The sequence below is a fragment of the Elaeis guineensis genome, chromosome 1 (assembly GCF_000442705.2).
Source record: "Elaeis guineensis isolate ETL-2024a chromosome 1, EG11, whole genome shotgun sequence".
In the NCBI taxonomy this organism is placed as follows: domain Eukaryota; kingdom Viridiplantae; phylum Streptophyta; class Magnoliopsida; order Arecales; family Arecaceae; genus Elaeis; species Elaeis guineensis.
In genome coordinates, this window is record NC_025993.2 from 175,082,621 (window position 1) to 175,154,709 (window position 72,089).

The window sequence follows — 72,089 nt, forward strand, 5'->3', positions numbered from 1 at the left end:
GCCGAATATCCGATCGACTGATGCGGTATCGTCCGGCACCCGATCTTCTGGCACCGACGTGATGGCTGACAACGACAAGACGTGGCGTCTGACACCTGACGCCGGCGCGACTTCCGGCATCGACTAGACGTTCGGATCACAGGGATTCGTGAGATGTCTGACAACGGATCAGCCGGCGGTACGGTCGGATCTGCACATGCGACAAATCCACTCCCAGTCGTCCGGCCTTGCTACCCGAATGAGGGCATCGACCAGCTCTCCACCCGACTTGGGAGTGGAGGGGGGCAACTGTTGGGGGATACCCACCGACCGACCGACCGTCTGTCGGAGGGCCCGACCGTCTGGCAACCCGACCGACCGACTATCGGAGGGCCCGACCTGGCAGCCCGGCCGACTAACCGACGACCCGACGGACGACTCTGCCTGGCCGATCATAAGTCGGGCGACAGGCCGACGGACGCCATCAGCGGCTAACTGCGGCCATTCCACGGTCCATTCCCGACCGACTAAACCCAGAGGTCCGTTAGCCGACCCACATGAAGCTCGCCGACCGACGGAGGAGTCCGACCCCACTCTGCTGGCCACCGACCCTGGGTCGGCCGACTCCACCAACCGCCGTACGGCCGCCAGACGTTGTCAGCTCTGACACGGACATGCGGCACAGTTACCTAGGGGCATTGTCCCGCCGAGAACCGGGTCAACCCTGGTGATTAGACGGCTACACGGCGACGTGACATTTTCACGGCGGCTCTGACAGCCTACAGTGAGTTGACAGTTCCTCACTTGTCCGCGCCATTAATGATGGCGCCATACCATGCTCCACTATATATACCGGGGAAGGCAACAGTGCAAGGGATCGATCCGCCCGTCTCTCCCACATACGCAGGCTCGCCCCTCTCTCTCTCTCCCTCTCAGAGCTCTCTGTCTGCATTTCACTGTTGCCCAGTCACCTCTCTGACTTGACCGTCGGAGGGTCCCCACCGGAGCCGCCTCCGGTCAGTGCGGACTTCCTTTTGCAGGTGCACGCTTCCCGGCGATCGGGCGACGAGGCGATTGGCCGCAACATATATATATATATATATATATATATATATATATATATATATAATTTCACAATCCATTCTAAAACAGGCAAAATTAGAGAGCGAGGCAGTTAAGACGCATTAAGAAGAGTTGTTCTTTCTCCTACCAACGGTAATATCCCATGCACCGTTTTGCCGAAGCATCCTATTTAAATTTGGCAACGTCAGTTCACTTTGCTAATATTTAGTGAATCACCATCGCAACAAGTATTATGAATTGTTGGAGAACAAATTTCATTGCCCGAACTACAACACGTTAGCTCGAGCCATACATTTGATCAATTACCCAAAACTGCACTAAGCTGTATTATCTCCTGTTTTCTGAAAAATTCTAATTATTACGATGTCTTTTTCAATTGATTAAAAATGCTAAAACAGGCAAGCAACCCAATGATCCAACTTGGAAAGCAAAGCCCAGAATCAAATTTAGGCTCTAGCTTGTGTTAGATCAAAAGAGAAATTCTTTATACACCGCCCCCGTGCAGAAAAAATATACCGTCTCGTCTGATTAAGTCACATAGCCATCAGTTTCCAACAAGTATTTAATAGTTGCAATACACGCATTTAATGCCTGCAGTTCTATTTTTTTTATTTAAAATTTTGAATGACGAAAATGCTTCTCTTCTTTTAAAAAAATTATAACATCTTATGATCATATTATAATATTCTACGTTCAAATTATGACCTCCAGATTGTAATAATTTTTCTTCTAAAAGTCATAAGTGGAAAAGATATTTTTATCTTTGAAAATTACAAGTTCTTGAGTGATAATAATGCCCCTCTCTTATTATGATATTTTATGAAAAAATTATGACATCCTATGCAGGAATTTATAATTTCATCATAGGATATCATAATATCGACATAGGATGCCATAATTTTTCAGATATGGAGGGATATTTTTCGTCATTCAAAATTTCAAACGAAAAAGTAAAATTATAGGCATTAAATGTGTATTGAAAAATGATTGGAAAAAAATGATATCCTGTAGTTATATTACGACATCCTGGGGCTAAATTATGACTTCCTGTGCAGGAAGTTATAATTTGATCTCAGGATATCATAATATGGCTATAGGATGCCATAATTTTTTTCAAAGAGGAGGAGTATTGTCATCATTCAAAATTTTAAATGAAAAAATAAAACTGTAGGTATTAAATACGTATTGAAAAGCGGTGGCTACATGGATCAATCGAATGAGGTGGTGCGTTCCACATCGGATTTTTCACACCGCGGACGGTGCACAAAGAATTTCTCTAGACCAAAATCTAATAAGCCAGAAGCCCAGAATGATCCAAACCATCATACTAAGCTGATAACCTGGGCCTAATTCAGGCCGTGCCAACGCGTGGAAAGACCTTGATTCAGATAGTATCATACTGGGCTTGCTCAAGCCAAATTTGGGCCTGGATGAACATGGGATAACGTTGTAACCTCGGCCTGAATTAAGGCCCAAGTCTATCCTTGACAGTCCACTCTGAAGCACTGTTGCATTCTCTGCTTTGACATCATCATAATGAGCCCATTAGAAATGAAAGGAGGTGCCCCAGATCGCACTCCACAATAACAGTCTTCTGCCCTGCTTCAGGAAAACACACCTCTCTCTCTCTCTCCATCTCTTGGGAACTCATGTCTTCATGGGAATTTTTATGAACTGTTTCTGTTCTGAGTTCTAACAATGTTTTAATAACTTTCGTCAAAAAAAGATTAACATAAAAAAAAAATGTTTCAACAACATTTTGTCCCATTGTGACGGCAATTCGGTTTTCCTATACAATCTTGGATGCTACTACTTTAGAACAAAATAAAAGAAACCCATATATAATAACAATAAATAAAAATATTATTTGCTACAATCATTATTCATCAAATATAATATATTTTATATATTCACCTTTTTTTATAAATTTTAAAAATAAAATTTCAATTATAAATAGTGTTTTATTCCGTAAGCAAAGATACCATCCAATGATTGTTATGTCCATAATTGCATGAGCTTATTATGATGACAATAAACATACATAAGAGTTATTATATTATTTTTTGCTGCATGTATATTGGCATTATTCATCATTGACTCTTCTTAATTTTCTTGTTTTCCTTTTAGTACAAATCAGAATTTAACATCCTTTTTACCAAGGGGGCTGGTGAAAGCTATGTGGAGCAATCGCTGCAACAAATAGAATTGAAAAAATAGTGACCAAGGTTTTATTTGAGATTGCTGTTAGCAATAGAGTTTATAAGGTTTTGAAAGTAAAGCTTTCGAAAAGTAGAGCTCTGGAAGGAGAGTTTTTATAAAATATTATTTATTATTTAGTAATCACATTTATAAAGTATTTTAAAATTTTAATATCTATTTTATAATTAAAATAAAAAAAAAATATTTTAGTATGTTTAAGTGATAGTAAAATATATTGATACTGAAGAATAATATAATATTATATTATATACTAAAATATTATTATATTGTATAACATTATTATCATATAATGTAACATAATAGTGTAATACAATATAATATTATCATAATTATAATGTAACATATAATATAATATAATATAATAGATTATAATCTAATCTAACAATAGATTATAATATAACATATTATATTATATTTTTTATAATATCATAATACTATAATATATTGTATTATATGTTTATAATATACATAATATTATTTTATTATTATGTTATATTATATTTATAATATAATATAATAATATGATATGATATGATATGTAATTATAAGATTTATTGGTGGGTATTTATGTTATTAAAAAAATTATTTAAATCAAAATAACTTTTCGATATTGGTCAGAAAGTATTTTTGCAGAAAAACTCTATTTTAAAATTTTTTTCAAATATATCTTTTTAGTTTTCTGGCAATGCCAAAATAATTTTTTAATTTTTTATCAAATATGACTATACCATCTAAAAATAATTTTGAAGGACTAGAAAGAACTTTTTGGCATTTCAAAAGTTTTATCAAATAGGGCCTTATTCTCCAACTTGATAGGTCCATCTATGATTGGTGGAGGCCATTACTTTTGAAATGGAGCAGAAGGTTCTGAGATTGTGAATGTGCAAAGGTACTGCATCCACACATTGCTGTGCTAAGAAAAGGCAGCAGCTATGTTTTTTTGACCCCGTCAAATGCTCCAAACGTACTCCATTCAATCTAATCTTCAAACTAAACTGGTGTATGTGAACCTTTGAACCTGTGAGATGTCTGTTTCTATGACTTCACATTCAGTTAGAATGGTCCTCGTGAAAGGAACCCCACTGGTTCAGGTTCGCTTGTATCCAATAGGCTTTTGATGCTTTTTTACACCAGTTGGCACAACTAGGCCGGTAACTCTTATGTATGCTTCTTATTATCATAAAAGATTGCATGATTGCATAAGAGATGTTTGTCTCTTAGGTTATGTTTGGTGCATCGTCAGATAATCTTAAAAAATAATCTGGATTGCCTTCAAAATAGATTGCTACCATTAAATTATCAGTAATATTAATTACTGTGTTTAGTACATATAGGTAATATTGCAGTAAAATTATTGAAAATCTTGATTGACATGTTTAGTATGATAATTAGATTATCGATAATATGAAATCAAATTCCTAAAATATCTCCTTAACCTTATAATAATATAATATAATATAATATAATATAATATATTTTAATATAATATATTATAATATCATATTATGATATTATAATAAACTATTATAACATAATATAATATACTAATATAATATATTATACTATATTCTTATATATAATAATATTATATTATATATTATGTTATATTAATAAAAGATATTATTATAATATTAATATACTACAATATATTATAATATAATAGTATAACAATATAATTAATATATTGTTATATAAAATAATATTTATATAATATATATTATAATATATTAATAAAATATATAATATTATATGATAATATAATAATAAATTATTATAATATAATATATTATATTATATTATTATATATTATAATACTATATAATATTAATATAAGATATTAATATAATATAATATACTAATGTAATCTATTATACTATATTATTATATATAATAATATTATATTATATTTTATGTTATATTAATAAAATATATTATTATAATATATTATAATATTCATATATTAATATATTACAATATATTATAATATAATAATATAATTAGTATATTGTTATATAGAATAATATTTATATAATATATATATTATAATATATTAATATAATATATAATATTATATGATAATATAACAATAAATTATTATAATATAATATAACATACTATATTATTATATATAATAATATTACATTAATATAAGATTTTAATATAATATAATATATATTATCATAATATATTATAATAATAGCATAATAATATATAGTAATATAATATTATAATAATATAATATAATAATATATTATTACAATATTATAATAATATATTATATTATAATATAACATAATAATTTATTGTTATACATAATAGGATTTATATAATATATATTATCATATATTATCATATACTATATTATTGTAATATAATATAGTTACTATAAAAATATAATAATGATATAATAATAGTATATTATATTATAATATATTATATTATATTATTATATATAATAAGAGGAGGGTGAGAGCCACCGAGGGAGGGGGGTGAAAGGATGGGTTTTGTGTATTTTTTTTAGGGATAATTTTGTCCAAAAAATTTTTTGTAACATTACCAAACAAGTGGTAATCTAAATAGCCATCTTTTTTCAAGGCAGTTTAGATTATCTCTTAAGAGGTAGTCTGAATTGCCAAGATAATTTAGATTGCTACCCAAAAATATATCAAACATGATAATCTGATGGGTCCACTTTAAATTGCTAGCAATCTGAATAGATTGCCAACTATCAAATACAACTTTATGGATGCTTTTTTATATAATTGCATACTTGCACGAGGTTGTTGATGCTTCCTTTCCTGTTTTCCTTTTAGCACATTGACCCGGATTAAAAATTGGAATTTCCAAATTCATAAGCTTGTTCTTCATGGTGGTGCACAAGCACATTGCTGCATTCATGCCAATGAACCCTTTTACGTACTCCTCTGTTTCCTTTCCAATTTGGACGTGCATGAGTCCCGTGAGCATGTTGATGCATGCATGGAGCTTACAAGCACCGATCGGGGGTGCCTTGGGTAATGGGGCATGGCTTTAGCTTTTGGTTGCGGGGATGCCGGGAGTAAGCTGGCATTTGATGGTGGTGGTGGTAGCAGTGATGTTTATTTCTTAGAATTCGACAGTACTGATCGCCATTGAGAGAACGAAGAATTGGGACCATCGGTCAGTACTGGTTGCCATCAAGAAAAGGAAGGAACGCTGCCAGGTTAATTAGGAGAAAGAAGAGATCAGACACCATAATTCCCATGCTTCCACATAAGTTGAAAGGCATAAAGGAGGGTGTTATCAAAGAGTTGGGTTCGGGTTGGTGATGGGTCGACAGTGGCTCATTCATACTACAATAAGCTAGAAAACAAGTCAAGCCTAATATTGTTTTAGATATCAGCTCATCAAGCCAAATATCATTTGCAAAATCTTAATGCAAAATGAAGAAGGTGAGAAACTTCCTTCAATCTATTATAAAAAAATTTAAAAATTGTGATGCCATTTTACAAGAGAATATGGAAAAGAAGTATATATTGAGTAATTAAAAAGAGTAAATAATTTATAAAAAAAAATTATGATTTTGATATAATTTAGTTAGATATAAATTATGCCACCTGGGATGGAGCAATGGATTTTACGGAGAATAGGGGTTGAATGTACTTGTACTTGTTGTGTGGGAGACCCTGTCCTGGGTCTATATGAAAGTAAAATAATACAAATCGGTATAGAAAGTAAAAGAAAGATACAGGATGAATTTTGTCTGGGTGACTTGATCGGACCCATCTAAAGTCTTTGGGTCCTGCCACTCAATCTCTAAAGACTCGTTTGATTGATGGAAAGTGGAGAGGAGAAGAAGTACTTTCTGAGAAGTGAAGAAGGAACCTCTTGTTTGATTGAAGTTTTAAGAGAAGAGAGAATGAAAAAAGTACTTCCCATGAAAAGTCACTTTTCATATTTTATGGAAAGTAGAAACCCATGGGAGAGGTAGTTTTGGCACTTCCCATGACATGAAAAGTGATAGTACTTTTTTTTTTCTAAAATATTCTTTTAAGATCTATAATTAAAATTTAGTAAAATATCAATGGATGATTAAGATGAAATATTGAATAATAATATTATATTATATTAATATTATTATAATATTTATATAAATATAATATTAATATTCATTATATTTTAATATTATTTTAATATTTACATTAATATAATATTTTTATTAATATTAATATTATATTATATTTATATCTATATTAACAAATTTATTATGTTAAAATATTCATATTATATTAATATAATATTAATATATTAGTATTATATTAACATAATAAATTATTATGATCTAATATTATATTATAATATATTAATATTATATTTATATTAATATTATATTTATATTAATATAAATATAATATTTATATTTATATAAAGTTTATGAGTAACAATGTATGGTTTTATATCTACTAAGTTTACATAATTTTTCTAGAAAAATAGGTGTTCATCCAAATATAAGCTACTTTATAATAAATCATCTTCTGATGGTCAATCAAACATACCAAAATCGTATTCCCAGAAAGTAACTTCTTTTTTTCCTGAAAAAAAAAATTCTTCCCACAAACCAAACGAGTCCTAAAACATTTTTTAAGACCACATCCAACAATGACACAAGGTGTCATATCATACTTCTAGCTTTATTATTTTTTTTTTCAAAAAGAGTGTCATAAAAATGTGAAGTTAGAAGTAAACCCCACAAATCTTATGTTATCTTTGGTGCATAAATATGGTCTGGTTTCAGCATGCAAGTTTCAATATTAATAATCCCTCGATATTATAATTAATTTGGTCTTTTGCTTTCAGCACCACATATTTTTATGAGACTTTTTGACATATTGAATATTCAGGCATATCCAAGAAAAGAAGGGCAAAATTTGTAACCAGGCAAGGCCGTCACTGGTGCTCCCGGTTAAGCCATTGAAAGACTTTTATATCTCTAATTACATGAGAATGTGGGGTGAGTGCTAATTAGTATCTATTTTTATCTAAAAATTCAGTTAATAACCAATGGATGATGAATAATTGAAACCACCATTCGAGGATTAGAAAGGAAGCTTCTCTTTTTGGATGATGGATGGAGAGTATGAGGATGTAATTGGCACATAAGTCTTTAGTTTTTGGATGATTTATAACTAATTCGATCTTGGAACGCAAGGCTTGCCCTAACAATTGTATCTCTTTGCTTAGCAACTAAAGAATCTGGATCTTATTTTCGAATAGCACATCCAAAAATTATGATCCTTTACAAGTAGATCTCTCGCTCTTTCTCCTTCAAAACTTTAAAAAAAAAAAAAAAAAAAAAATTCTTACAAATAAATGCAAGCAGACTTGGAGTACTTTTATTTAACATTTTCGAATATACCGAATAACAAGCTTTGATGGTTAGGATGCAAGCAAACACAAACTAAATTAAACATATCACAATACATTTTTTTGATGATTAATGGGAAGGATATACCAGCCTGCAAAACATATCACAAGACATGATCATATAATTAAGCTACAACCTAGCTAACTAAGAAGGACACTGGTAGTCGGATGGTAGATGCTTGCCACAGTCCTCCAGCAACTCAAGAGCAACGGGCAGAATGATGTTTATATTCAAAACCTTGGCCTTAATGGTGGTGCACATGCACAGAGCTGCATCCAAGTCGGCAAGCCCTTCGAGGACCGGGCAGCACTTCTCCTTCTCATTCTCGCCGATTCCCACGTGCACAAGCCCTCCGAGTAGATCGACGCAGGCGTCGAGCTTTAGCGTGTCGATGGGGCACTTGGATGATGCTGGAGATGGTGGTGGTGCCGGCGCCGGCGCCGGCGGCTTTGGCTTTGGCTTTGGCTTTGGTGGGGATGTTGGTGGAGGGCATGGCACTGGTGGGGTTGCTGGTGGTGGGCTTGGCTTTGGGTCAGGGCAGTAGGAACAAGCAAGAGAAGGAGGAAGGAGTGATGTGAGGTTAATTAGGAGGAGTATGAGGCTAGCCACAGGATACTTCCCCATGCTCAACAGAAGTGAGAGGGCTGGGATTTTGTGCTGCTAAATATAGGGAGGGTCGGGTGGATTTATATATATATAGACAATGCAACTAACACTGCATGTGGCCATCCTTTTGGAGACTTTGACAATGCCATTCTAACGCCTCTGCATCTTATGAAAATTTGATCTTAGAAATAAACCCCTCTAGTTTAGAATTTGAAGTCAGAAACAAATCGCTCAACTTTATTTCTTTGGACAAAATTCCTAGCATTCTAACAGTTCATATTCAAGCTATATATCATTATGACATATCATAATTACTAACTGTTGAAACAAAAAATTCAAGGTTTGTTGGGATATTCCTAAAGGATTGGACTGAAAATCATATAGAAATCGGATTTATTGATCTACCTAGCTTGCATTTTTTTAATAGCCTGTCCAAACCCAACCCAGATATTAGACTTTGGACTGCAGGAAGAAGAAACAACATGCGAAGATCATTTTTTTTCTTCCCATGGTATCTGGATTGGATGGTGTTTGGTTGATATATATGAGATCATACTTAAATGGATAGCTTGAACCACGAATCCTGCAAGATTTTTCAACCCAATCCTATTAGAATATCCAAACAAATCCTCAATTTTATTGCTTGGGACAAAATTCTATTACCCTAACATTTCATATCAAAGTCATCATTATTATATATCACAATTAGTAATGGTTATCAAATTCCCATTTACCTTTTAGTTTTGAGCAATTTATATGGAAACATAGGCCTAACTAACATGTTTTAAATCAAAATTTAGTTATAAAAGTACTGGACAAAGAATCGAATTGTTGTTTTGTAGAAATGAATGAACATTTTCCAACTGATATGATTACATAATGATCATCAAGAGAGGATGAACTATATAGCATGAACTAAAAGATTATCTAATTTTCCAAGCATCGGCAAACATCAACCTAATATCACCATTGTATACAATGCTCGTCTGAAAGCTGCTTCTTCAAAGTCTCAAAAGTTCTCTAAAACTGTTCTCTAAAGACTAAAACTTGGGGATAACATGGCCGATAAAGACCCAGCTACTGAAATCAACATAAAAACAGTAACACGTGGTAGCTAACATTGGTCTAGGAATCCATGGAACTTAAACTACACAATAGTTAAGCTGTTCACAATAATCCACATGGATGAGCTCAATGTCTGTTGTGTATTGCTCTTTCCAGCATAGTCTATCATCTTCTGGGTATCTGTGAGGACTTGCATACAGATGTGTATTTAATTCTACATCGATTATTCGTTAGAAAGATCTTAGGTACTTATACAGGATCAAGAAATCTAAATAATACCTCCTGGTAATACATTTTTTTTGTTATTTCAAATGAATTTTAGATGGTTAAGTCAATATTATAACAACTAAAATAACAACACATATGATTAATAAAATATTGCACATTCTACTCATTATTAGATAAAACTTAGAAAATACAAAATATATCATGAAATAGAGTTATTATTTCCATCCTCATAGTTCTACCTAACAAGGGGCAAGCAAGCAAACCTTGGTTACTGGATGACGGCACTGGAAGGTAGCTCTCGTAAGAAACTTTCTGGTAAATGTTTGGAAAGCGGGCAGACGGGTATTCTTGCCACCAAAAAGCAATATGGATGGCCGATCCCATAGCCCGCATAACACTTTTATGCAGAACTCAACACCAAAAAACCTTGCCACATTTGAATAACTGAAGTTAATCATAGAGTGACCCACAAAAGAACCCACCAACCTACGACTAGAGTAGTCTTTATAGACCAATCAAAATAAAATCCAAGGTCACAGAATACCGAACGAAAAGAAGTTAAGATCCTCTGTCAAGAGAATGCCGGCTTTGGAGGAGATGTAAGAAAGAAGGATACCTCTGAGATGTCGAATGGGAGGGGACGCCGGGGGCATCCTGTGGCCCCATCCGATGGCATTCCTGGTGGAACCTCCATGGGATGAATGATTGCATATTTATATAATCATTTAGACGAGCATTTAGAGCATGGGGCCATATGGTGAAAGGAAAAATCTACTTTAAGCACATGGAGGACCCCATCCCCCCCCCCCCAACCTCTTTTTTTTTTAATTCCTCCCTCACCCCCTCCCTCCATACGTGATCTAATCACCACACACAGTGATTAGGTAGTTATGTGATGTTTATTAAAACTATTCAAATATCCTTAAGATTTATCTATTCTTATTTTTTTAGCATTTTAACGTACGCACATAAGCAAGCGCGACGATGTGGTAGACGATAACTGTTTAAAATACCAAGAAAATAAGAATTATAGTTGGGCCGTCATCGTCTACCACGTCATCGTGCGCGCTTATGCGTGCACGTTAAAATACTAAGAAAATATGAATGGATAAACTCTAGAGGTATTTGAACAGTTTAGATTATGGTCGGACCATCATCGTCTGCCATATCATCACGTGTGCTTACGCGTGCACGTTAAAATACTAAAAAAATAAGAATGGATAAATCCTAGGGATATTTGAATAGTTTAGATAAACATTACATAACTACCCAATCACTGCACGCGGTAATTGGATCACTGCCGGAGGGGTGTGGGGTCCTTTGTGCATGCCAATCACCATCCGTTCGCATATGCGAACAGGTTTACCATAAAATTTCTCGTGGCGAAATTAAAGATGTACATTTATATTATTGATTTATTTTATTTTTTTTAAAATAAATAAACAAAATAAATTGTGGTTAATGGCCGTTCGTTTTCAACGATTATGATTTTTCAAAATCGCATCTTTTTGAAGAGAATTTTTTCTAAAAGTCGCATCTATTGGTAGATATGTCTTCTATACAAGTGCAATTGTGACCTTTCATCAAACATAAGAAAATTCAGAGTTCTCTCTCCTCTCTATTCTTCTTTTGCTTATAATCAAATTTCTTTTGAAGTTCCAGGAGACAAAATCTTTAATTTTGTCGCCTGCAGATTTCTAATGATCTTGTTGTATCCAAGAGATGAATTGCAATATTTAAAGTCCCGCGACAAACTATTTATAATGAGGGCAATAATCACCTGAAGGATGCTGATTATATACGCTTCGAGATCACAAATTCAGTCTAGCAATACACATTTTCGTTTACACTTCCAGGGTGCCACGTCTCCGCCACAGCTGCCGCCGCCAACATCCACCTTCTCGTCTTCTTCTCCGGCGATCGAACTCAAAAAAAAGAAGAAGAGGAGGAGGAGGAGGAGGAAAAGAAGATTCACACTTTCGGAAGGGTCTCCAAGCCCCCTCCTTCTATTAGAGCGCGAAGCAGCAGTCATCCACGACCAAAACTCACTAAAATCGCATTTCGATAACGTAGCAGAACGTGTGCCGGTCCTTCGATTCTCGCTTCACGTGTGTCTGCGGCTTTTTTGTACCGGCAATAAAAGGAGAGAGAGGGTGCAGCTTTTCACTCAAATTTAAATCATTTCTCGATCGGGTCACAGAACTGAACCCTAATCTATTCCAAGTCCTTTTCCGAATGCAAATCTTCTAGCTACCAAAAATCCTAAAAAGATGTTCACCATGCATATTTTCAGCATACCTGATCTTTTCTTTTGACTTCCATAAGCGAAAAAAAAAAAAATGTTATTCAAGGGGCCTATAGTAATTCAGCCTAAAATTTTAAAAAGTTATTAGGATCCGAAAGGAGAAAACTCTTGGGACTCCTAACGTAACATACCATGCAATTAGGGCAGTCAAATGTGCTAGCTATTTTCATGAGTAGCTCATATTCACCACAAACTGTGTTTTGAATTTTGGCATGGTTTATAACTGACCTGAGCTAGAACCAAACATGATTGGGTCAAGCTCAAGTCATTTACTAACAAAGTTTGTATTCAAAAGTGTAATTTTCAGCCACAAAATTGACAAATAATTGTATAAATCAGCTCAACGTGTGTGTATCAAATAGAAAGTATCCTTCAGAACGTCTCCGAAATAGGATAAGCATTCGGCTCTGGTCGGCACAAAATAATGCATTGGATTCAATACAGCCAAGAAAAATATCTAAGAACCCAAACCTACCCCAATCAAAAATTCAAACTCTAGCCTGGCCTTTTTTTTCTTAAATATGTAACTCAGACGGTCCTATAACCCCATTTAGTAAATTGGTAGAATCAATTTAAATAGGTTAAATGTATCGTAAAAAAAATAAACAAATTTTAAATAGGTTAAATGAAAGAAATCTCTTGGATCAACCTCTCCAATGATCATGCTCGTGAGAGAAGGATCGGACTGAACCGGGTCGCTGTATCTTGGGAATGAGATCGTCAAAGATCCACACGTAGGGGGCGAATCGCATTCTTTGGATAGTATTTCACACGTCTCGATTCAGACAAGATCTTTTCAATTTCTTATTTCTTTTAGTATTATATTTTTCATCTAAAAATTATATAAACAATAATAGCAATTTTTAGATATTTTTTATTGATTTTTTCAAACAGTCTAAGAGTGCGAGTTTGATGAAACTAGAAATTATTATTCATTATTTGAAATTAACTTTAAATTAATTATATAATACCAAAGTTTTACTATTTATCATTTAAAGATTGTTCTTCTTAAGATTTCAAATTTATTAACAAACTTATTTACTTTAAAAATAGTGTACATTATTTTTTATAATTGTTTAAAGAAAAAAAAAAAAGGGATACGTAAATTTTTGAAGTTTTAATTTTTTTGCAAAATTTTTCTGTAACTTTAAAATAGTGCAGAAATTTTTTACAAATTTCTACAAATTTAAAAAAATCTATTCTAAAATTTTTAGTTCATTAAAAAAATAGTGCATAAATTTTTCATAGATTTCTGTAGATTTAAAAAATCTATTTTGAAACTTTCTATTCATTAAAAAAATAGTGCAGAAATTTTGATACTACATTAAAGCTATGAAAAATTTTCTGCAACCTTAATTTCTATTTAAATTAATTTTTGTGGGCTTCAAATTCTATGCAAAAAAAAATTCTATAATTTTTTAAAATTTATGCGGAATTTTTTTTATCTTTAAAATCTGCATAGAATTTTTTTTGCATTAAAAAAAATTCTGTTGCCTTGAAAGCTGTGCACGTTAACAGTTATTCTTTCAAAATTAATATTAGTGCTGCCTTGAAAGATGTGCAGAATAATATAGTTATTTTATTTGTCATATTCTTAGCATAATTATTCAATTTTCTTCTAATTACTATTCTTTATTATATTTATTTTAAAATTTAGAATTGTATCATTATAAGTCATTAATTAATTACTCAAACATATAAGGCTAAACCTCTTGAAACTTTGTTTGCAAAACCAATTAAACAACCAAAACATCATAAATGGCTTCATTTGATGATCATAGTGCAATTAAACTTGAAAATTTTAATTGATAATTCTTTAGAATGTGGCAAAGCCAAGTAAAATATAAGCTCACCAGTTTAAGATTGATCTCTATCCTAAAATTATCTAATCCTAAACCTTCCTCTGGATCAATTTCTCTTAGTCCTTAAGATTCTAGATCTTCTGGTCCTCATTCAAAAACTCATGAAGAAATTCATTTTTATTATCGCCATAGGATCTTTAGTGCTCTATTGATACTTTATATGATGTATACCTTTCCACCAAATCGACTAAGGAGCTTTGGGATGCTCTTGAAGCAGAATATAGAATGGATGATGCGGGTCTTGATCGATTCGCCGTATCTATGTTTCGTAAATATACAATGGTGGATTCCAAATCTAACAGTATCCAAATTCATGAATTTCAAGATTTTCTTAGAAAATTTGAATAAACTAGTTATAAATTCTCTGAAAGTTTTAAAGTCCAATTCTTGATTGATTTGCTCCTGATTCTCCACCTTTCTAGAATCAAGTGGTGGAGGTGTAACGCTTGGAAATGATTCTGTAGCACAAGTATTAGGAAGAGGTCATGTGGATCTGAAGATGAACATCTAAAAAAATCTTAATCCTTCATGAAGTGCTGTAGTCCCCAACATTAGGAGGAATCTAATCAGTGGATCACTTCTTGTATCTAGAAGCTATAAAATTATATTAGAATCTAATAAACTTGTAATCACTCGTAATAACGAGGTTATTGGAAAAGGCTTCATATCTGAAGGCCAATTCAAGTTAAGTGTAATTTCTAAGGATTCTAATAAAAATCATTCTTTTATTTTAAATCTTGAATCTTCTAATGTTTGGCATGGCAAGCTTAGTCATATTAATTTTGATCGAATCCAACATATGATCAACTTAAATTTAATCCCTATGATCCATTTAAATAAAAAGATCAAATGTGAAATCTGTGTTCTAGCCAAAAGAATCAAAAAATCTTTCAAGTATGTCCATAGAAGTTCTAATCTTCTTGATTTAATTCATAATGATATGTGTGACGCTACCAAAAATCCTACTCGGAGAAAAAATCATTATTTTGTAACATTCATTAATGATTTCTCCCAATTTTGTTACACATATTTAATCAAACCTAAAAATAAAATTTTTGATAGATTTAAAATCATTAAGGCTGAAGTTAAAATTCAGACTGAGAAAATCTTTAAAAGACTTAGGTTAGATCGAGATGGAGAATATACCTTAAATGAAATGGTCCTATTTTGTCAAGAACATGGAATCATTGATGAGGTGACTTCTCCTTACTCCCCTCAATTAAATAGTGTAGCAGAATGAAAAAATCATACCCTAATAGATATGGTTAATTCAATATTAATCAATTCAGGTACACCAGAGAACTTATGGGTGGAAGCCTTATTAGCAGCCTATTATATTCTAAATAGAATACTTTTTAAGGATGGAAATAAGATTCCTTTTGAACTTTAGAAGAGTAGAACTCCTAGATTAGATTACCTAAAAGTGTGGGGGTACTTAACTAAGGTAGGTATACCTGAATTCAGAAAAACAAAAATTGATCCTAAAACTATAGATGTAATTTTTGTAGGATATTTCTTAGATAGTAGCACTAATAAATTTTTAGTAATAAATTTTGAAATAAGTGACATCTCTAATAACACTCTAATCGAGACTAGAGATGTTATTTATTTTGAAAATATCTTTTCTTTTAGAAATCAAGTCCCAAATTCAATTCAATTTGATCTATCTTCTAATCCTAACCCTGTTGAATCAGAGGTTTCTTATGATTCAAAAAAGAGAAAAAGATCTAACTCTGATCGTGGACATTCTGAATCTAGAAGAAGCATAAGAGCTAGAAAAGAAAAAAATCTTGGTGAAGACTTCTTTACCTTACTAGTTGAAGGTGAACCATCCATTTTTGTAGAGACAATATCTTCACCCGATGCTCTTTTTTGGAAGGAAGCTATTTATTCTGAATTCAGTTCAATAATCCAAAACCAAACTTGGATCCTTATTGATCTTCCTCTGGATAGTAAACCATTAGATTGTACGTAAATATTTCGTAGGAAGCTTAGACCTGATAGATCAATAAAAAAATATAAGGCTAGATTAGTAGCTAAAAGATATAACCAGAAAAAGGGTTTAGATTATTTTGATATATATTCTCTTGTAGTTAGAATCTCTATCCTTAGAACTCTTCTTGCCATTACTTTCATCCATAAGTTAATCATTCATCAAATGGATGTAAAGACTGCATTCCTAAATGGAGATATAGATGAAGAGATTTACATGGAACAGTTGGAGGGATTTATTGTTAAGGGATAAAAAAATAAAGTTTGTAAACTTATTAAGTCTTTATACGATCTTAAACAAGCATCTAAACAATGGCATGAAAAGTTTGATAGAACTATCTTTTCATTTGGTTTTTCAATCAATGATTATGATAAGTGCGTCTATTTCAAAATCATCGATGATGATTGTATGATTCTTTGTTTAAACATCGATGATATTTTGATCTTTAAAACTTCTCTTAAAATCATATCTATAATCAAATAATTTCTTTCAAATCAATTTTTAATATGAAAGATTTAGGTGAAGCTGATGTTATTCTAGGAAGCTGATCAAATCTCCTAAAGATATAGCTCTCTCTCTTTCTCATGCTATCAAGAAAATGATTGAAAATTTTGGATATTCTAATCAAAAAACTATATCTACCTCTTATGATCCAAGTATCCATCTTAAAAAGAATTTAGGTGAACCAATTGATCAATTTAAATACTCTCAGATTATAGGTTCTCTTCTTTACGAGGCAAATAGAATAAGACCTGATAGTACATATACTATAGGAAGATTAAGTAGATACACCCAAAATCCAAATCAATCTCATTGGTATGCTATTGAAAGGGTATTCTGATATCTTAAGGAAACCCTTGATCTATCTCTCTTGTACACTGGATCCCTGAGGTGGTTGAGGGTTACAGTGATGCAAATTGGATTACTAATTCTTTTGATCTTAAATTAACAATCGGATATCATTTTCTTCTCGACGTGCTGCCGTAGCTTGGAGATCTTCTAAGCAAACCATTATATCTCAGAGCACCATAAAGGCCGAGTTGATTGCTTTGGATACCATTTGTGCTGAGACAGAATAGATTAAAAATCTTATCTCAGAGCTACTTTTAATACCTAAGCCAGTTTTGACCATATCAATTCATTGTGATAATGAAGTCGTAATCCAATTGACTAATCAAAAGAGTGCTAATAAAAAGATGAACCGGCATATCCGGATTCATCATAAATTTGTAAGATAACTCAAAAAGAGTAATATCATTTCTTTGGAATTTGTTAAGTTAGAGAAAAACTTGGCAGATCAATTAACCAATAGTTTGTTTAAGAATGGAGTCCTAGAATCATCGAGGGGGATAGGGCTTAAGCCCACTATATGATCACCAGCAGTGGATATTCAACCTCTGTGATTGGAGATCTCATGAATAAAGTTCAATGTGGTAGAAATGAAGCTGATTGAGTAATCGTGTCAGAGCACATTATTGGAGTGTATCTCCTCCCATCCCTATAATAAGTGCTCTTATCAGTGATAAAGCAAATTAGAAAGGATGAGCGAAGATTTTAACAAGTCCAAGATAGAAAATCTGCAGGGTATTAGATCACAAATATCCTTGGAGAACTTACCTATATGAGAATTATCGTATGAACCACAACTAAGGGTTTGGGCTAACCCTAACAAAATTCTCATGAAAAATCAAAGTACTAAGCGCAAGACCTCTAAATGATGCTGACCGCATAAAGACCGACTTGATCCATATTATGTGTGATAAGTTGAATTCTGAGTTAAAGGACCTAGTTCAAGGTCTAATCTACTATGGCTTTTTCAAATGGATATTATCAACACTAAGTAAAGTTCAAGTCTAAAAGGCACCTCACCTATTATACAGTATAAGATGCCCAAATATTCATCGTTATATTTTTCAAAAATATAAATCTTTTGTGGAGGATGGTTAGAGTTTATTTTAAAACATAAATAAATTTAAATTTTGTTATCTCCTAAATTTTAGTTATTTAAAATTATTAAAATTTTTATTTTCAAATTTAATGGTTCTTTTTGAAGAGATACGACTCTTCGGAAGAGAATGTTGGTTTTCAAAAAAATATGATATTTTTGAAACATCGTATCTCTTCCGAACCATGATGCCTCCTCGGTAATCCAAATAGAGGCTATAAATAGGCTCTGGATCCGACTGTTTAAAAGGTAATAAAAAATTCTCGATCTCTTCTTGTGTTACTATTTCTCTTTATTTCTTTCTGAGATAGAGACTATTTTTTTCTTTCTTCTACTTCTTTTCTAGACATTTGAAGGAAATCTCTTGAATCAGCCTCCCCAACGATCGTGCTCGTGAGAGGAGGTTCAGACTGAGCCGAATCATTGTACTTTGAGAACGAGATCAAGATCCACACGTAGGGGACGAATCGCGTTCTTAGAACAGTGTTTCACACGCCTTGATTTAGACAAAATCTTTTCAATTTTTTATTTCTTTTAGTATTATGGTTTTCATCTAAAAATTATATGAACAACAATAGCAATTTCTAGATATTTTTGATTGATTTTTTCCAACATTAAATACATCTTAATGAGTTGGGCTATGATATGATGTAACAATTAAAAAGGTTAAAAAAGTAGATACTCCAAACCTGGGCCTATCCTGTTTAATCAATGACTTAAGTTGGACCGATCTATTCATGATCCAAACCTGTTTATGCCTAATTTTCGGAGTTGGCATTTTGACTCCCATTTAATACCTCTGGATTCTTACCCAAAAAAAAAAAAACTCTGGATAAACATGAGGCTACATACCCTTTCTAGGACTCCATGGTTGATTTGGCATTTTGACCCCCACGCGATGAGAGTGAATGAGACCAGGTTGGAGAAACATGGGAGCACTTGTAGGAAAGCTTTGGGGAACCTATAATCCGACCAGGTCACCTAAGCAAGCTCCTCATGAATATCTACAAGTTCAGCATGAGAGTGAATGAGTTGGTTTAAGCTCAGGACAACTACAAAACAAGGGCGTAGCTTGAGCTATGTCTTTCAACCTAAATTACCGACTGAACCGAACTGTCAGGTGGAAAAAGCGATTCCTCGAGTGGTACATAACCTATATTTTGGTTTTGATAACTAGAAATGCCCATGCTAGTGTCACATAAATCCACTTTGAGGCCTTGGAGAAGCTCATATCTAACTAGACATGAGGTGTGCTTAAACAAATTAATCCAAGTTATTCCTCGCGTCGTCTTTAACATGTAAGGTTTCCTGTTCGAAAAGTAAATGCCCTGAATTGAGCACGACTCAATTACAAAATGAGCCGACCTTGAGCTAAGGCTTGGCTTGTTTACACACACACGCACGGAAAATTCACTAGGCTCATCCCTCTTACCAAAAAAGGTCAAAAAAGCTAGAAGGCAACGATGAATGCCAAATAATATATTAGAGACCCATCTCGTTTTGCTTTTGTTTTTTAGTTTTCTTTTTCCAAAATCTAAGAAAATTGAACTAAACGGAACAGATACGTACCATGAGACTGTTTTTTAAACTCTGCAAACCTCGAGAGCTTTTGGCAGCTACGATCTTCGCACTTCAGGAAGTGAAAAAAAAAAAAAAGGAACCATGCAAATGCTGTTTTTGTTAATTTTATAGACACAAACAAGAAAACCACATCAATACCAAGCAGCACTAATTATTCCATATACTCGCATATGCACCACAATTGACATCAATATGCACCATCCTTCAAATTAAACCAAAGCCATTTCTTCTTGCTATTGAATTAGCTTCCAGTATTACAGTTACAAAAAATATTCCATCGAGTCTCTCAACTTGCACCATGCCCCATAATCCTAGCAAAACTTATACACCAACGGAAAAGAAAGAACAAAAGTACTTGTTATTATTTTCTGTATTCAAGCATATCTGGGCAATAGCGTCCGTGGAGCACTTCCAGTTGCTCGATGAATGGCTTTTCCCGGTGCCCACCAATGTGACGGATCATTTGGTTCCACCGTTTTCGACAAACTTCTCCCGGCCTGAGAATTAAAACGCATTAATTAGAAATTTATAGAAGCTTACATCCCATGGTGGAGGCGGCAATAACAGACTGGATATTAACAGAAGGCCAAACTCAGTGATTCTTATGGTAATATAACAGTGACTCAATGAGTATAATGTCACCATTTATCTTGTATAGAATTTACTTGAAAGAAGTATTCTATGCAATTAACGTGATACTGGTAGCTACACTTCTGCACCAGGCATCAAATGCTGCTCTAGATGGGAAACAACGTGAGGCCTATAGCAGAGGAAGTTTCCGTTGCAGCATAGTTACGTATTTCACCTATTCTCAAGAGGACAGGAAAATATATCTAAAGGATGGTGCACAAACATGATATAAACTTGATTCAAGCTTAACCAAATTCAAGGTATTCTGTTGAACATTTTCTACATTATGCACAACAAAAACAAAGTATAAACAGCTAACATGCAGAAGGGTTGTCAACCAGGGTTCCGTGACTGAAACGGGCATGCAGCTCAAATAGCATATTCAAGTCTTTATGAATAAAGAACATCAAGTTCATATTGAAGCTGGGATGAAAATAACAGAACAGAAAAAACCTATTAACGTTTTGCCATATTGTGATTCTAACATTATCAACAAGAAAATCTATTCTCATAATTTGTACATATACTAGTGGAAACGAAAAAAAAAATCTTCTTTTATACATTTCCATACAGTATTCTTCTAATATAAAAAGCAAGAACAGCTCGCATCATTTTTTTAATCTTCTTTTATACATTTCCATACAGTATTCTTCTAATTTAAAAAGCAAGAACAGCTCGCATCATTTTTTTATTCTAGAAAAAATAATGCAATAGACACAAGCAGGAAATCTCTTTTCCTATTAAAAACCATGTTACTTATTGTTCTTTTCTTAGGTTGTCTCTCTAAACAATATACACTTGTTTCTGGATTCGCTCTTTTGCATTGGTGCACATGGATTCCTCCAATGTGTATCAACATTCGGGTGCGTCTCTGGTAACTGTATCTGCTTAAAATAACAAGTGCCAATGCAGTGAATGAAAAAGCTGTACTTCAACAGAACAGACCATGCTTACCACACGAATATGTGCAATTACCTCGCTAGACCTCAATTCCACTGTAAAAGTGTCTGAGAACAACCCAATGAAATTGTGTATAGCTGTAGAGGATTTATTTTTGATGGCTACTTATATTTAAGGGCTGTGAGAACATATTAAAACATATATACCTATGCTCAAGAAGATTGTCCCAGTCAACATCTTCTACACAACAAGCATCTGTGTTTTGAAGCCTGCATCCACAAGGAGAGTCGTGAAAAAACATTAGAGAATAATCAGATAAAGGATCCTGAGCCATAAAAGATGATGAACTACTGTAAGACAGCTGTCCTAGTGTGACATCTATGGTATGCATATACTGTTACTATTGTTCATGTCAGGATCAATTCAATGAGAGAAATTCTCCAATTCATCAAAATAAGGAAGTCCCTTATAAAATGCAAAATATATTACTATATTGGAAGGATAATATATAAACAATGAATAAGAAAATATTTAGAATAAAATAGAATTACTTACAAGGTTAACCAAAAGATGAAAACATATATGCATGATTTTCATCATGGAAGACAAAATCCAGGACAACTTGATGTGGTTAAAAAAAAAAAAAAAAGTCTGCAATTATTCCAAAACTTCCAAGATATAGGTTGGAATGGGCTATAGTAGTGATGTTTCTTTTGTCCACCTTAAATCCAAAAGCACAATTGATCCAAAGAGCATTGAACAGAGTCATATGATGCTCTGTTCCACTTGTTCAGAAAATAGGCACCCTCATGGGTATGTACTTGGCAACCAAAGGGCAAAATCAGTATGATCAATGCAATGTTTTAAAATCTGGGCTGTGTATCAAACTGGAAAAGTAACTGGGTTGGGTCACTGGATCAACAATTTCAGTCAATCTGCAGTGAACTATAATGTCATCATGACATAACAAATATATTTAACTTCAATTAATGATAGACATAAATATTAATAAAGTTATAAACACATAATAAGAATAATATTTAAAATTTTTAAAATTCCGCACCACTTGCACAACAACATTCAACAACTCTTTAAAATCATATGACATCACAATAGCTCAAGAAATCATTGGAATGATCATATGCAATACAAGTTCTAACAAACAAAATAATTGAGTTTACTTTTTTGTAGAAATGAAAAAAGATATCTGTTCTAAATCCCATCTTAAATTTCTTAATGACTCCACATAAACCAAGTGCATCATACGAAGGGTTTTACATGTCATTAGGGATTAGGGATGATATCATGTCCTATCAATTTTTAGCAAAACTTTATAGGCAGTTCAATAATGGGGATGGTCTGTTCCGGTCCCTGGTTGAAGAGGCAGTTCAAGCAGTTGTCATGAATTCAAAAGATCTTTTTGTTGAATTGCTTTGGGGGCCCACCCGGCTCATTACCTGGCCGATTGGTGCTTTGACCGGTTCAACCATCTGGGGTATGATGCCACTCTTTTAAACAGGAATCAATATTAGATCTTTTGTAATAGTACAAATATAACTAGAAATATTCACCATAAAAGTTTACTAACAATACAAAAAAATTATGATGGCTAATAAGTTTCAATCAACAAAAAGAAAATGAGTTCTTTAACTTCAGAAAAATTATAAAAATAGATCATAAAAATCAAGATATTGCTCTCAAAAGTCTCTTCTCTATGCATATTATAATCAAAAGGACGTCAAGCAGAATAACAACCACATTAGTTGACAAGCCATCCCTAACTACTTAAAACTGAGAGACTTAACGCATCCAGCAAGCGGTAATCATCCACATCAGACCAGATGCCTTTCTTGACCAAAGATGATGATAACTGTTGGTACCTGAAAAATCCAGCAAAATTAAATTCATCAATATTAAGCAGAATCTTTCCTGATAACTACAAAGCAAACACATTTCATAAACTTAAAGATATAAAGAAACTATTATTAGTTTGAGATTGGCAATTCTCTATGCATTGTATCATAGTTTACATACACCATAAGCAATACCATCTATCCTTTTCCCAACTATTTGGGGTCATCAGGATCCTTATTTGCCAAGTAGTCCTACTGAGAGCCACCACTGTCATTATTCCAAGTTTCCCCATATCCTTCCTCACAACCTCCATCCAGGTCATCTTACATCTTTCCCTTCTTTTCTTACCATCTTCAACACAAACCGAAGTAACTCTCCTTACTAGAGCCTCCTCAAATTTTCATGGTAAAATTGCTTGGTTTATAATTTTCTGCAACTCCTATAGCTCCTCTAATATATTTATTTTTATTTTATTGTTTCTACTTTTTAAGTACTTTCTTTATTGCCCAGCACTTTGAGCCATGCAACATGGAGACCTTACAATTGTTCTATAAAATATTCCTTACAGCCTCGAAGGCAAGTGCTTATCATATAATATTTCAAATGCACCTCTCCACTTCATCCAATTAGATCTAAATCTTGCATATGTCTTCATCTATCTCCCCATTATTTGTATAATAGATTCTAAATAATGAAAATGGCCATTTTAAGGTATGTCTTGGTCATCAATCTTAATAGGTATCATGTCTTTATTTCCATTCCTACTAAATTTACATTTCATATACTCTATCCTTGTTCTACTAATCTTTCATCTATCTCCCCAATATTTGTATAATAGATTCTAAATAATGAAAAATGCTGCTTTGAGGTATAACTTGGTCTTCAATCTTAACTGGTATCACATCTTTATTTCCATTTCTACTAAATTTACATTTCACGTACTCTATTTTTGTTGTGCTAATCTCTAGACCTTCTAAAGTTTTCCTCCATAAGTCCAATGTAGTATTCAATATAGTTCTCTTTTCTTCATCAATCCAAGATTTTAAATCCCGTGAGAAAAGACTGTCCCAATTTTTTCATAGAACGAGACACGTCGCCATCCCACCCCATCTCAACTCTTGGGACAAGGGATGTCCCAAGATATTCCGATTGGGATGCTAGGATGTTAGCGGAACACCCTGTCCCGATACATGGGATAGTATCCCGTCCCGGTGTCTTGCGGGACCTAAATCCTTGCATCAATCAACACTATATTATCTGCAAATAACATACACTGTGGTATATCTTCCCAAACATTAGCAATAAGTTTATCCATAATTAGTACAAAAAGATATATAGCGCTGATCCTTGATACAAGCCTATGGTAACTAGAAGTAAACTTGTTATAGCGCATCAACTTCTAGCACTCGCTAATGCCCCAACATACATGTCCTTAATTATTTCAACATATCATTTATCTACACCATTCCTTCTTAAAGCCCACCAAATTACTTTTCTTGGTACCCTATCATAAACTTTTTCTAAATCAATGAGAACCATATATAGACTTTTTCCTTTTTCTCTATATTTTCTACCAATTGCGTAAGTAAAAAGATAGCTCCAATTGTTGATCATTCATGTATAAATCCTAATTAGTTTTCTAAAATAGTTGTTATTTTTCTTAAACTTTGTTCAATTACTCTTTTCCAGAATTTCATATAGTGGCTAATAAACTTAATTTTCTGAAAATTAGAATAACTTTGTACATCACCTTTATCCTTATAGATAGGTACTACAATACTTCTCCACTCATCTAGCTTTTTTTTTTCATTTTTAAGATTTCATTAAATTAGTAAGCCAATTTAGCCCAGCATGTCCCATAACTTTTCAAACCTCAACGGATATTTCATTTGGTTCTAAGTCCTTAGCCTTTTGCAATTTTTTCAAAGCGATCTCCACTTAACTTTTGTGGATTATCCATATAAAATTATGACACCCTATTTTGGTTCTTCATTTCTTTAGTAAAATCCTTAATTACAATTTTTCAAAAAAAAATCTCTTTCTTTAATTTTAGATGCTCCATAAATTTCATTCTCACCCTCTTTTGAACTCAATCTATCATATAAATTATCATATGCTACATATTTAGCCTTACTAGCATTTTTGCATCTTTTTCGCCTCCTATATCTTATAAAATTATTGCCATCATTATTTTAAAACAAGCCCATTTTATTCTAATTTTACCTCTTGTACTTCATTATTCCGGAACTAAATTTCTTTATTTTTATATCTCTTCCCTTTTGATTTTCATCTTTAGCTATCCCTTGATAGAATTGACCATTTGATCCTGCATTTTATTTGGTTTAGTCCTTAAGTATTTATTTTCTCTCCTTTAATAAGTTATTCGAAAAAGACAACATTTCCCCTTTCAAATTCCACCATCTTTGGGTAATCATTAATATATCTTCTTTTCTACTTGCATTTAATATATAAATATAAGACTAATAACCTATATGTTGTAGTTAGCTCTCTCCTGATATCACCTTACAATCCTTACATATTGATCTTTCTCTTCTCTTGATGAAAAAGCAATCTATCCATGAATACTCATCTCTTCTTAAAATGTTTTTGTAAGTGCTAGATTATAAGCTAATGAAAACTCAAAAATTGAATCTCCTATTAAATTTCTATCCCCAAAACCAAACCCTCCATGTACTCTTATATCCCATATTGTTCTTGCCCATGCCTATGTAATTCACCACCTACAAGTATCCCTTTCTCTTTCAAGGATAACTTATATCAATCCATCCATTTCTTCTCAAAATGGTTGCTTAATCCTCCTCTAAGCCTACTATTAGTGCATAAATACTAACTACATTCATAATCTTCTCATCCAAAACTAATTTAATAGTTATTAATATATCACTCATTCATTTTATATCTACATTTTTATCTTTTATTTCCTTATCCACTACTACTCCTATACCATTTCTATTATTTCTTTTACCTACGTATAATTTATAGCCATTCCAGATATCCTTGGATTTACCACCTTTTCGTTTTCTCATAAGCAAGCAATATTGATTTTCCTAAGCATCATTATATCCTAGAAAAGTATTGGTCTATTGGGGGCCGGTTTGGCATACCGAAACTTAGCATGCCCCCAGTATTGCATTACCATTTTGGTAACGATATGGTATGGTACTAGGCATCATCAGATACGTTATCATGATTAGAATACTAATCCTAAATATTAAAATCAAATTCACCATCTCAGTACCAAAACCCATACCAGTACATTCTTAGTAAAGTATCAGTATGCCTAGAGGTTGATTTGGTATACCGATATACCGACACTCAATATACCCCCGGTACCATGTACAGGTTTGGTAATGGTATAGTATGGTAATTTTAGTACAAACTAGTACAAAATGGTATGAAATACCATGATTAGAATCCTAATCATAAATAACTCTTGCTCGCCACAATCGAGTTACGTTGTAGCAGGCAAGGTTTTAAATCACGTAAGACAAGGCTATCTCAATTTGCTTGTCGAATAGGACATATTGTTTGGTCCTATTCCAATGCCTAGGATAGGAGATGTCCCAAGATAAGCCGATCAGGATGCTGGGATAACGATAGGACAATCTTGTCCGGACACTCCAGATGGTACCTCCTCTTGGTGTCTCATGAGAAAACCCATTGGGATTTGAGACCATGATAGCAAGACACTTATAAGCAACGACCTAGCCAACCTTGTTTGTCACTCTAATCAGATCACGTTGTAGAGGGCCATTTATGGACAAGGACCTAACCAACCTTCAAGGTCACACAATAGCAAGTTGTTCATGAAAACGATCTTAAACAATTTCCCCATTTCTCACCACAATCGGTTAAGGTTGTGGCACATTGCAAAAAAGAGAAGACATCCTAACATTCATGCATATCAAATTAGAATCCATTTCATAATTATTGACATATTTTTACTATCGATTGTCAACCTGAGGTCAACCTTGCACCTTTTTATTCAACTTGGAACTAGCTACGATGGTTTGACTCAAGAAACAAAAGATTCAGTATGAGGCTCTAACTCACTCATCAAATCCACTCAAATGCCCATCAAATTTCAACTTGACTCAAGTAACTCAAACGGCATCTCATATTGCATATGAAGAACTATTATCTTATACCTATATTATATTATAATATTTATAATCAAAACCATAAAACATCCTCCAATCTAACGTCTTGAACCGTTGAACTAAATCAAACTGGACTAGAGCACAATCACAGGTCCCCAATTCAACCATGGGTTAGAAAAAGATAAGTACCCCAAACTCCTGTGTCAGACTCACATCCCTATAACCTCCTTATCATCTCTAGTGTGCACTATCCTCCGCATCTCGAATCCACGTGTTGTCCCTCTCTCACCATTGCCATTGAGCAATCAAAGACCCCCATATCCCACACCCTTCATCTGTTGTCTTCAAGGACACCCAGTATCCTAGCCACCTTTATCCATTGTCTTCAAGGATATCCAATGCCCACCCTTCTTTTGTTGCCACCCTCGAGGACTACACCCCCCACTCCCCACACCCCCACCCTTGGGAAAAAAAATAGCACCCCCTAGCACTTGCTGTTGAGCTCACAACCATAACCCACCTTTGCTGCCTCTGAGGTCTCACTTCGAGGACCTTGTCCCTTCACTTCTGCCTGCAAGATCTCATTGTACCCATCTTTGTCGTCTCTAGCGTTAAATCCCCAACTGCCTTCTTTCCATCCATTGGACGAGGTACCTAACATTGAAGATGATGATGGTGACTAAAAGAGATCAAGGGAGAAGTATCTAGGTTTATTCTACAAACAACACCAGATTTCACTCTTCTCTTCCCCTTCCTTTCTTCCAGCAGTTGACCGGCAAGTCATTAAGTAGTGTGACTTAGATGGTTCAATAGTTTAACTGTTCAAGTCACCGGTTTGAGCAGGATTCAGTCTCTTAAACTTTGGAATGACTGGACCCATAAAGCCTGGCAGATGATGGGTTGATTGGGTTGAGAGGAGCAGATTGACTAGGTCTCTAAACACTGCTCCAAACTAACTAGGTCCTGCTTTATGCAGACTCATTCACCAAGCATTCCAACTTAAATTAATTAAAAAATAAAGTGATGCATATTAGAATGCCCATGCATTCTATTGAAATTAATGGCAAAGTGACGGAGCATTAGGTCTTATGAATTAATTAAAACTTTATTTCTTGAGTCCTACATTTCATTATCTTGTAAGATCAAATCAAGGTTTTGACTATTGATCGATTTTGGCCCTTACCAATGAAGAAATGGCACTTGGACTTGGAACACCATGCATGCCCGGTTCGAGGAAACATGGCTGAACCAAAGGGTATTGCTCAATTCAATTGGCACTCAAGATATACTGACAGCCAGTTACAAGTATTGAGTCAACAAAGGTATTCCAACTTTCTTTCCTTCCTTCCCATTTCACCCATTCCACTTTTTTAACCCACTTCATTTAGAGTTGAAGCAAGAGTGAGGGAATTTTGCTCCCATCCGGCGAACTCAAAGCAGTTTTTTTGGTTGAACTAAAACAAAGAAACACATCAATCCAAGATAGTCAACGGTGCACACTATCTCTATTTAATTTTATTTCAATGTAACATGGGCTAAGAAATTATCATATATTGAAAAAACTTGCTAGAATACTCTGCTCAGTTTATTCTCAAATATGTTCTAGTTTTAACACCAACCTATTTTCCAAATTTCTTCTTGTTAATATTAATTTGTGCATAAAATAATTAGTCAAAATAAAAGAAAAGTTATTTCTTAAAAATAAAAAATAAAAATAAAGAGTAGCATCCTTGCAGCATGGATGTCCATACGCCTACTAGAGCATGCTCCCATTGCATTAATTTTGGGCACATAAGGGACTACCTGAATCTATGCCCATAATTATGTAATTTTAGAACCACCCAATCAAAACTAACCCTAAACTAACCTCATCCCCAACAGCATTTGTATAAAAAAGAAAATATGCCAGCTGGTATGCTGACACCAACTACCGTACCATGTTTGCACCATACCATATTGGCATCAGTATCAAGATTTTAAATGGTGGATCAAGTACAATCTTAGTTGATTCAATTTATTGGTGGAACAAGATAAAGTCAAGTTGTTGGCTTGTTGAGATCAGAAGTTGAGAAGAAAATAAGCAAAATGTTTTCTTTGTATCAACATTGCAATTTGAGAACTAACATTTTTATGGGAGAGACATACATATGCTGATGCATGTCTGTCGATCCAATAAAAGTGTTAGCTTTTCAAATTGCAATGTCAAGAAATACATATTTGACAAATTAAATAAAGAAATAGAACCAACAAAATGATTTCTTACCTATAATTTTATATGCTTTCTAAAATGAATTCTAAAAATTATGCTACAAAATTTCAAATTAAGAACCATAAAACATACAATCCTGTTTAAAAAGTTTTATAAAAATTACATGTACTTGAATACCATAATCATTCAGCCTTTCCCAAATATCTGATGTTAGCTTTATAAAATCCTCATTTGCCAAGTATTCTTAGTTAGGGCCACCTTTGAGGGTGCAAATACTCAAATACACAGACTCAAAAGAAATGCACAATGAATCAAATATGGATCTTAAAATAAGACAACATTCTTGGATCATGCTTACCTGAACCCCTAGAGAATATCCTTTGTCTAAGCTGATTAGCCATGCTAAAGTATTTTGAACTCTTGCAGTTCATAAAATCATAATTGAATCTCACTTTCCTTGATCCAACTCTTAATTATCTAGAGGATTAGATTTGCTACTAAATCCACAACTAGGCATATATTTTTGGTACTTTTCTATGGAGCAGAAGACAACATTATGTCCATGAAGTTTTACATTAACAAATCAAACTCGATGAATACATAGTGTGGATTATACTGGAGAGGAAAGCAAGTAGAGATTAAAATGGATCAATATACAAACCAAATATCATTGGATTAGAGATGCCAACTAAAATAAGATCCACAGAGAAGCATTATTCCCATCAAAACAGCCATATAAGGCAATTATAGTTATACTCTTTGTATTTTATGCTGCAGACCACCAACAAGCAACTAGGCCTTCTTATGATCTACATTGCAGAATATTATTTTATGCTTTCGAAAAAATACCTCCTCTTGAATTAGTTGTTCTGAATTTGTCTCCCAGATTAAGAGAAGAAACTAAGAGAAACAAATTAACCAAAAATGGGATGCCATTCACCATTTCAAGAAGCAAAAGCAATGTGGTGACAGAATCAACCCACTAGTTCCCTCAAAAGTTATGCACATTTACATCCAGTTTCTCTGCAATTTTCAGGCCAACTGCCTCATTTGAAATCCATTCAATAATATATTTCCATACTTTAAAAAAAATACTTACTAGTTAGACAGTTGTGTCTAGTACGCACGACTTCCTATGTCAGTCATTTTTTACTCACTTTAACATCCCACAATTCAATGAAAATGGCTTATAAAATTTGATCCACTGAGACCTAAAGGCTCAATGTTTTCCAAAGGAGAATAAATATTCCTGTCCAATACTATTATGGCGAAGAATGCAGCTTGTTGATGGGCTTAAAAACTGTATGGAGAAGTTCGAGTAGAATACGAGGCCAGTTCAATTTGGATGTACAGGTTTGAGGACATTGTGAGTGATTCCAAAGATGGTGATGAACCTCTTACTCTTGTTGAGACTACTCAGATTGGATGGTCCCTAACCTTGAACCTGTTCTCATGGTTATGGTGTTTAGTTCTTACTCTTCAAGATCAACTTGGATTAAGTAAAATGGTATCATGGATTTGCTGTGGGATTTTATGTTGGATGTGCTGGGAGCTATGGAATAGGAAACAACGGATTGACAATAACAAAATGAGAGAAAAAGCTAATGGAAAATAAAGTTAGATTATGAGATTTTTTTTTTTTTTGGTTAAAAAAATAGGCTGAGTGTGGGATAGGGACACAAGGATTGAAAGAAGCAAAACAAGAGAAAAAACTAAGGGAAAATACAGTTCAATTGGACATGTTGGAGTTATGGAACAGGAAATCAAAGATTGAGACAAGCAAAACAAGAGGGAAGCCTAATGGAATATAAAGTTAAATTATGGGATTACTGACAAATTGTGAAGGCAGCTTTGGAAAACAAGGAGGTTAGACCATGAAGAAAGTGTGAAATTTTGTTTTTTAACTTAAGACACTAAAACAGAAACATGCAAAGAGACTATACGATAGAGGAGGTTGACATCAGAAAATCAAAGCTGCCTAGGTTGCGCCCAGGCTCAGGAAGTCAGCGAGCCATGCAGTGAAGAAGAGATAAAATCCTTTCTTTATTGTATAATATAAAAGAAAATATCATGACATGGGAGTACCCCTTCAAATTTTTTTAAGCCCGAAGAAAAAAGAACATTACAAGTCAAACGTTCTGCACAGCTCTAGGAGTACAAGTTATAAAAGGACTCCTCCTAGGTAGACTTGTAGGAACTTCCACTAAAAGCTGGCAAAATGTGATCCGACCCACATTCGACCTGTCTTAAGCAGGTTTGGTTTTGGACTAAACGGGTTTAGGTCGTAAATGAGTCGATCCATTTAACTTATTTGTTAAATGAGCCAGATTCAATTTCTAATCTTTTACCCTATTTAACCTATTTAATCCGTTTATCATATGGGTTGGATTGAATTAAATACCCATTTAATTTTTTATAATTTAAACCAAAAAGATAAAAATTTGCTCACGGTCTCTACCCATTTAAAAATCAAAAATTCAAACACTTCAACCCACCCCTATTCCAATGCACATCACATCGCCCACTGACCCATGTGGTCCCCTAACGACCCCCATCTACCCATCTACCATCTGTGGGCCGTGACTCTTTGATTTGATTTTTGAATGGATAACTCCCAAATCCAGAAGAGAAGAGAGAGAGAAAAAACGAAGGGTTTTGGGTGTTGTGCGCTTCTCCTCTTTGCTCCATCTGGAGGCTCTCGACTCTCGCTTGGGTCCTTTGTTTCAGATCAGTGCGGTGGTTTGAGGTTCCTTGCCAACTGACTCTGACCTCCCCCTCCCTCTATATATAATCCATTGTACCCCCTATCTTTCTCTCTCTGGCATGCTCGCTTGTTCGGTCTTTCTCCTTATGTACAACCTTTTTTGGTTAGGATTTTGAGAGGCACTAGAGGGATGGCGGCAGCACTGGGACGAAGAGGGCTCGAGATCCAGTCGAAGATGGGGTCGAGCTGCCGGAAAGGAAGCTCTTGCTGAAGACAACGAAGCGAAGGACAGAGCAAAGGGAGAGGGAGTCCCTGATGGAGTCAATGATGCAGCCAAGGATGAGGGGGAGCTCGATGAGGGGCGGTGAGGCGGCCAAGAGTAAGGTCGAGGCAACCGGATAGGTCGGGGGACTTGGTGTGGTGGTCGTCGAGGGCTAGGGCACCGATGACAGGGTCATTAGAGCAGAAGGCCCCTAAAAAACCGCAAAGATCGTCGGTGAAGTCCCACCCAATGAAGTCCTCCCCCCTCTGGTAATTTATCTCTGCTTTTCTTTCATTTTTTTTTCAACTGGATCGGATTTGATTAAATAACCCATTTATCCGTTTAATAAATAAGTTACACAGGTCAGATCGGATAACCTATTTATTAAATAGGACAGGTTCGGATTTGAAAACCTGACTTGTTTAATAAACAGGTCGGGTACAGATTTGAATTTTTTTGGCCCAACCCGCATCCAACCCGACTCATTTATATCCAACCCGACCCGATTGCCCCCCCCAACTAGTACTACTACTATATCCAAAAAAGGTTTTTCAGTATTACTTAAAATGAACTTCAAAGAAAAAGAAAATAAATGAATGAGGAATATGCAGAATTTGGATTGAAAGGGAAACCAAAATATAAGACATTTAGACTTTATTAATGACTTCAATAATTTCTTATATATTATGTATCTATATAAGATTTTAGCTTCAACTCCACTCAAAAACAAGACTTCACAAGCTCAAAAATAGGCAAAAATTCAACAAAATAATTACTGCTTAAGCTATAACAGCACTATCTATCCAAAATAATGCCCCACAATATATATAGTTGAGATAGGGCTTGTAAGTTATGATAATATTATGGTTTCAGGAATAATTAACCACTCAAGCCCATAAAGCAGTTTATGGAGAAATTGCTTTCTGAAATGTATGGAGTCCCACATTTGGCCACTTTGCATATAGAAAGAGGCATATGCTCCAGCGAAAGTGTTAATGATAATATAGATGTAAGAATATGGACAAGATGATGAAGTGGCATTAAATTGGCTGTTCATGTAGACCTTTCACTGGATGTCTAACAATCTCAAGGAAACAGATTCATTGATTACCATTATACATGTGTAATAAAGTTCAGGCGAGACCATCAACGAAAATTGATTGTACACCTTGAGGGCTTCACTGTAGGAATCTGAAAAGTTTCTGAAAAAAAAAATGATTTTCTAAAATCAGCATTTGCAATAATTTTAATGTTGGCTGAAAGGAAGTTAGGTGATAGATGCACCTTTTGCCCCTCACCCTTTCTGGCTTTTTCTTCTTGCGGGAGATGCTGTGCCAAACTTTCAACATACCACTTCAAGGTTTCTAGCTTACTTTACACTGTACTTTCCAAATATCTTGTTTCTTATTTTACATAATGTCCTTGATATGTTTATTGTCCTCACTTTGGTAGACCATAAATTCCAGACTATATTGCCAAAGATTTAGAAATTTCTGACATAGATCAGTGAAAACTATCATTTACAAAAAGATCCCTCAAAAATCACTGTTTGCAAATTGACCCTTGTAAGTACCTGGGTGACTGTATTGCTGCAAATTCACCTCTAGATTTGAGAAAGGTCTGCCAGAAGGGACTATGCAATAATTATATTTATCAAATGGCTATCAACCAAAAGGCAATACTTTATATGATCATATTGTACTTCAAAGGAATAGAAAATGAGAAGATTCTGGAAGTAGGCATTAAAAGGGGAAGAACATGCTTACAGAAGGTACATAGAAGGGGGGAACACCCGATACACCCTTAGCTAAATCTGACCAGAAGGGTAAATACGTCATTTACCCCTTTTGTCTTAACTTCTAAGTATATTAGACTTATATAGCAGAATTGACATAAGGGTTTATATGAATAGCCTAACAATTCTACACTGGTGGATACAATAAAAGATTTTCAAGTGTTTATATGTATGTTGAATACATTTCATGCATGTTAGTACATGCAAAAACCTTGAAGATTCATCCTTAACCAACAATCCATCAAAACTGATCTCCTAGACAAGTATAGAACTATATAGGATAGACAATGAGAAATTGTTTATGCTAGCAAATTTGTTATTGAGTACGAACTGAATCTAGTTTACACAGACACAACATATACAACATCAAGTTGACCATTAATGTAGAATGAGTTAAATCACCTATATCAAGTTGAATAACTCAATAACGTACTTACCATTTAACACAGATATTTGGAGTGCTTCGAGTAGCCAACTTTTCGCTGATTGCTTCCCAAGAAATATTGTCCCTCAGCTGCCACACAAGAGATACATCATTCAAGAACAAAAATATACTTGGGACAGTATCAAGAAACGAAGATCAGTGATATCAGAAGAGCATAAGTAGATAAAGGGAAAAACATTGCATGGTACAGTAGGGGAGAAGCGGTGTTGGGAAGAGGAACAACACATGGCATGGAAAAGAAAATACTAACCATGCCATGCTTAGATTTTTTTTCTTGAAAGGCTTTCATCCGCAAATCCACATTCACTAAATTAAATAAAGTCTGATACTCATCCTGAGACCAAAAACCTGTGACATAATCCAAAAAAAGAAAAAAGTGAATCTTAGTTACAAAACTAAAAACCTTGAGTACAAAAAATGCTCCTACACAAACAACTTAAGTATCACATAAAGCTGACCCAATAGTCTATGCACAAAAAAAAGAACCACACATGCTACTATGTTCTGTTTTTCCTTAATTGTATCAGTGTAACCAATAGTAAATATTCATTAGACTTGACCCATATATCATCTAAATGGTCTAACCTTAACCAGCTTTGCATTCAAGAACTTCAAGCTTGAAAAACTTAAAGAACTTGATGCTTATATTGAAAATTTAAATGTACGTCCAGTCACCAAAAAATGGCTAGAGTCATCACCAGGAGAGACACACATCTCATTACGTAGTAGGAATTATTGCTCTTAAGGCTTGCTATTCATGGTTCAAACATTGTTATTATGATCAATCGCCAAGGCAGTTGGATGTTGAATGGGCCTCAAAATACTTGGGAAACCCTCGCCTTGACCACCATATATTATTGTATACATAGAAATATGATATGTAATATAAAGTACCATATGCTTATTTTATGTCAGTATGTGTGTGTAGTTAGACTTTCAATTTCTCATAAAATCCCTGCTTACAAAATTAACTTTTTAGCCAAGGACATGCATCTTACTTTAGCTTCTAGGTTGCCTCATGTTTGTTGCTTTATCACTCTAAAACATATCATCTCACAGGCTTTGAAGTTTGATCAATGATTCAAATACCACGGGCCATTCCAGTTTTTCTATGGGATGGGATGGGATGTGCCGTGTTCTGACAATCGAGATGGTGGAAAATTCCATCCTGTCCAGGTGCCCACCCATCTTGTCTCATCTTGTCACTTTGATCAGTGCCCCATCCTTACACTTGGGATGGTGGGACTCCGCACCATCAAATTGAGACTTATCATTGGATTTTTTGCACATTAACGGCCATCAAGGTTGTTAACTCCACTGACAAAATAAGAAACACGGCATCCAACTCATTACTCATGTATTTTTAGTATATATGTTGTATCTATCTGTGAGCACGTATCTGCATTAGACAATGAATATAGAAATACAACAGACTACATATACATATGTATATATGTCCATGTATGCAGAATATAGTTATATTGTAGCAATCTAAATATAACTGTCTTGATATATACACATGTACATATGTAGATGTTGTATACATATATATGCATGTAGTATGTATTTACATACACATGTATATGCACAAACTTACATAAATGCATGTGTCTATGTGTACACATGGAATCATATATGTCTGTATGTCCAGTATCTCCCAAATTTTCTTTCTTGGTGCGTGCACGCGTGTAAATTGCACATGGGTGCTAATTAGGTGAAAAACATATGTTTAAATCCAAAGAAAACTCAGACTTCATTGAAAAAGAATACAAATGACTTGAGTCAAAAAAATTACACAAGTGAACCAAAAAAGCATGTCATTCAAAACCATTAATAGGAGGTTCAGTCTTGTGCAAGATAGACAATCACGTAAGGCCAACAATCTGCAATTTCAGCTACAGTAAGATGGTAACAAAGATACACATCAGTACTTGTATCATGATTTATTTATGGCATTGGTAATATATTTAACAAATTATAATAGATCTTGAAGGTGTATTTATTTGTGGTTGAGTGCTCATACAAGATGTTTGTTGTGCATGCCTTGAGTCATGTTAATATACTAGTTTATTGAAAAAGCCAGGCATCTGCTTGGACAATTCGCTGGGTCCATTGCTTCAGGACTTGGGGTCACTTGTGCGATTTCACAACCACAGCCAAAGTAATTTGTCTACTTATTTGAACATTTCCTATTTAAGCAACCATAGGCCTCTTAACCATAACCAGCAAGTCTCACCTAGCTGCATGGCCAGGCTTTATAGTACAAACTATGGTATGGACATAATTTATATGACATCAACCCTCAATGACTTGGCACTGAGTTCCAGACTGAGGTAACTAACATTTTTAAAGGGACCACCAAAATGACTAGGTGGCCAATTGGCATTAAAAAAATTTACCTTATTGATCATGTTGTTTACTTTAAACAACGTAACCAAGAAAAAATCCAACAAAATTCCCGGAAAGTAGGAAATAGTCCATGCAAGAAGGAAGAAAGCATGGTTTGATATAGAGCATTTCATTTATCTCTAAGAAGAAAATCACGCTTACTTAAAATATTTCAAAAATGCTTCAGGTAATTTAGCCAAATCAATTATTCTCAAATCTACATAACAAAAAATATGTGCACCCATATTATCTATCTTCGCATTTATGTATGTGTACAATAAAATTTACATGCTGGCCAACTGAGATATCATAAGCAGTAAAAACAAATTAAGGAAATGTAAAACTGGAATCTACACGTGTAAGATTCTAAATTGGCTCTCATTACAAACTATTAAATGACTTGTACTTCATTAGAAAAGCCAGCCACTATATCGAGACAAACACAAGGAAAAAAAAAACATCCATGGTCAGTATCTCAGCACAAAAAATCTTGAAAGGTCAACAAACTCAATCAAACAATTAAGTACCTTTTCTTAGATTTGGCGGTTTTATCCTTCGCCAAGCATCTTTTACATGGACCCTGTGTTTGCCAAGTTGTTCTGCCAGTTCTTTCCATTTTGATCCATGTTTCTGTTGGAAACTATATGTGGAAATTGACAAATTCAGGGTTACGTCAATTATTCAGAGGGAAAACCTGAATCTCCCATTAAAACAGCAGAGTAAAACAACCAAATGAATAAATGATCTTGTCACAACTGGTTTAAGATAGAATCAGAATCTATAATTGCTAAAGCCTGTGGTTCTGTATTTTATGATGCATCCAGATTTAACCCTGACCAGCAGGTCGTAGATCCCACTATCTTGTCGATACAACATTTGCCCTAGCCTTTTATTCTTACAAAATCCTCATCGGCCTGACAAACTGCACGATAGCCTGCCAAGTGCTTGACCTGGATAATTCTTGGATCATTCTTTGAAATGATTGGTGATACCCACCTTTATTCATTTCTTTGACAAAAGAATCCCTGTGGCTTGGACTTCAAAAATTTGATTCCAGTCATGCTGGAGTGATTTATTTTATGAATAGCAGTTATGACTTATGATGGTGCAAAGCATCTTTTATTAGAAACAAGATTTATAAAGCAAAAAAAGCATAATCCATTCCAAACTGGTGAAGAAAAAATGGATCATAAAAGCTTTTAAGCCAAGCAGGCACTCATTTATTTAACAAGAATGTTTCTCTTTTCCTTTTTTTCCCCTCTGGAATACATTAAGTAACACTTCAACGAAGTTTATGCTTCCAGTTAATTATTAAGTTTCATGATTTAAATCTCAGATTCCGATAAAACCTGGGGTCTTTTATTTCATATTTAAACCTCAAAAAACTCCAACACCAAAAAAACTGCACATCTTAAATTGTGAATTTCCATATTTTGCCCCCCTTTCACTCAATTGGAATGGCCAAGGAAATCCATTTGCCCCCATTAACCCACAAGCTTAAGAATCCATCCTTTTTACCAACTGTTTTCTTATACCATTACTCTTGTCCCAGATGACTTAAAAACCACTATTTAAAAAAAAAAAAAAAATCAAGCTTAGTGTTAACTAAAAATTAAGATCTGGCATTTCAGTCCCAAAAGTTGTTAAGTTTGGAACAACTATCTGAACTGAATTATCAATCTAAAATTAATATTCTTGCTATGTTGTTATATATGAAGAAGAAACAAATTTAGACATCAACTATGGGGTTTAATTTTTGTGGAGGTATTTCTGAGTTCTTTGGAGGAAATAGTAATTTGTTTCCTGAATGTGTAAAATCATGCACACTACCAATTTGAGCTAACATGATTAACAAATAATTTAATCTATGCTACATTCTTCAGCAATAGATGATTTCACATTATATCACAAGCCGGAATATGTACTAAATATTAAATCATCGAGCTAAAAGGTTTAATGATCCAAAAATCAATAATGGGCTCCCCAAATTGGAGATCCACCTGGTCAAGAGATCCATCACAATGCCCAGAAACCAAAAATCATGATTCTTCGAAGTCTCTAACCATGCATCAAGCGAGTGCAAGAATAAAGGGCTTTAAGGGCATGATGCAGTGTTTTGCTATTATCTAAAAAAAATCAAAACACAATGAATTCACACACCCACACAAACACGCACATGCGCGCGCGCACACACAAACATATACATGTACACACTTCAAGAGCCATGTTGTGATCAACAGTGCAGGTTTTGAATTCATGTGCCTTATCATGCATTTCTCACACTAGCAAGTTGGCTGCAACCTTTTTCTTTTCCCTTGTTTGTACCCACTAGATGTACAGGTAGAAGACCATTAAACATATCATCTTTTTGTCCTTGGTTATTTCAGGTAGCGAATATCACAATTGACAAAGTGGAATTTGGATGAGCCATCATTTATTTTGAATCATCAAGTCTATATCAAAAACTCAACATTTACTGTGTAGTCCAACCCTTATATCACAGCTCAAAAACTAGTATTTTCTTAACATACTATTCAACCCATCTTTTGAGATCTACAAGACTATTCTCATACATTAGGACCGGCTGCCCGGTACTATTAATGGAATCTCGCTAAACCATTTTGCAGAAAATACTTATGTTCAAGAATAATTTTTATTAATTTTATTCGTTTATGTAAATATAACTGATGCATCAATATAATTTCCATACAAATAATAATTATTTATAATTTATGTGCCAAGATGATTTCATTAACTAGTACATGTGATTTCAGGGATGGCTAAATTTATAAAATGTCAGATTTTTCACTCTTAGATATAATATAAATGCAATCTACCTTTATGAAAAAAGAAGGGTGTGTGCTAGCTTTTGCAGGTATTTGTTGCAGTATGTTAGACAATTTTTGGGACCTGATAAAGTAGGACCTAAGCATGATACTAAGAGCATGTCCATATAAACTACAAGAATAGTGAAATTAGATAATAATCCCCAAACAAGATCATGAAAAATACCTGCGGATTCTCTCATAATCTTCTGGATCCCACTTACGCTCTTCACTTTGCTCAAATAAAACATGTGCTCGATAACATATAGATTTGCGAGGCCTGTAAGGTATGCAAGTCGCTGCAAATTACAACAAAGAATTATTAAAAAGAAAAGATTATATGACATGGGCAAACATCATCCTGATTTTTATCAGTTAGCCCAATACAAGCACTTGTACTTGCACATACCTCCTGGCCATATATATACATACACGTGTGCATTCCCAAACACAAATGCACACATCCATGCAAACACATATCTACAATATGTCACTAGGCATTTGCATAGTTGCACTAACACTAGTCACTCAATAGGAGATAGAGAAGTCTGGCTCTCTAAAAAATACATGCTCTCTCTCTCTATCTCTCCACACACACACACAGAGAGAGAGAGAGGGGGGGGACTACTCTCCTCTTAGGGCATTTTTTGTAAAAATCCCCTCAATGAGATGGGATCCAACAAGACGGATTGGAGAGAGTGAAGGGAGAGAGCAGAAAAGTAGGAGATAGAGCTCTGGGAGGTCATAGGACCCAATCCCCATGGGATTTTTGTGGAAAAAAAAAAGGACCATGAGCTGGTGCTTCCCCCCTCCCACTTTCTGATGTAGCTGCAAGTGCTGTTGCAGTGCTGCAGCCACCTTTCAATATAGTGGGAAGAGGGTTTTGAAGGACAAAATGCAATCCTAGATTTTAAATCTAAATTTGATAAGATCTTTAAGTTGAACTTTAAAGTTCAGTGCAGGAAGCAAAGCAAATCTCAGCAACAATTTAATCCAGAATTAGATTAACAGCAACCATAAGAGCTAAAAATGAAAGACCAACAACTGAAATCAATACACCAATATCAAGTGCATCTAATAGTCCCAAAAAAATACATCCAGAAAATGAATCTTTCCAAGTTTAATTATTTAAAAGAAAGTGGATAAGTTTTGAAGGAAGGTGAAGAAGGTAATAGGTTATGATGGTTACGAGATAATGATGATTATCTTGGATGAGAAGGTGAAGATCGGCGAGGTTCAAGGTTACAACAGATTCACCGAATGTGGGTTACCAACGACCACCAAGGCTAGCAACACCACAGTGGACAAACTCCAGCACGAAAAGGATGAAAGGCAAGGAAGATCCGGAAGAAATTGAGGGAAGGAGAGATTGATCCGAGCGCGAGAAAGAAGCAACTACGAATCAGAAGATAGAGGGAAGCCGTATGTAAAGAGAGGAGGATTTAGGGTTTCTACGGAAGTCTTTCTTCTATCCTTCTCAAGCTCCAAGAGCCCATATTTATAACCTTTTTCTTCTTTCTTCCTTTTCTAATCTTCTTTTTTTGATTGATCCAAAAATGCCATTTTCTCTCCTTCCTCTTTTTTTCTCTCTTTTCTTTTCTTTCCCCTCTTTCTTTTCCTCTCTTTTATCTCTTTCCCCTTTTTCTCTTTGCCCTTTTTCTTGTCCTCTCTTTTTTCTCTCTTTTCCCTTTTTCTTTTCTTTCCCTCTTCTCTAATAAGAGATAAATCTGTTGGAGGATCATGTGGTCCCCGCAAATCTAGATTTGGCATCTCCGTTTGGCTAAAAAATAAACAAAAGGATTTAGTTCGGGTTTCGGTCAATCTATATAATCTTTCTCAAAAAACTTAAGCTGGATTGAATGAACACAACAAATAAGATAAAGAAAATAACAACTCGACTAATAAGATAAGAAAACGGCTTGAGGCACTGCATTACTTTCTCTTTGTTCTCTAGTCCATCCTACTAGATCAAGCGAAATCTGGCAAGATTTTCCCAAAAAGGCCCTTAAGAAGAGAAAATATCTAGTCCCCCCATTGTTTTAGCCATGAGATTTTAATTAAGATATACCATCTTAGTGTCGGATCCGGTACCGGGCCACCCTATTACTATGTCAGGACGAAGCTGGTTCGACATACCAAGTATCAATACGCCCCCCATAGAGATGGCAATCAGATGGATTTTTTCAAGTACCCAATCTATCGCGAATCCTAATAGGACCCAATTAGCAATGCCGTATATGATTTGGAAAGGATTTGGAATTTAAAATTAAAATATGTTCGGATTTGGGATTGGACCCTTAGGTACTCGCTACCCGAACCTAATTATATATATATATATATTATACACAATAAAGGGGTGAGAGGATTTGAACTTTATACTTTTAGAAGGCCGATCACTATTTGGATTCATTTATTTCTATTTGAAGCATTCCTTTCTTGGATTCATTCTATTGATAATCCACAATAAGCCTTGCTGAATTGTTCTCGAATAACTGGTGATGTGGTGTACCATATTGCTTCTAAATTTTAGTTTATATGATATTTCAATTGATCAGACAGGTTTGGGTATTTGAATAACCTAATCCGAATAAAGGTTAATCGGACAGGTTCAGGTACCCGATAGGTTTACCATTTTTTTAATGGGATAAGTTTGAGATTTTTGGATAATCTTGTAATCAGGTTTGGGACAGGTTTAGGTAGTCAGATTTAAACGGATTCGAATGTGGATGGGGCAAATTTTGCGGGTACCCAACTTGTTGCCATTCCTAGGCCCTCATATTGCATACTAGTACTAAACCAGTACAGTATGGTACATGCTATACCATTCAATTCGGTACAAAATGGCATACCTTGATTTTAATGGTCTAGATTACATAGCAACTTTTGTTTTCTTGTCCCAAAAATACCCCTTTACAATCTCACACTATGATCATATCTTCCTCTCTTTATGTCCTGACCTCACTTCCCTCATTGTCCCTTTCTACACCCCTACTCCATCGCCACACCATCCTACACCGCTGCCTCCCACATCAAATACTGCCTTCCCCTTCTTCCTTCACTGCCATTGTCCTCTATGCCCCTCCATTGTTGTGCCTTCCCTGCCACATGTCTTCCCCACCAAGCCCCAACTTTCTCTTCATCCTCCTATGCCTTTGTTTCCCATCTCTCAAATAAATAAAGTCCAAAACAATAGCAAGAGGAAGATCGATCACGGAGTTGGGAAGAATTTTTGAGATTCTATCCTTAGAAGACTCGAAATACTTCTTGGAATTAATGGAGATGGTGGCCTTCCTAATATTCCATGCCATCTTCACCCTCCTCCCCACCCTCTTTGCTCTGTGTCTCCACTGTTCTATTTGTGACATCCTCTAATCATTTCTTAAACCTTTCCTGAAAGAGATGGTTCAGAAGATGGTGGAAATGGTCCTAAACAGGTCGACAACAACGCTGTAGAACATTGTTAAGCATGGCAGTGATGTGGAAGGCGGGGCATGCGAGGGAGGGGTAGACCATTGGAGGGCAGTGGTGGCAGCATTCCTGTGGATGGGCATGGAGGGGGGGACCTTGTCCCAGCTATCTTCTGTGAAACCTCAACATGGCTGATGGTGTTGGAGGTGCACTGGAATAGACTCGGGTTGGCAATAGGGTGTTTGGTGACAGCGATGTCAAAAAGAGAGGTCCATTTTCTTTTGAGGGGGGGTGTTGGGGGTTGTGGCTGAGGTGGGGTGGGGGGCGGTGTTGTTTGCACTAAAGCTCGAGTGATATTTTTAGGGGGGAAAGGGCTAAATTGCGACATGATCAAAACCACTAAAATTTAGATCTCATAGCCAAAGTTTTAAATCATGTGGGATGGAGATCTCCCAGCATCTCCATGAACCAGGATGCCCTGCTGTCCCATCCCGTCCCAACAGCCATCTTGATCATACATCTTGATAGATATCCTCCATCTCTCTCTCTCTTTTTTTCTTTTTTTTTCCTTCTTTTTTTTCTTTTTCTTCTACCTTCCTTTCTTTTCGTCATCCCTTTCTTTTTTTCCTTTTTCTCCTTCCTTCTCTTTCCTTTCTTCCTTCTTTCCTTCCTTTCTTTTATTTTTTCTTCTTCATTCTTTTCACTTTTTTCTTTTTCCATCTTCTATTCTTTCTTTCCTCTTTCTTCTTCCTTTCCTCCATAGATGGGTTTCGGAGTCCCAATCCCGTCTCGGTCCCATTTTCTCATAGGAACAGGATGGGACCATCGAGATGCCACTTATCCCGCTGAGACATAAAACCTTGCTTATAGCTAAAATGATAAGAGGATTGAATACCCTCTTATAAGAGAAAAGTAGATGACTTATCTACAAAACAACAATCAAGTGTAAATATAACTTATTGATATGACAAATAAAAGATAAATTTGACATTTCTAAATTCTTATAAGAAGCAAGAAACATGCAAATTCCTGCCATAAAAGAGTGAAGCTTATAAGGATTGGGCATCAGGGCAATGGTCGTATGATTCAAAAATAAGCATCTAGGGTAGACAATATACACAACAATGTCCTGCCAACAAAAATATATGTATATATGGGGATTGACTCTAAAAAAAGTACAAAAAAACAACCCATTATATTATAAAATAATAATAACATCTCTATTGCTTGAGGAACTATTGTTGATTAATTGATTAGCGCTATGAATATGCACAACTATAAATGTTCCTTAAATCTCACTAGTCACGACACTCTGCTCATGCGAAATGCCTATATTATAAATAATTGTATGATAAATTGTCAAGGCTCGTGCAGGTGGAAGAAGTATCGATAATTTGCAGAATTAGAGCAGCAATCAAGAAATAATTAATTGGGCTAATTTGTAGATTCTTAGTCAACCATTGCTCTAGCTAACTATGTCTTCAAAGTTACTAGGTCGATACTCTACCTAATTATAGCTTTCCCAACATAGACTACATGACGTAATTAACTAAAGGATTAAGATTTATAATTTAAAATATATGTGAAGATTTAAGAGGGCAACAAGGTCGATATGGAAGAGGGAAAAAAGGAACAGAAATGGGACAAAATTCACATGGCTTGATGAGTAAAAAGGCAAACTGAAGTAACCACTTAATATGTAGGCTTACCAATTTCTTGCCAACAATTTCTGACTTGTCGATAACTTCTATAATGGAGAATCATATGGACACCATCCTTTCCCAGATGATATCTCTAAAAAAAAAATAAGAAAAAAGAAAACCTATGAAGCCTGGGCATGGATACAATATATGAATACAACATGACAGGTAATTAAATCTTGAAAGTATGACATTATACAGCAAGGATACAAAAATGAAATTATATGTATTTTTTATGTATGTATGTAACAAAACATCCATGAAACAAGATAGGCTCACAAAAGAACATAATCCATACATTATACATTCTTTATGTGATACCATTAACGCCTGCAAACTCGCCATTAAAATCCAAGATCACCTTCCATACTCTCTACTCAAAAATCAGCATCACAAACTCCAAAATTAACCACCAACCATGAAAAGCTAAACATTTGTTGAAAAGAAAAAAAGAAAAGGGAAGGGGGCGCCCGGGGGTATCGAGGAAGTATCTTGAGTATATTCGGGAAGTATACAGAGTTTTTTTTTTTTTTAATAACAAATAGGATACTTGACATAAATGTCAAAAACAAATCCTCGAAGTATTCAAGAAGTATCGGCATAGATACAATATTCTCTGAATGATTCTCTTAATTATTCTCCATAAATAGATCAATCTACAAACAGTCAAATTTTTCTCAAATTATGCACAGATTTTAAATTTATTCATGAGTCATTCATGAGTAATTAAGATATTTTTATGTGTTATTAACTAATGATTCCATATCTTGCTGCTACTAGAAATATTTTTACTATCATTTGTTATTCTTGACTCTCCTATGCTTGTATTCAGGTAAAGTAGACTACAGATATTTTAAGGAGCTTAAATTTTTTGTTTTGCTATGCTAATTAGCTCATCCAAGCTCTTTCCAAGCTTTTGACAAATTTGCCAGATTCTTTCCCAACTCCTAATCTCTACTAACTGAATTGTTCCTGAAGATTGAACTTATGATTTTGATATCAATACTTGATATGTATCAAATGCATATCCGATACATGCATGGCATGTAACTTGAAGCATATATTCCTCCTAGAAAAATCTTAAATAAACTCAGGTGGTCTTAGTCATTAGTTATATAAGAAAGAAAAAGAATATGATGATAAAAAGGAGATAAAACACTACTTCGATACCATGCTAACAAATTACAATAATGATTCTAACTTAGTTCGAATGTGTATCCAAAAAAAAAATGTTATACACAACAACTTAACAATGAAGGCAACATGTTTCCCAAAATTGAGTGACTTCTATCTGTATTTTATCGCATACATGAAAAAATGTTATTATTATGTAAACCTTCTTATATACAGTCAAGATTACATTTCAGTTTTGATTTCACTGTTATCGTATATTTGGTGCCGCCCCCAATCTAGAATCTCACACATGCAGCTGCTTGAACATATCATCCTTTTTACTTTTCTCTAGAACACATTACCACTAAAAGTAACATGTGCAGGCATATGTTTAGTCCCACATTCGCTATGCACTAGGTCGATATTGTTTATTTATATACAGCCAAACAATCCAAACAATACCTTCCAGCTGAGCCTTTGAAATCCTAGGTTGCTACAAATTAGGCAATGCGACAGATACAAAGCTAATATAGAAGTTAAGATCTAACTCTAAGGGGATTTTAGGATATCATGATTATTTTGACTAGCCACAACTATTTATGAAAAGCTGTAACCTCTTTTAATTAGAAGAGAACGCAATCCATATTTAGAAGACCTAGACCTCACTAATATAAAGATTGTGATCAGTTTTATTATCTGATTAATGAAAGGAAAGAGGACTTAGAACCCTACTTTTGTAATTTTCTTATTTTCTAATATTTCTCTTTTAAGAGGTCAAAGTTGAGCGGATTGAAGAAATTGCTTCCTTCTCTCCAAATAGATCAATTAAAATTGTTAATTTCGATAATTACTTAAATGCAAGATATAACTACCTTCTAAAATAGCTATAGATCATCTCTATTCCAATTTTTTTATATATAATATATTTTTATCTTTTAATTAATTCTATATCAAAATTTTAATTCAAAAATTACATTGCCCATATCAGCTTGGAAAAGATGTCTGCTACACATCAGTCCAGGCCAATTTTAGTGCCCCGCACCCTGTAACAGCATTTGGATGCTGTCAGAACAATATGGTAGTATCAGTGGTACCATATCCTAGCAATGATATTCAAATCCTTGACCAGAATAAATATTAATTGTTGTAGTCCAAAAGTCACCAAAGTTCTCGCATAGGCTAGTCAATGAGTCTCCATATATCAATGCAAGTGTTATTTAAAATTATGCAGTTTTATTGGTTATTTTGTAATGAATTTCATTACAATTTCTCTTGTATTTCAAGTTAAACTTCTCCTCAGAACTGCAAAGTTATCCTCCCATTTCTTCTTTTCTTGTTCTACTTTTGTAGTTCATCACCTTAATTTTTCTAAACCCCTACTGTTAGTTGCATTGAATTGGTAAGAGAGCGGCACTTTATATTCTTTCCATGATGACGTTGGGAATATCCTAGAAGAACATCATATGTATCCCGTATTCTTGCATCTTCCATTAGATAACCATAAAAATCAGGACCTAACCTACAAAATTACAATAAAATTATGAGATGACAAAAATGTCAAATGAAGATCCCATATATGAATATAGTCAACTTATTGAAGATATGAATAAGATCCCACTCTTCTATATTTCATCTTTGAAAATTTAAAATATAAAGTCCCTCAAGATCTTAAAAATTAAATCTTCGCATCTAAAAGCTAAAAAGTTGAAATACCAAGCACAAGATCTGGACATTAATGAGAGGATCCAGATTTCCTCGACAATAATGAATATGCCCAAGGAATACGAAGTTTGGTTGCCTGAACTAGGAGCACGGGCAAGAGTGAGACTCTAGAAAGAGAGAATCAACTTAGTCGATGACTTTGGCTAATAAGCTATGGAAATCCATCCATCTTGATTTTTTTCCTCCACTACCACTATAGTTCATCTAGATTAGCAGTGACAAGGCCAATGGACTAAAAGGAGCTTTCTCTATGATTTGATGAATTTCTGGTGACACATGGTGTATTTCATGTATGCACAATATATTGATGACAAACACTACACAATCAGACTTCACAAGTCTAGTGGACTGGATGGATCTGAAAATAATCACTCATTAAACCAGATAATGCAAATCATGCTAGCTGGAAGAGCAGTAAAAATAACATATTTAATAGATGATATACCTAGTTCTAAACTAAAATTGGGTTGAAATAAGACCTTGCACATCCAATAAATGGGTTATAGACTGGGTTAGTTGGTCCACCTACCAATACCAACTAGTTTGGGATTAAGACTTAGTTGAGTTGAGTATTGATGTAATTGTATAATAATGTTAGTTGTTAAGCTACAAAGCTATGATTTATATAAGGTTTATCTTAAGAGCCCTAGTTTTGTGATAGGTTGGTTCTAGAAAGCCCTAAAGTCATGAAACTTGTATTGAGGCTAGTTTAGTTCTTTCTTATTACAAATTATAAATATATAATGCACTTCATGGAATCTATATCTTTTTCTTTTCTTTTTGATTTTGCCAGGGAGTGCTGATATTTGAAACTTGATGCTCTCTTCTATGGATTCCAAGGTTCCCTTCATCTCGCTGTTTTCCTTCCTTTTCTTATTACTGCAGAGACTTGTCCCAAGCTGCACCAGGACAAAAACATAGGCCAAACACAGCCTGTCAAGGTGGGGCTTCAATACAATTTGTGAGGGGGTAAAGACTAAATATGTGCCAATGAAAGAAGACTTGGATGGAAGCTATGGTAAACAACCCCTTGATACATCCATTTTAGAAGACTGAGACTTGAAGCAAAATTGAAACAAAAAGTAGTATTTATTCGTTACATGCTGACCCCGAAATAATGAAATAAACAATAATATTTAAGTCTATTAATGTGTATACAGTCTGTATATTGCATGATTTGCAAGTAAGGTACCAGTGAATTATATGTGTAATCACTAAAAAGACCCTAATCCACCTATTCAGCAGCATCCTAAAGAGCTGTATAACGAGCCATTCTAGTAAATGGTAATATCCTTCATAAAAATAAGATTTTTCAACTTGTTTACATGCCCTCTCACAATCATGCATCATACAATTTCTTCAATCAAAAAGATCAAAGCTTAGGACTGGTGATGAGATGTTTGAGGCTTACAATTTTTAAGAAAAGGATTAGACAATTGACAAAACAAGAATTTTGCATTTTGAGTTCGTCTCTTCACATTAAATCTTAGAGAAAGTGGATCAAAACTCACAGGGCCTTCATTCTTTAAAGTACAATTAACATCGTGTCAGCAAGTTTCTCACTAGGAGGTGATGTGACTTTGTATCGACATAAAAAACAAATTGATTTTCCAGAAAACAGAATAATTAAAAGGAAAACAAAACAAGTACTTGGTAAAAAATATTGACTGTTAGATACTTGAATTCTAATTGCAATAACATGAAAAGAAGATTAGCTAAAGTTGTAGTTAAAACATAACAGAACAAACCTCTACATATTTTTCAATGGCAGCTTTGATTAGTTTATCTTCCTCTGGAGTGAAGCGCTTGCCTTGCACTAATTGCATTTTGCCATCTTCTTCATGTTCAGTGTCATCGGCAGGAGGAAACACCTCCACTTTACCTGAAAACCTAACCTTTCGGTTTTTTTCCTTTGATCGAGAGGCCTTAGAATCACCAGAATGTCTCTCACCCATCATGTTAGATGTCTCGTCATTTTCTTTATCTTCTGCAAATCCAGCATTCATTTCACTCCTGGGGACTCCTTCAGACAAGAAATTTATGCTTCTGTCCTCTCCATCCCTCTTTTCCTTCTTCCTCTTTATTTTCTTATCACCTCTCAGTGTAGTAGATGGCCTCCCATCAACACCAGCATCTGCAGTCTCCGTATCCTCTGTGCTGAATGCTTGCTTGACCCTCTTCCTTTTGTCATGCTCAGCAATTTCGAACCCAGCACCATCCTTTGTCCTTTTCCTCTTCTCTCTTTTATCTCCATTTGAACCTTTACATGCTTCATCGCAACCTGGCTCTTTATCATCTGCAATGACATGTTTTCCATTACCTGATCCATTTATACCAGCTGCCAATGAAGATGTAGAAACCTCCTTATACTTGTCCTCTTTCCTGATTCCCTTCTTCACATCCTCCACTATTGTTGTACCCACCTCATGGTTAGCATTCCTTGCTGATTCCATCTTTTTAACATTTCCAGCCCTTTTCTGTCTGTCATCAGTTACTTCATCAGTGGCATCTGTTTCAAAAGATTCTGCACAGTTACCAACTTTCACACTCCTATCCTTTTTTCGCTTCTTTTTCGTGTCTACTTGCAGATCAGTGCACAATTCATCCATTTCATTATTCTTGTTTTCCCCTCTTTTCTTCCCCTTATCTCTTCCCTTGTCACCAATCTTCTCATCATTGTCGTTCATACCATCAAGTCCTTTATGAAGCAAATCTGAAGAAGAGGAAATGCCATCCTCTTTTTCATTATTTCTCTTGTTCTTTTTCTTCTTTTCCTTCTTATTATCCTTCCTTAAATCCAATTGAGCCTCTTCCTCATCCTTCTCCACATCAGTCCTGCTCTCCTGCCCATCAGAACACCTTCCATCGATAACAGTCTGATCATCCTCAATCTTGAAACATCCATTCTTCTTCTTCTCATGCTTCATTGAAGCTACTTTAACTTCCTCCAAGGCATTATCCTTATTGACATCCCTAGCATCTACTTCAATGTCTTTATTTTGTTCGACGGCATTGCTCTTGTCTGCCTTCTTATCCTTTTTCTTTTTCTCTTTATGCTTCTCCATCTTTCGAAGCTGGTCCCTTTCCTCTTCTTGCAACCCGAGAAACAACAAATTTCACCAAAATTTTCTCTTTCTCAGGTTGTTACACCCATCACATCGGCAATTACCTGAAAACAAAGGAAAATTTCGAATTAAGAAACAAATCTTTCAATTCAACCAACAGATCGCTTGGATTTGGATGCTCCCACAGAGAAAGAACCTCAGTACCGTGTACGCAGGTCTCCTCGCAATCGTTACGGTTTTCAACTAAACCAGTGAGGATTCTTGCAGAATTTTATCGTTTTTATCCATAAAAGAGAGAGTTCTTTTAAACTACAACAACAACAAGAGAGATAGATAGAGTTGTCGGGGGGAATTGGGTGGGGGAGAAGAAGAGGGAGAAGGAAATGTGTGGGGAAGGACGGAGCGGAGGGAGGAGAGGTGGGCCTGGAGAGGGGCGTGGTGCGGATGATTAGAGCGGGTTCGCGAAGGGACACGGTGGTCGGAGGGGGCGGCTGGACGAGAGCTTGTCGGAGATGGCGGCGGCGACGGGGCCGAAGCGGGGATAGGTAGCTAGGGTTTCGAAGGAGGCGGGGAGCAGGAGAGAGACAAATATTTTCAAGAAAATAAAATCTTCGAGAAACTTCTTGGAAAGGATGGGAATGGCCCAAATCCAATAGGATATCTCTTCGCCCGCGCCATCTCCTCCTCCCCCTCCCCCGCCGCCACCCTCCCCTCCTCCGCCTCCTCCGCCTCTCCAACTGCCCTACTGGGCCCTCTCCTTCCTCGGAATTAAAATAACAAGGGGAAGAACCACCCTCCCCTCTTCCACCTCCTCCGCCTCTCCAACTGCCCTACTGGCCCCTCTCTTTCCTCGGAATTAAAACAACAAGGGGAAGAAGGGAAAAAAAACATGATCAATCTATGGGGGAAAAGGCCTTACCTTTTTTTTTTTTTTTTTCCGTCTTTCCCTTGTTTTTGTTGATTTTTCCTTTGCTTTCCCCCGTTTTTTCACATGAGTTCCGATCGGGTGGGCGGCTTGGAGCGGCCGAACGGGAGAGCTCGCGGGTATTTATTTATCAAAATATAAATGGTATATCTATTTTATCAATCAATTTGAAAAACAGATGCAAATTCTGACTTGTCGGTTAAGGGAGTGGTCAGGCCATCATGCAATTTGGTGCTTGAATCTTATATATTTCTGTATAAAAATGTATAAAATACATATATAATTGGATAAATTGCAAATCTATTTCAAATCTAAATAAATTTTTATTTTTAATTTTAAGAATACATAAAAATTTGTATAAAATATATTTATAAATAGCTTCGTAGTGGTTTTTGCGAAGTAAATTTCAAATTTATTTCAAATTTGAATGAATTTTAATAATTTTAAAAATATTTAAATATATATTAATTTTTAAATATTTTATAATTAATAATAATTTATAAAATATGTATCTAATTGGATTTAAATAGTGAACATCTAAGATGCAAATTCTAAATTCATCTTAAATTCAAATAAATTTTTATTTTAAATTTCAATATTTTTTTATTGATATAAATAATTTATAATTATAATGATTAATATAATATTTTGATAATAAAAATTTTATTATTTTGATGAAAAAAATATGAACTCATAAAGTAAGGATAGAAAAAATAGCAGTACAAATGAATTTAATCAAATTGGATCATGAATGATCCCAATCTGACCTGATTTCTTAATCAATTCTAATGCTAGATTCGGATCCAATCCAATAAAAAATCGAATTGTGTCGGGTCCATCAACAAAAATTTTTCCTCAAAAGATCATTCAGATCAAGGCGAATCCATATATAACCTGATTCCAATCCCAAAAATTCGAATCCGAATCAAATCTATTTCTAATTTGGATCTATAATCATAATATAATATTACACCCATTTTTTAACTATGTTCATGATCTATAATCCTGTCTACTTCTCTTCACTGAAAATTTTGAGATCTTTCTTACCTTTGGCCAACAAACAATCACCACCACCATAACCTTGTCATTACAACAATTATGTTCAAGATTTCCATGGTATCCTGCTTCAAACGTTACTCATTCCTTCACCTGAAATGGAAGTGGTCTTGCCTGCTTTCCACGGTATCAATGTCTCAAAAGCTGGGAAAAACACAAAGAAGAATATATAAAACATGCTTAAAATTCCTATACCATCAAATTGTGTACATCATGGCTTCCAAGTAAAGCCAGCAAAATAAGATCCAATCTCTGTTTGATCTGCCATAAGTAGATTTCGATCATAAATAAGTTAACCCATTTAATCCATTTAATATTTAGATCATATTTAAATTTTAGTTGTCTAACATATTTAATTTATTTAATATTCAGATCGAATTAAGTTAGATAATCAATTTAACCCATCTAGGATCTGTTTAGTATGTTTAAATCCTGCTTAGCCTGATTCTGACCCATTTAACCCGAATTATTCAACTTGTTTAACCTATTAAAAATTTATTTAACTTGTTTAACTTAGTTTGACTGTTTAATAAATGGGTTAGGTCGGATCATCTATTTAATAAATAGATCGGATTCAAGTCTAAATTTTTGACCTATTTAATAAATATGTTGGGTTTGGGTTGACAATTTTTTGATCCAACTAGCATCGATCCGATCTGATTCGACCCAATTGTTACTCTCTACTTCCAAGTCACTTCCTAAAACTTCTCTAATTAGATTCATAGAATGCACAAAATCAAAACATGTGCACAATAATGCCTAGACCATAGATATAATGCCACAAGGTGCATTCGTTGGACATGGAGGTACAACCAATGGTAATAGTGTTCGATTCACATTATAGTGAGTTCAGGTTGGATTGTTGAACATAAGATCTAAATTAACCCATAAAACTAAGCGGATTGGATCAAGTCAGGTTTGATCCGAATTCAATAAATCTAGATCCATTTTGAAAAATAGAATATATCTCATTTTAGAATCCAACTCCATCCTATGAATCCTTTAAAATAGATCGAATCGGGTCTAAATAGATCGGGTCATGAGTTAATCCGATCTACTTATAGTCCTGGAGAAGAGAAAGAAAGAGGAGAAAAAAATTTTAGTTTATCATTGGTATAACTAATTATATAAAAAAAAATTCTAATAAAAGTTTATGTATAAAATCAAAATTTATATTACACCATAAATTTTATTTTAAGGTTATAAATTCGGGACACTGAACGAAGAACTACCTCATGCTACTGGCAGACGTTATGATGTCCGCTATGCCTCCTCCGTACAAGCTGATTTGCCAAAATATCTCGTAAACCCATAGACTCTTCTTCCCCGAGACGAAGCGTTAAAAATTCAAATCTTAAGAAGAAAAGGCCAGGAATAATAAGTCCATTCCCAGCACCCTACAACCACACCCAAAAGACGACCCCCCCACGCACTCGCGCAGACACATAATTATTGGATTAACAAAAGCTCCAGAGACGTGGATGGACAGTTACTTGATGGAAAATGAAACTGTTGTGCGCATGTGTTAAGGTTACGGAATCTTTTTCTCTCTATCACTACGTAAGATATTGTCTGCTTTCCCCGACGGCGCCGTCCATACGGGCCGCACGCGATCGACAGGTCACGGTTTTGTCCTCTCTATCCCTCTTGGGCAAAAGGCGTCTCACGGGGTAAGAGGAAGCCCGCACTACTTAAGCACATGCACACACCAGAGTTGTCCGATGTGGGACTATTAAGGGAGGTCCCCCCACAGCCTGCCCACAACAGATGCCTTCTTGAATTGGATGCAAGCCACTCCTGACAGAGGAGTGGCAAACAGACTGAAGGTTCTGCAGCAAACTTCATGACTGCAGTTCTTAAAGTTTTAGTTGGAATGCTTTTACCCATCATTTTCATGTTTTACTTCACCTATATGGACTGTTTGTATTATTGTTTAACATAAATAGACAACTCTACCGAAAGGAAGATTAACCTAAACTTCTTTTGTTTTCCCCCATTGACAGCTTCCTTTCTTCGTCAAGAACACACAAAAACGCTATATATAGCAAAGTAAGAATAACCAAGTTGTGAAGGAAATTCCGTTACATCATGCGCATGAAAATTTCTCTGACCGACATAAGTTGTTGGCTTGGCAATTCAAATATTAATTCAGCCATCCCCTTTCGTCGACTAATCTCGATGAGTTATACTAATTCACTCGTTACGCATGGGCGGATCCTAGCATTTTTTTTCTTGCAAGAATACCTTACAAAGTCTCCTTGTCCGCAAAGAAATATTTTTCTTTGACGAGTAACTCTCTAAGACCAGTCACTGAAAGAAGCTTTTTTTTTTTCGATAGCAATTTGAAAGATGCTTATTGGACAATGGCACATTTTTATTGGTCAGGATTTGGAGGCTATTGTTTGTCAAGCCATAAAGTCATCACTGAAGTGCTAGGTGAAAAGGCTACCTCTTTTAGTCAATGAAAATTCAAAAAATTCACTATCACAATCATAAGTTGACAATGATGGTATGCAGGGTCTGGTTGCAAAGTTGTGGCTCGAGAAAATTATGGTTGTTATCATAGTCGTCATTTATGAAAAAAATTTTGCTGCAACGGTGATTCCACATCAAATTTATCACAACCTAATGAGAACACTTGCATTTCATTGATTACCACGTATTTCACCGATTCCCGTGATGATATCCTATACTGTCCAATCGATTTTCGATTTTTGATTAGGTTGTTATAAGTTTGATATGGTATCATCGTTGTAACGAATATTTACTCGTCATTCAGAATTGAAAGTATTAAAATGATGTCACAATGAGCCTGTTAGAAGTCTGCAAATTAATCAGAACAGTGAGAGTGTCCATCAAGCTCACAGAACAATAACAGAGATTCCAGCAGCGAAATTTGACTTGTACACAACCATGACAAGGAACAATTATAGAGAAAAGAGCATAAGATTTAGGGACTATATCAAAACTAACACTGATCTTAAAGAGAAAAAAGAGGTACTTCTCCAAAATCAACAATAATAACGGAGCCACCATAGTTTTCATGAGGATTCATGTAGATGTGTGTTTAATCCCACATGGATTATTCATTGGAGAAATCTTGAATATTTATATAAATTAAGAAATTTAAATAATAACTTCTGATTAGTTTTTTGAGTGAAATCCTAGATTGTGATAAATAGTATAATGCAGCTCATGACCTATATGAACTAGAAGAAATTATAGCATAAGTCCATTTGAATTGATTGTAAGTTGATCGTGATATTTATGATTGAATTTAAATAAATTCAACCCCTTTGCTTGCTGAGAATATCAGAACTTAAAACAAAGAAGGATGCGTGTGGACATGTGTTTAACCCTACATCGATTATTCTCCAGAGAGACCTTAGATACTTATACAATATCAGAAAAACTTAAATAATACTTTCTAGCCAACCTTCTTCGGTGTGGTCTTGGACTGTGACGGTTTTAGCAGCCAATAGACATTACATGAAAAGAGTTGCAAGCAGCAAATTAAGTTTTAGAGAAGATTAGAGTATCAACTCTGGCTCAGATCAAATTCCTTTCACAACCTCAAGAGACCAACTCCACACTTAAAATCTAAGCTGATCTCTAATTTTCTTTTCTTTTTTTTTAAAAGATGTAATAAGATTCTTATCCTGGGCAGACCATACTTTTTCTCACCCTGAATATACGCATTACCATAGCTATCAGGATTTTTCTTGCAAACAATGTAGAATGCACCCCATTCAAGCAATTATATGACAATCTACTGCCTTGACTTCTAATAATAGGTCAAAACATGCGGAGCCCATCAAGTCTATGTTGAATGACACACCATATATTATTTAATTCTCAATGCATTAAGAACAGAACTTCATATTAAACAGCAGCTTCTCCCACAATCTCGGATAACAAAGATACGATGCGGTAAGACAAACTTGGGATAAAATAACCAACAACAATCCAACTACATGGAAAGAACATTATAAAAGCAACCAGAAAGTCCTAAATAATGGTATATAGCTATCTTTGCAACCCCAAATCTACGCAGTGGTCAAGGTGTTGGCGATATCAATGACAAATCGATATCTGACATCTGCCTTGGCAAGTCGCTCCATTGCCTTGTTCACATAATCCATGCCGATGAGCTCGATCTCTGCTGTTACGTTGTGCTTTGCAGCGAAGTCCAACATCTCCTGGGTATCCTTCATTCCTCCAATGCAACTCCCAGCTATAATTTTCCCTCCTATAGGCAGATCCATGCAATTCATTTCATCGAAAGGCCAACAAGTAAAACAAACAAACCAGCAATCTTACAACACATTGGAGAATCAGCACTTTACTTACCCATGATCAAAGAGAAAGCTGGTAGCTCCAGTGGCTTCTCTGGAGCACCCACCATGATCATCTTGCCCTGGGCCTTCAGCAGAAAGAGCAATGGCGTGAGGGGATGGACAGCAGACACTGTATCGATAATGCCATCCATTGTCCCCATGGCAGCCTAACAGGACAACAAAACATTCAAGAGTAAGATACGAGTGTTGGTGGCCGCGAACTTCGGACATAGAATTGCTACTTTACTGATACAAGTGTTGGTGGCTGCGGCCATTGCATTTAGAATTGCTATTTTACCTGCATTTGCTTAGAGTTACTGCTAACAATGAAGGCATCAGCTCCCAAATTTTCAATTGCTTCCTTCTCCTTCTTAGGGGATGAACTAACCACTGTGACCTTCGCTCCAAAGGCTTTGGCAAACTTCACAGCTACATGGCCGAGCCCTCCAAGGCCGACCACCCCAACATGCTTCCCTGCTTCATTGAGTCCAAAATACTTCAATGGGCTGTATACAGTGATGCCAGCACAAAGCAGTGGGGCACACTTGTCTAGGGGCATGGTGTCAGGGATCCGCACAACGAAATGCTCGTCGACGACTATCGTATCAGAGTACCCTCCATAGGTCATCGTTCCATCGGTATCGATGGCATTGTATGTAAGTATGAATCTGGGACAGTAGTTCTCGAAACCTTGTTTGCAGCTGTCACAAGAACGGCAAGAATTAACCAAGCAGCCCACTCCCACCTTGTCTCCAACCTTGAACTTATGTACATTGCTCCCCACTTCGGTAACGACACCAACAATCTCATGTCTGCACAGTTAGTTCCTTTTGTAAATCTTCATGTGTTTTCAGGTGTATGGGTGATGTCTATCAAATGGTTGCACTGTGCAAAGGTGAATATCTTTTTGTACTCATGTGAATGTTGTTGAAAGTGAAGCAATATGGAAAATTTATGCTTCCCTAATTAAGGATGAGTGCGATGATACTCCATGCACAGGCCAGATCTCCACACTTTACATCTACATGTGTAATCAACCAGATTCTTGCGATAATTATTAGCCAGTACATGCATCAACTATTGAAATAAAAGATTTTATCATGTTAACAAAATTTTGCATGAGCTAAGACGATTTTATGATGCTTGTTTAGTATAACACCTACATACTGGTACTACTGTTCGGTGCTCCAGGTCCTGGTTTCTGCTGCAAGCATTCAAAAGTTGTTTGGCGTCCATCGATATGCAGTGGTTATGGTAAGGCTCCAATGCTGACAAGTCACCTGTCTCTCATCCTAAATAAGGTCGACTCTGATCATATCATATTGAATAGAATAAAGCAGTTCACAGCCAGCATAGTTACCAGAAAGTGGGTTGGTTGCAGGAGCAGATTTAGCTGCAGATGCGGGTGCGCAAAAGCAGGTCTCTCAAACAAAAATAAGAATTGGAAGTGCTTAGGAAGCAGGTACAGAAGCAAATTTTCTAAGGTTCCGAAGCGGGTGCAGCACCATGGGTAGAAGCTTCCTGCTAGTATGGAGTAAAGAACGACACACAAGCTTCAAACAATTGCAACCGTATCATTGAAAGACAATCCTGTCTTTCAGCAAAAAGTAATCAAAATGTGCATTTTTCATTCTCTCTAAATTCATCTAAATGAGTATCAGAGAAAGGTTGTATTATGGTTTATGGATAAAAAAAGTTTGTTGGTGTTCAGAGGTACAAACCCTGGGACAATTGGGTAGATGGCATTTGTCCATTCATTCTTAATGCAATGAAGGTCTGAGTGGCAGATCCCACAGTACAGTATCTTTATGGTGACATCGTCATCTCTATTGTTCCTGTAAGCCAGTAAATTGTTCTGCTATTAGTCATTTATTCACACACAAGATATGTTTAAAGATTTCAATCAACTACTGCAGGAATCATGGACCATAAGAAAAACAATATATAAGATTATAATCATTAGATTCCAACAGCAATCCAGATACTTAGCCACCATGTTTCATCAGATGACTTCCCCGTAATATTTTAATCTTAAAAAGCAAACTACCCATGCATTCACTTTCTTCCGTGCTCATGTTTAGTACCATAATTCCATGTTTGTATTATTCAACTGGGCTATGGAATTGAAACCTAACAAACTGAACCAAGAAATGGGGCAGCAAAACCGTGGTCCTAATGAAAGATTACAGAAAATAGAAGGAACACCAGTAGAAGCCATCCACGCGGTTGCTGAACGTTAATAACAGTCAGGACATAATACATTGATGCTGCATTCAAAGCTCTGCCGGTACCACGTGAAACAGAGTAATGCACCTTATACCATCGGTCCTTCTCAAATAAAGGATTGAATCCACCAAGGCTATTGATGAATCAAGTCAAACATTTAATGCAGACAACAAATGTAGGTTTCATATGGTCATAAAAGAGAGTATGGACAGTGCAATTTGATCAAATTATGCTGCTGATCAATAGCGAGGTTTTGGTCAAGCTTGTTCATACAAAAAAAGAGACAACAAGACAAGATAAAATCTGGTCCACATAGACCTCAGACCTTGGTCATAAACATAACAAGTAGGCAGGTTAAGGAGTAGGTGCAAAAAGGTTTATAAACAGGGTGTAACACCTTGAATAAAACACCATAAAGTACTTAGGACATTAACCAGCATTCAAAGCTCTACATCTAAATATTCAAAAAATATGGTAAAATAATTCATATGGATAAATTTACTAAAGTGGGAGCAAATATAATTCTAGTGATCAAAATAAAAAAGTCAAAATAGCAAAACCACCAGTTCAAAATTCAGGTAAAAGCTACATAATGTAAAATGTCCATGCGATTAAGCATTATAATTTTCTTCTTATCCGTGAATGGACCCAACCAATACAACCAGGAAATAGATGATGGGGTCATTATGCAGTATTTCAAAAGATTTGAGTTCCAATAACACTAACAGGGGCAAATCTATAAATTGTGCCTTCAGAGAAAACAAGATGACAAAATATAGATCCATCAAGAAATTATTGCTGCTCTCATATAAGAAGAGAAGGGATACTGACTTCTCAACCAACAATAGTGGGAGGTTGCACCACCGTACTACAATAATTATTCCTCTTGCTGAGTAGCCAAAGGCAGCTTTAACTTTCAATGGATGGTTTAACCATTAGCATCAATCTGGATAGTCTGACCATTAGAATCAATCTTTCTCTCTTTATGCCAGCATTTTCTAATGATTCTTTTTTTTTGGGTTTTTTCTGGGTTTTGGGTGGGGGGGATCAGATAAATTAAACCAAACGAGTATAAGTACATTTATGGGAATCGGCAAACAAAATATTTAACAATGGGATAGGAAGATGCATCTTAGAATCCCATAATATCGATCCTGTGTGATTGGCTACATAAAACACCATCTAATTAACTGATTAACAGCAAACTCAACCATCATTGAGAGCACTTTGGTTTCTTTCCTTTTATTCTTTACATAAATGACAAAATTTATAAATAGAAAAAAGTTTAGCTACATATCCAAATTACCACTGGTCTCATTCATCATCAAAATCAATAATGCCATTTCAAGTTTCTGATAATAAAGAATGGTTAAGGGAAAGAAACTGCAACTCTCCCACAAAAGACATTGATGCATTCCATCATCCAGTTATTTTTCTATTCAGCATCAGCTTTTAAGGAAATATTGTTAGTATTTAAAAAAGAAAATACAATTTAGTCTATTGATAATTTACGTAGCTGCTTATATGAGTGTAGCTTAGTGCTCCCAAATGATCTTGCCCTCCTTCAGCATCAAAATAAACAATAATATTTAAAATTTATATCATAATAAATATGATTCTATGATCCAAGTAACTGCAGTTATTATTATTTAAAAGAGAAAAGGCAACTCTTTTTTTGTTATTAAATTATTATTGAATAATTGTTACAAGTTGCTATCACCTTAGTCATGGCATTTTAGGCAGGCATTCATGGCCCCCTTCATGAATGGCAAAGGAATTTCATAGCAATCTTTTCAGCCAAGGGGATCCATGTGCAAATAAAGTAAACTTCGGAAAGGTTTTTGTTCTTCAAAAAGTAAAAATAACTAATAAGTACTTGTAACAATTTTTTTATTTTCCTAAGCAAGTGTAGCGCATTAGTAAGGCTCTTTTTCGCACCGAGGGCAAAGTTGGCATTTTGACCTCAAAATTAACAACAAAAACCATTAACAATTGGTTCAGAACCTTCCGGGGAAGGTCACCGGGGAAACGTAGCAGCAAACGGGTGTGGTGCTGAGTGCCAGTAAGAAGCGACCGCATAAAACCACCTGGGGACCGCTTTCCGGACCGTTACGCCCAAAAAATTTCGAAAAGGAAATAAAAAATTATAAATATGAACAGATTAAAGAATAAATCGAACATAGAAGACCTACCAATCTTTTTCTCCAAGCTTTGCTTCATTTTCAGAATATTTCCATTATTTTTCGACCTTAAAAACTATATCAATAAAATTGTCTAGAATAACATAAGCAATATAAAGGAAAAAGAAAAAAAAAATCTCGTACCATGTTCGGACGCAGATAAAATAACAAAAAACCGGTAGAAGAAACAAAATCAATCCAAATCTAAAGAAATGATACCAGAAATACTTGAGAGGAGAAAGAGAGAATCCCATGGGGTTTTCCATAACATCAACAAACCAAACTAAACTAAATAACAGAGAAGAAACAAAGAGGGAGGCAGGATTCTACGTTTTAGCTCCTGTGTTCGGAGATGGAATAGAGAAGAATGATACCTTCGAGAGAAGGAGAAGGGAGAGAGGATGCCGGAGGTGTCCCTGGCCGCCCACCCGAAGGCCTTCCGGGGGTGCTCCGTTTCCGGCGATGCCTTCACTCCGTTCCCATTCACTGACGCCATTTCTTCTCGTTTCCGCAGAGACCGATGGAAGCAATGGGCTAAGAAAAGAAGGAGAGAGAGAGAGGATAAAAAGATTCGGAGTAGTGGAGGAAGGGAAGAGGGTACGAGAGAGGGCACCGCGAAGCCCCTCGGGGTGGCCAGCATTATATAGAGCGGGGAGCGTCGCTGATGACATACTTGATGACATAAACCTGGCCCGTTACTTGGGAAGGGAGAAATAAAATCACATGGTAAACGCATGTGGTGCTTACACGTTTCTCTGAGATTGCTAGAGATTGATGTGATCTCGTCCAAAAGAGCTTAATAAAATTGATTTGTCCTTCACATCAGTCAAACAAGATCAAAATTTCAACATCCGCTCGTAGATGATCATTAAATAATAATTTAAAATTCTTCATACGGTGATGCCGCTTGATTGATTATACATCTTAGATTTTGTGCAATTCATATATATATTGGAAGGGATATATCGCCAATAGAAATGGTCATATTTGAAGAATCAATCCTTTTCAATTCATGTAAAGGCCAAAAGGAACCCTGCTCTATACGTGTTCATGTTTGTATTCGCATAAATGAAGATGTGTCTCTATGTGAGTTCTATCAGGGTGGATTTTGATGTCCACTTTCAAGAAAGCGAGTTATACATAATAATACTATAATAAATAAATACCTTTGCTCTCACTTATCAAAAATGAATAATTTTATAAGTCTCAACTAAAATGCCAGTACAATGTTCCAAAGCATGCAAATATTAATAGTTGCATGAAATATCGCAGCTCGAATGCTTGCATCGCGTGCCTTGGGCCCAAAATATTGTTCTCAGTCGATAACCACTGCTACTACGAGATAAATGAAACCTAGTAACAAAGGGAGGGGAACGCGTTTGGGTCGCTGCGCTTCTCACGTTAGGTGTTCCGCGTCTGACGTCCGGCTGTAACCAGTGGCAACGCCTGGGGAACTCCACCTTCCTCCGGAATTAGCTAGTCGGATGGATGACGATGCGGCCTCACCGAATGAATGGTGGACATTTATTACCGATCGTACATGTCCCGTTAATGAATGCAGTGATGAAAAGTTGGCGTGGGAACCGTGAATCGGCCATCGGAGTGCCGGGGTCGTTGGACCGATGGTTCCAGAAGCGAGAGGGATCCAAGGATCGGGTTCGATGGGGTCAGAAACGAGGGCCACGTGGCACATTCGCTGAATCTGATTCAATCTGATTGGATTTGTAGTGTTGCTGTGCACCCGCCTCCACCGACAACCGATGTAAACTAGTTTACGTCTTATTCACGGCAAGGCATTACTGATAGCGACTTCTTGTTAGCCGTCCAATCTCTTGATGACAACCATCCAGCAGCAGACTTTTTTTCCTCATTAATATAAAAAAAAATTATTTATTTAAATAATTTAATTTTTAATTTATTTATCAGATTGATATAAAATCGATAAAATATCATTTTGAATGATGTTTTATCATGATCACGTCACCTTTTATTTTTCACGTAGATCATGTAAAAAAAAATACCAAATGATATGACGTTTTTAAAAACACCATTTAGAATGACGTTTTTAAAAATATCATTCCAAATAGTATTTATTTAATTTTTTTTAAAAAAAGATAAAAAATAAAAAAAAATAAATTTATAAAAAATAAAAAATTTTAACTTTAAAAAAATAAAAATTATCATTTAAAATTAATATCTCCATTTTAAATTATCTTTTTAAAAAAATATCTGAAAAAAATTGGTGTAAAAAAAATTAAAAATATCATTAAAAAAATCAAAAAGAAATAAAAATTATAATTTTAAAATTATTTAAAAATTAATTTTATAAAAAAATATCTCAAAAAAGATCTTAAAAAATAGCATAAAATAAAAAATACCATAAAATTAATTTTTCCAAATTAATTTTTTTAAAAATATATCATTAAAGAAGAAAAAAATGGGAAAAAATTGAGAAAAAAATAAAAATTATAATTTTGAATGAATTTTAAAAAATAAAAATTCTAATTCTAGTTCAAATAAAAAAGATAATTTTAAATTATTTTATCCATTTAAAATTATTTTTTTAAAAAAAATATCTAAAAAAACTTAAAAAATTTAAAAAATAAAGAATACCATAAAAAAATGAAAAAGAAATGAAAAAAATAAAAATAAAAATTTTGAATTTTAAAAAATTAAAATTTTAATTTTAATTCAAATAAAAACCATCATTAAAAAATATTCAAAAAAATAAAAAAATAAAAGTGCCATAAAGAAGTCAAAAATTTAAAAAAATAAAAAAAATAAAAATTATAATTTTAAATTTAAAAAAAATAAAATTTTTAATTTTAATTAAAATAAAAGACATCATTTCAAATTACTTTCCCCATTTTAAATTAACTTTTTTAAAAAATATTCCAAACAAATAAAAAAATATCTCAAAAAAATTTCACAAAAATAAGAAAAAAATGATAAAAATGAGAAAAAAATAAAAATTATAATTTTAAATTATAAAAAAAATTAAAATTTTAATTTGATTCAAGAAAAATAAAAGAAAAAAATGCCATACGAAAAGTGAAAAAAAATGAAAAAAATAAAAATTGTAAATTAAAATTTAAAAAAAATAAAAATTTTAACTTTAATGAAAATAAAAAATATAATTTCAAATTACTTTTCTCATTTCAAATTTTTTTAAAAAAAATATCTTAAAAAAAATTGGTGTAAAAAAAATAAAAAACATCATAAAAAATTAAAAAAAATAAAAATTATAATTCTAATTTAAAAATAAAAATTATAATTTTAAATTTAAAAAATTAAAAATCCTAATTATAATTCAAATAAAAATGATAAAAAATAAAATTTATAATTATTACTTAAAAAAATTCTAACTTTAATTCAAATAAAAAATTATCATTTCAAATTACTATACCTATTTTAAATTAAATTTATTTATTAAAAAATCATATAAAAATAAGTAAAGAAAAATAAAAAAATAAAAAACTATAAAAAAAATGGAGGAAAACGCCAAAGGGAATGGCATTTTTGAAAAATATCATTCCCTTTGGCATTTTTCAAGCTTAAAATCAAAAAAAAAAATTCCTCCCTCCTTCTTCTCCCTCTTCTCCGGCTATCTCCGGCGTTTTCTCCTCCCGACAACTCAGCAGTAACCTCCCGACGACGGTGAGCTCCCTCCTCTCTCTTTCCTCTTCCTCTCTCTCCCTCTTCCTTTCTCTCTCTCTCCCTCTTCCTCTCTCTGTCTCCCTCTTTTTCCTTGACCGCCGGCGATAGAGGGCCGGCGGCGGGCCGGCACGCCCCGACGACGGCCCCGACGGAGGGCCCCGGCCCTCCCCTTCCCTTGGCCGGCCCCCTCCTCTCCCTCTTCCTCTCTCTCTCTCCTTCCCTGTACATTTTAGTGGTTTTGTGGATGATGCATATACAATTACAGCATATATGAATGCTTGGAGTGGTGACTTTAATCCATTACCACATGAAGATTATTGGATGCATACACGTATGTTCAAATGTATTCCTGATCATCATCGTTTGAGACCCAAGCAGGAAGGTAGACCAAAGTTAACAAGACTACGAAATGAGATGGATGATAGGCAAATAAGAAGTAAGAACCACTGTGACATTTGTAAAGAACAGGATAATGACCGCCATCGCTGTCCTAGGATACTTCAACACACTTCAACTTCAAGCAATGGAAGAAATTAAAGGCTCCGAAGATGTATTTTTATCATTGTTTTATGTATTTCTGTGAGATTGTATTTGAATATACGTGTTTAATATCCTGAGATTAATTGAATTTTGTGTTTAAGTTGTATTGTATGACAATATTATGTTTAAAATATATTTCTCATAAAATAAATGGCTATCATATCATATTTCTTATTTTTTAATACACTTGTGATAATATCATTATTTTAGATTCATTAGCGTATTATGACTTACGATCCGCGGTATCTCGATCCTCGAGACAGCAGTATTCTTATATTACATGAGCACCATCGATCACAGACTATTTTAGACAGCGGCGTAAATATTTCAATCCTATTTACTATTTATTTTTTTTAAAAAAATTATATTTATTATCTAATTATTATATTTTATTGCAGGAGCCCAGACACATTCGTCTACGATGATCTGATGCTGACTTCTGGAGGACAGAGGACATCCCACATAGAGTACTAGATTATTTACGATATCTTAGATTTTATGGAGTATATCGGATCGGTCATATACAGATGGATGTTGGTCTTGTTACTGCTTTGCTTGAGAGATGACGTCTAGAGATACACACATTTCATCTTCCATTTGGTGAGGCGACCATCACTTTACAGGATGTCAACATCCTTACTAGACTACCAGTTGATGGCGATCTAGTTATCGGAGTTGATCTCACGCTTACCATTCCGGAGTGGCAGGCTTTATGCTTGTAATTGCTAGGGTTTGAGCCCGACGCACACTTTTTCGATTATTCACGACTTAGGATTGAGTGTTTGGATGATCGTTATCGACATTTTCATATTACGGATGATGCACCAGAGGAGATGGTGCAGCAGTATGTTAGAGGTCAGGTGCTGCGATTGTTAGGTGGTGTCCTGTTACCCGATACTTCATCGAATAAGATGAAGTTGATGTTTTTGCCATTATTAAAGGATTTAGACTTCGCTCATAGACTCAGTTGGGGCAGTGCAGTACTAGCTTGTCTGTACAGAGCTATGTGTCGGGGTTCTTATGCTGATCAGAGCGAGATTGGTGGTTATCTTATATTATTATAGATATGTGAATTAAAAATTTTTATTTTTAATATTCAATAACATTTCAAACATTGGGTATATCATGTATAATTTTTTTGAAATTTACAGATTTGGATATGGGAGCGTATGTCGACTATCAGTCCATTACGACGATAGTTGCTCGAGATGCCATCAGAGCAATATGATCCTGATATTCCATTCAGGCTGGACGGACCATTAGGATATAGATATAAAAATATTATTTTTTTTATTTGAAACTTACTATTTTAAATTTGATAAAATTTATTTAACATGAGTAGATTGTGAAACAGATGGAACGTTGCATTCAACGTTCATCACGTATCGACGATAGTGACACGGATTTATAGGTGCCAGTTGGATACATTAGTTGATACATATAGACGGATAAATTCTAAATTTTTTACAAATATCATTTTACAGTATTCATAATCTATTAAAATTTTAACTTACTAATTTTTTTTATTTTAACTCTATCAATTTTTGTGGGAGCCATATACAGATGAGATATTGACATATTGCTGCAGATGTGTACAGTTGGACATGACATATGGACTGCTAGGGTGCCACTTATTTATTTTGATGTGGTAGAGTGACATCTTTTCGATCGTGTCCTGCGGTAGTTTGGTCAGATTTAGGGTATCCCAGAGCAGTTTGATACCAACCAGGGACTTCATCGTATTGATCGACAAGGGAGAGCTCGTATTGACTAGCGTATCAGACATGCAGAGTATATCGATATTTGGGATGCACGTCGAGATCACATTATTCATGGTGATCCCATTTTGAGAGGTCGTTTATATACCGATGACTACATGGTTTGATTTTTTAGCATTACAGTGCGAGTTATTGGACAGCCTCGGTATGCAGTTCCCAGATACGAGAGCGAGAGTTCTACAGTGCATCTTTTGGTAAGACTACGAAAATTAGTTTATATTATTTGTATTATATTTTTATTTTATATTTTATAATATATTGACTGTTTTATTTTTATTTTGTAGACTGATTTTATGTCGGGTCTTGTGTTGGACACTCGTCGTGCTTTATCTACGACTGATGAGGACGAACGGATTCGGATACTGCGTGAGATAAAGAGAACAAGTTTCAAAATATTGTTGGCGATTGGTGTTGATCCATATAGCTGTGCGCCTTGGTATGGAGCAGCCGATGCATCAGATATGAGATATACGCCGTCACCATATGTTCCACATATGTCATCACCGCATATTTCACAGATGTCATCACTAGATGCTGCACAGATGCCACCGCCATTTGATCCACAGATGGCAGCACCTTCTTCTTCCTACATCCCCCAGATGATATCATCGGATACCAGTTGGCCATATGAGTATGATACTTTCTTTTCAGGCCCATCCGTGTATCCAGATAAGAGGGTTGAGCGGGTCGCTTAGTCCGTAGATGATCCGACAACATCCGTTATTTCTGAGCAGCATGACCAGCAGATCTCCTCCACTGATATAGGAGAGGAGCCATCACACCAGGAGCAGGAGCAGCCGTTGAGGACCTTCCTGAGAAGGTCCAAGCGACCATGGGCATCACGACGTCCTTGTGGGACTTAATCTTTTTTAGATTTGTACTTAGTATTTTTGAAACTTTTATTGTACTATTTTTTGTATGCTTGATATTTTTATTATATTTAATATTATTAATTATTAATTTTTTTAATATTATTTAAATTCAAGTGATCAAATATTATGCTTTGTGGATATGATTACACATACCCTAATATGTCTCAGAACATTAGGAGAGAAAAAATTATGCTAAAAGGACTATAGAAATTATAATGTAAATAATAATAGTATATCGGATAATTTAATTATGAGATGAATCAGACCGTACTAGTATATCTCGATCTGGTACGGACATAAACAGCTACGTACGGTGTGATATTGAAAAAAATTTTGAATTAAAATTTTTATTTTTTTAAATTTAATATTATAATTTCTATTTTTTTCATTTTTTTGATATTTTTTTATGATATATTTTATTGTTTAACCCCCATAAATTTTTTTGGGATTTTTTTAAAAAAATTTAATTTTAAATAAAAAAATAATTTGAATTTATGTTTCTTATTTGAGTTAACATTTGAATTTTTATTTTTACCTCATTTTTTTCTCATTTTTTACTTCTTTGTTTGAAATATTTTTTTAAAAAAAAATTTGAAATGGAAAAAATAATTTGAAATAATATTTTTTATTTTAATTAAAATTAAAAATTTTATTTTTTAATTAAAAATTATAATTTTTATTTTTTTCTCAATTTTTAAATATTTTGCTCTTTTATGGCATTTTTTTATTATTTATTTTTTTTGACATATTTTTTTAAAAAAATTAATTTTAAATGAGAAAAGTAATTTGAAATGATGATTTTTATTTGAATTAAAATAAAAATTTTTATTTTTTTTAAATTTAAAATTATAATTTTTATTTTGCTCCCATTTTTTCTTTTTTATGATATTTTTTATTTTTTTATTTTTTTAAATTTTTTTGAGATATTTTTTAAAAAAATAAATTTTAAATGGAAAAAATAATTTAAAATTATCTTTTTTATTTGAATTAAAATTAAAATTTTTATTCTTTAAAATTTATTCAAAATTATAATTTTTTTTCTTCTTTTATGATATTTTTTTAAAAAAATTAATTTGAAAAGGAGATTGTAATTTGAAATGATGATTTTTATTTGAATTAAAATTAAAATTTTTATTTTTTTAAATTTTAGAATTATAATTTCTATTTCTTAAAATTTTTAGTGATATTTTTAATTTTTTTTACACCAATTTTTTTCAAATATTTTTTGAAAAAGATAATTTGAAATGGAGATATTAATTTTAAATGATAATTTTTATTTTTATCAAAATTAAAATTTTTATTTTTTTATAAATTTAATTTTTTTTAATTATTTTTTTTAAAAAAATACCAAATAATATGACGTTTTTAAAAATGCCATTTGGAGTGACGTTTTTAAAAATATCATATTTTTTGACATATTTTATTTTTAATTTTTTTTACGTGGTCTACGTGAAAAATAGGAAGTAACGTGGCCATTAGAAAACGCCATTCAAAATGATATTTTATCAATTTTGTATCATTCTGATAAATAAGTTAAAAATTAGATTATTTAAATAAATAATTTTTTTTATATTAATTAGAAAAAGAACTCTCCAGCAACACTCCGCCAAAGACTTGGAGCGGCGAAGAAAGTGGAGCAGCCAATGGATACCATGAGTGAAAAGTCATGCTAGCAGACGACCACAAAGAAAGATGATGGCCTTAAAAATGTTACTCTATTTATCTATAAAATAATAATAAAATAATATTATATTGATATATAAAATTATATAATAATCTTCCACAACATTACGTATCAAATTTTATTTTTTTATATTTTTGTATAAAAAATATAAATAATATGATAAAAAATAAAAAATTATTTTCAATCTTTATCTATACTTATATAATAATAATAAAATAATACACAGATATTAAAAATAACATTATGTATAGACATGTAAAATTATAGAATAATTTCAGGCAACACCGCGTATCAAATTTTATTTTTTTATATTTTTTAAAATAAAAAATATAAATAAAATCATATGATAAAAAATAAAAAATATTTTAAATCATTATCTATATCTATAAGAAATTCTTTGTGCACCGCAGACGGTATAGAAAATCCGACGTAAAATGCACCACTTTATCCGATTGATCCACGTAGCCACTGCTATCCAATGTGTATTTAATACTAGCAAATTAGCTTTTTTATTTTAAAATTTTATATGATAAAAATATCTTTCATAAAAATTATGATATTTCTTCTTAAAAATTATGACATCTCTTCACAAAAATTATGACGCTCCTACAAAAAATGCTAAACTAAAATAGGATGTCATAATTTTTATGAAGGGACGTCATAATTTTCAAAAAAAAATATCATAATACTATTTCCACATATATTCATTATCTTACATATATTTATTATTTTTTTTCTTCCAAACAGTATTATGACATCCCATTCTTAAAAATTATAATATCCTTTCACAAAAATTATAACACCCCACTTCAATTTATCATTTTCTGCAGAAGCATCATAATTTTTACGAAAAAATATCATAATTTTTTAAAAAAATATTATAATTTTTAATAAAAATATTTTTATCATATAAATTTTTTAAATAAAAAAACTAACCAACTAATATTAAATCCGCATTGGATAACGATGGCTACATGAACCAATCGGACAAGGCATGCGCACCTCATCGAATTTTCTACATCACCTGCAGTGCACAAAGAATTTCTACTAAATCTATATATCAATATCTATACAATAATAATAAAGTAAAATATATATATTAAGAATAACATTCCATATTAACATATAAGATTATAGGATAATTTTTTTCAACATTACGTGTCATCCAATGCCATCCAAATATGACATCCTCCACTGTTTTGAAAAGCAATCTTTGGAAAAAAGAATTTTGAGAGATATTTTTAAACTCATCGTAAAATTAATTGATGAAAATAATTTTTAATATAAAATATTATCATTATTATCTATTAAATTATTGTAACGCAGAGGTTGGGTGCTAATTCTTTTTAAAAATTGTATCTTATAAGCCAACCACATCATGCCTCGGGGTTATAGCCCTTTTTTTTTTCTTTTGGATGCCAA

General features: G+C 34.3%; 3 protein-coding genes across 19 annotated transcripts; all 3 read right to left on the minus strand.

Moving 5' to 3' along the window:
- Positions 1-8,641: 8,641 nt before the first annotated feature.
- LOC105039755 (36.4 kDa proline-rich protein-like) lies at positions 8,642-9,335 on the minus strand. The gene has a single exon (XM_010916014.4). It carries the CDS (start codon positions 9,308-9,310, stop codon positions 8,831-8,833), a length of 480 nt encoding a protein of 159 aa, XP_010914316.1. The 5' UTR covers positions 9,311-9,335; the 3' UTR covers positions 8,642-8,830.
- An 11,145-nt stretch (positions 9,336-20,480) lies between these two features.
- On the minus strand, positions 20,481-52,468 carry LOC105039705 (uncharacterized). Of its 16 annotated transcripts, XR_012137161.1 has the most exons (13): positions 51,617-52,231; positions 50,096-51,516; positions 45,522-45,606; positions 40,592-40,703; positions 38,107-38,219; positions 35,442-35,539; positions 35,184-35,260; positions 34,718-34,764; positions 34,525-34,571; positions 34,236-34,444; positions 34,063-34,153; positions 23,607-23,681; positions 22,008-22,070 (listed from the first exon to the last, which is right to left on the minus strand). XR_012137161.1 is itself a non-coding variant. In XM_073249326.1 (10 exons), exons 2-10 carry the CDS (start codon positions 51,410-51,412, stop codon positions 20,633-20,635), a joined length of 2,076 nt encoding a protein of 691 aa, XP_073105427.1. In that variant the 5' UTR covers positions 51,413-51,516; positions 51,617-52,232; the 3' UTR covers positions 20,481-20,632. The 16 variants fall into 16 exon arrangements, 7 of the variants coding, with proteins under 7 accessions (XP_073105427.1, XP_073105431.1, XP_073105423.1 ...); XR_012137155.1 differs by lacking the exon at positions 34,718-34,764 and having other exon boundaries at positions 34,525-34,584; positions 51,617-52,233; XR_012137158.1 differs by lacking the exon at positions 34,718-34,764.
- Positions 52,469-57,214: 4,746 nt separating this feature from the next.
- Positions 57,215-62,744, minus strand: LOC105037657 (probable mannitol dehydrogenase). 2 transcript variants are annotated; one of them, XM_073249364.1, is made up of 5 exons: positions 62,511-62,744; positions 59,452-59,565; positions 58,029-58,542; positions 57,744-57,897; positions 57,215-57,642 (listed from the first exon to the last, which is right to left on the minus strand). In XM_073249364.1, the coding sequence occupies exons 1-5, from the start codon at positions 62,630-62,632 to the stop codon at positions 57,440-57,442; spliced, it is 1,107 nt and encodes a 368-aa protein (XP_073105465.1). In that variant the 5' UTR covers positions 62,633-62,744; the 3' UTR covers positions 57,215-57,439. The 2 variants fall into 2 exon arrangements, with proteins under 2 accessions (XP_073105465.1, XP_073105470.1); XM_073249369.1 differs by lacking the exon at positions 59,452-59,565 and having other exon boundaries at positions 62,511-62,644.
- Between the last annotated feature and the right edge of the window lie 9,345 nt (positions 62,745-72,089).

Excerpts from the sequence above, each read along its gene's own strand:
- LOC105039755 (XM_010916014.4), bottom strand. The coding sequence starts at position 9,310 with ATGGGGAAGTATCCTGTGGCTAGCCTCATACTCCTCCTAATTAACCTC.
- LOC105039705 (XM_073249322.1), bottom strand. The coding sequence starts at position 51,412 with ATGGAGAAGCATAAAGAGAAAAAGAAAAAGGATAAGAAGGCAGACAAG. Across the intron at positions 45,607-50,095 it reads CCATTGAAAAATATGTAGAG|AGATATCATCTGGGAAAGGA; the intron begins GTTTGTTCTGTT and ends TTTTTTTTTTAG. Across the intron at positions 35,540-38,106 it reads ACCGCCAAATCTAAGAAAAG|GTTTTTGGTCTCAGGATGAG; the intron begins GTACTTAATTGT and ends ATTATGTCACAG.
- LOC105037657 (XM_073249364.1), bottom strand. The coding sequence starts at position 62,632 with ATGGCGTCAGTGAATGGGAACGGAGTGAAGGCATCGCCGGAAACGGAG. Across the intron at positions 59,566-62,510 it reads CCCTTCTCCTTCTCTCGAAG|GAACAATAGAGATGACGATG; the intron begins GTATCATTCTTC and ends ACTGGCTTACAG. Across the intron at positions 58,543-59,451 it reads ATCTACCCAATTGTCCCAGG|ACATGAGATTGTTGGTGTCG; the intron begins GTTTGTACCTCT and ends CTAACTGTGCAG.